At 39.4% G+C, this 72,089-nt stretch overlaps 2 protein-coding genes across 3 annotated transcripts; one reads left to right on the top strand and one right to left on the bottom strand.

Moving 5' to 3' along the window:
• Positions 1-27,253: 27,253 nt before the first annotated feature.
• On the bottom strand, positions 27,254-42,366 carry Tim8 (translocase of inner membrane 8). Its single transcript, XM_076200336.1, has 3 exons — positions 42,147-42,366; positions 33,384-33,478; positions 27,254-27,510 (listed from the first exon to the last, which is right to left on the bottom strand). The coding sequence occupies exons 1-3, from the start codon at positions 42,298-42,300 to the stop codon at positions 27,331-27,333; spliced, it is 429 nt and encodes a 142-aa protein (XP_076056451.1). The 5' UTR covers positions 42,301-42,366; the 3' UTR covers positions 27,254-27,330.
• A 491-nt stretch (positions 42,367-42,857) lies between these two features.
• On the top strand, positions 42,858-65,769 carry LOC143034375 (uncharacterized). 2 transcript variants are annotated; one of them, XM_076200335.1, is made up of 10 exons: positions 42,858-43,443; positions 49,595-49,698; positions 51,878-52,046; positions 52,452-52,599; positions 52,904-52,992; positions 53,251-53,422; positions 54,221-54,337; positions 54,527-54,824; positions 61,830-64,433; positions 64,591-65,769. In XM_076200335.1, exons 1-10 carry the CDS (start codon positions 43,145-43,147, stop codon positions 64,638-64,640), a joined length of 4,050 nt encoding a protein of 1,349 aa, XP_076056450.1. In that variant the 5' UTR covers positions 42,858-43,144; the 3' UTR covers positions 64,641-65,769. The 2 variants fall into 2 exon arrangements, with proteins under 2 accessions (XP_076056450.1, XP_076056449.1); XM_076200334.1 differs by having other exon boundaries at positions 64,582-65,769.
• The last annotated feature ends 6,320 nt before the right edge of the window (positions 65,770-72,089 follow it).

Raw genomic sequence — 72,089 nt, 5'->3', positions numbered from 1 at the left:
GGTCCCGTCTTCATATCTCATTTTATCTAAACTATTTTTAAATTCATGTATTGTTTTTGCACACACCACTTTCTCATCTAACTTGTTCCAACTGTTTATTACTCTGTGAGGAAAGCTGTTCTTTTTCAAGTCTCTTCTATAGCTGTCTTTTTTTATTTTCTTTCCGTGTCCTCTTGTATTTCTGTCATCCCATTTTATCAGATTCTCTCTATCAGTAATTTCTATGCCTTTCATGATTCTGTAAATAGCTATCAAATCTCCTCTCTCTCTTCTTTGCTCTAGTGTCTGTAGTTCAAGTTTTTGTAGTCTCTCTTCATATGATAGTTTTGAGAGTGTTTGTGCCAGTTTTGTAATTGCTCTTTGTATTCTTTCAAGTTTTTTTTATACATTTTTTTGTACTTGGTGACCATATCATTGCTGCATATTCCAATCTTGGTCTTATCAGGGTGATTAGGATTTTCTTCACCATTTCTTCATCCAGGTATGTAAATGCAACTTTGATTGTTCTTATTAAATTATAAGTTTCTCCAAAAATCATAACAATGACTCCCAGGTCCTTCTCATTTTCTACTTTTTTATTCCTTCTTCTCCCAATTTATATGCTCCTGTTATTCTGTTTTTGCTTTTTCCAAATTCCATTATACTACACTTTTTTGTATTGAACTCCATCTCCCACTTCCTACTCCATTCCTGTACTATATTTAGATCTCTCTGTAGTGATTCACAATCTTCTTCAGTTTTCACTCTTTTCAGTAGTTTTGCATCATCTGCAAAGAAGCTCATATAACTTTCAATTCCTTCATCCATATCATTAATGTATATGGCAAACATTATTGGGGCCAGTACTGTTCCCTGCGGAACACCGCTTATTACTTCATCCCATTTTGAGTGCTGGTTTCTTATCACTACTCTCATTTTTCTTTCTTGCAAAAAGTCTTCCATCCAATTTAGTAGTTTGCCCTGTATTCCTCCTTCAGTTTCTAATTTCTTAAGCAACTTCTTATGTGGTACTTTGTCAAAAGCTTTCTTTAGGTCTAGAAATGCACAGTCCGCCCATCCATCTCTTTCTTGTATTATATCTATTAGCCTTGAATAGAAACATATTAAATTGGTGACGCATGATCGTCCTTGTCTGAATCCAAATTGCCTTGGATTTAACACTTTGTTTGTTTTTTTCTAAATATTTTACCCATCTACTTTTGATAATTCTTTCACAAATTTTTGCTATTGTACTTGTTAGAGAGACTGGTCTATAGTTTGTAGGTTCTTCTTTATTTCCTCCTTTATATATAGGTACAATATTTGTTTTTTTCCAATCTTCTGGAACTTTTCCTTCTTTCAAGGAACTGTTTAGTATGCTATGTATTTTGTCTGCCAGTTCATTCCTGCATTCTTTCAGAATCCAGTTTGCTATATCATCTGGTCCATGCGATTTTCTGACATCAAGATTACTCAAGTGTGTCAATATTTCATTCTTTGTTACTTCTATTTCTTCCATAGGGGGGACTTTCTCTTTCCATTCAATCTCTTCAGGTTGTATGTTCTCCCTTGTAAACACTGATTTAAAATGTTTGTTCATAATTTCCGCCATTTCCATTTCCTCAGTGTATTCAACTCCCTCTTGTCTTAATTTCTCCAAGTCTTGTTTGTTTTTCAGTTTATTGTTTACAAATCTGTAGAATAGTTTTGGTTGATCTTTACACTTTTCTATGATATCTTTTTGATATTTTCTCTTTTCCTCTCTGCACGTTTGTACATATTCATTTCTATAACCGGTATATATTTTCCATTTTTCAGGTCTTCTGTCTTTTTTCCATCTGGTCCAGGCTTTGTCTCTTTTGTCTTTTAACTCCCTACAACTTTTGTTGTACCAGCATTTTACATATTCTTTTTCTTGTTTTTGTCTTGGGACATACTTTTCCACTCCTTTTTTGTACATTTTTGTCAAAATATTCCATTTCTCTTCCACTGTTGTTTCTTCTTTGTATATTTCTTCCCAGTTTTCTTGTTGAAAGAATTCTCTCATTTTATCAAGGTTTGTTTTTTCATACATCATTCTTCCTTTTCTATATTGCTCATTTCTTTTCATATATTTTTCTTCATTAAGTTCCAGTTCAATCAATATGTGGTCACTTTTACTTATTGGTGTTTTATATTCAATCTTGTCCACTATTCTAGGTTCAGATGTAATTATTAAGTCTAGTCTCGATGGTTCTTCTTCATTTCTATACCTGGTGTTCTCCTGTATCCATTGTGTCATTGTATGGTCAGTAATCATCTCAAGTAGAGCGTTTCCCCATGAGCCGTCTCCACCCTTTACTGTCATTTCTTCCCAGCAGATTTCTTTGTAATTAAAGTCGCCCATTATAACTATTCTTCCTCCATCTTCCATTATTTTATTTAATGTTATCTTTGTGTCCTCTAACATATTTTTATGTTCACTCTCCTCCCATGAGGCTGTTTTCGGAGGCACATAATTTATCACAAGTTTTCTGCTCTTCTTATCTCTGTCTTCCACTTCTATCATAATCATCTCTACTGTATTCTTTCCATATATGACACCTTTCACGTTTATATCCTTCTTAGTCAGGAACATAACTCCACCCCCTTGCTTTTTCTCTCTATTTTTAATCCAATAATTATATGCATCATGTCCTACACTGTTGGGTGGTAGTGGGCCTTTTAATTTTGTTTCTACAATTCCCATTATATCCGGTTCTTTTTCTTTCAAATAATCATTCAGCTCATTCAATCCTGTTATTAATCCATCTATATTTGTGTAAGACACTCTTAATTTTCTGTCACTGCCATTGTGTTCTCTGTTTCCCTTTTGTTTTTCTCTTGTATGTCGAACTGCCTTAGTTTCATGTTCACTACTCTCCAATAGAATCTCTCTTTCTCTGACTCCGTTCTGTTCTCGTTTTTGTCTTAGCTTCAAGTCTTTTCTGCTTTTCTTCCTCTCTTTCCTCTTTATTAATTTCCCTTTTTATCCATACCTTTTTATATTGTTCACTTGTTGCTAGTTTCCCTGTTTTGGATAAGATATTCTCTGCCGTCGTTTGTGACCTGAATTTAATCTTAATTGGTCTGGTCTTATCTTTACCATACTTTCCGAGCCTGAATTTTTCCTCAATTTCCTTCATAATTTCTGGTTCATCTTCCTGAACTAATTTTAGTAAACTGCTTACTTTTTCATTTTCCTCCTTGATTCTTGCGGTTCTATCTGGGTTATGTTTCTCTTCCATTCCTAATATAATTATACATTTCTTTTTGTCAGCTAATTCTCTTACTATATTCTCCTTCTGTCTCATCACTTTAATAACTGAGTCTTCAGTTTGTTCTCTCATTTGCTGTTTAATTATATCAGTAAATGCAACTTTACTGTTTTCTTTTATCGACTTCCATCCCTCTATCTTTTCTTTACTATTCCTCTTCAATTCCTCATTCTCCACCTTTACTTCTTTTAACTGTCTTTTCAGGTTTTCTATTTCATCAGTTAAGTTTTTGTTCGCCTTCTCTAGTTCTTCCAATTTTTCAACCCTTTGTAGAATGTTGTTAACATGACCGAACCTACGCTCCAAGTCCTCGATCATCTTATCGACCTTCTCTTCTAGTCTTGTCAGTCGGGGGGGGGGGGGGGGTCCCCCCACCCTCTTTAAATCCCTGGAAAATATTCTCATCACTTTCTACTGTATTGCTCTTATCTATACTTCTAATCTTTACATTTTTATTAGACATTTCATCGTCACTCAGCTGATCGGGGGGCCGTTTGTTTACCTTTCGCCTGTCTGCCTGGGCCAAGTCTACTCCTTCCTCATTTCCTTCCATTTCCCCAGCAATCCCTCCCCTTCTCCTCTTTCCCTACTTTCCCACTACCCCACGAGCAATTTCCCCCCCACCCTGCAAATATAATAGGCACTTCTCTTTGCTTTGGGATCCACGAAATTTCAATTTTCTTCAGAACGTCTTCTATGCCGTCCGTTCGTTGAAGTGTGTGTGTGTGTGTGTGTGTGTGTGTGTGTGTGTGTGTGTGTGTGTGTGTGTGTGTGTATTTACCTAGTTGTATTTACCTAGTTGTATTATACGGGAAGGGAGCTATGCTCGTGATGACCCGTCTTTGTATCTTTCAGCATCAAGTTTATTCTTAAAATCGTGAATAGTATTTGCACACACTGTTTTTTCATCTAAGTTATTCCATATATCTAGCATTCTGTGTGGAAAGCTATTCTTTTTCCTATCTCTTCTATAGTTGTCCTTTTTGAGTTTCTTTTCATGACCTCTTGTTTTTCCATTGTCATTTTTTAGTAAATCTTTTCTGTCAAGGATTTCCATTCCTTTCATGATTCTATATATAGTCAGTAGATCACCTCTTTCTCTTCTTTGCTCTAGTGTTGGTAGTTCTAGTTTCGATAATCTTTGTTCGTATGTTAATTTAGAAAGAGCTGGTGCCAACTTTGTTGTTGCTCTCTGTATTCTTTCTAGTTTCCTTATATTCTTTTTAGTACTGGGTGTCCATAGTGTCGCTGCATATTCCAGTTTTGGTCTAATCAATGTGACTAATATATATATATATTTTTCATTTCTTCATCCAAGTATTCAAATGCCACTTTCATTGACCTTAGTAGGTTGTATGTTTCACCTACTATTTTGTTTATATGTCTGTCCGGTGTCATGTCATTGCTGATTATCACTACAAGGTCCCTTTCCGAGTGCACTTTTTTTATTTAATTTTCAACAATTTTGTAAATTTTTGAAATTCTGTTTTTGCTTTTACCAAAATCCATTATGCTACACCTCTTGATATTAAAGTTCACCTCCCACTTTCGAGTCCATTTCCAGATTGTGTCCAGGTTTGATTGTAATGAGTCACAGTCCTCATTTGTTGATACTTTAATATTTTTGCATCATCTGCGAAGAAATTCATATAACATTCAACTCCTTCGTTCATGCCGTTTACGTATATGGCAAACATGATTGGAGCCAGCACTGACCCTTGTGGAACACCACTTATCATTTCTTCCCATTTCGAGTATTTGTCTCTAATTACTACCCTCATTTTTCTCCCAGTCAGGACGTCTTCCGTCAATTCTAATAAATTACCTGCAATGCCACCTATTGATTCTAATTTTCCTATTAATTTTTTGTGTGGTACTTTGTCAAATGCCTTTTGTAGATCTAGATAGGCACAGTCTGCCCATCCATCTCTCTCATCTATTACATCTATTATTCTCGAATAGAAGTAGATTAGATTTGTTGTACATGATCTTCCTTTTCTAAATCCAAATTGGCTTGGGTTTAGGATAGATTTTTCTTCCAGATGCTTAACCCATCTACTTTTAATCACTTTTTCACATATTTTAGCTACTGTGCTTGTTAGGGAGACTGGTCTGTAGTTAGATGGATCTTCTTTACTTCCTCCTTTATATATTGGTACAATGCTTGCATTTTTCCAGTCTTGTGGTACTTTTCCTTCTTTGAGCGAGTATTTTATTATAGTGTGTATTTTATCTGTTAGTTCCTCCACGCATTCCTTCAGTATCCAATTTGCAATTCCATCTGGACCATGCGATTCTCTAACATCTAGGTTTTTTATTTGGTCACTGATTTCCTTTTTTATTACGGTTATTTCCTTCATTTGGGGGGGGGGGATTTCTGTTTCTCTATTCCTTCACAGTGAGGGGAGTTCTCAATTATAAAAACCGATTTGAAGTGGTTACTCATAATTTCTGCCATTTCTTGTTCTTTTGTGTATTCATGACTTCCTTGGCGTAGTTTTTTCTATTTCTTGTTTGTTTTTTAGTTTACGATTAACATATCTGTAAAATAGCTTCGGCTGATCCTTACATTTTTCTATAATTTCCTTTTCATAATTTTCCTTTTCCTCCCTGCGTATTTTTACATAATCGTTTCTTAGTTTGATGTATGTTTGCCATTTGCTCTTTTTTTTCTATTTTCCATTTTTCCAGGCTTTGTCTCTTTTATCCTTGGCTTCACTACATTTTTTGTTGTCTCAGTTTTTTATGTATATTGTAACGTAATATTAGATATTACGTCATATGTGTAATTATGTTATAGAATTGTGTTCCTTTGTATTACATAACTATGTTCATATTTCTTGTCTATGTATGTATTGTAACAATGTTAAGCAGTAACGCCCGTCCACTATATGTAATCTTGCCTACGTGCGGAGAAAGGTGCGCACTCTTGTAGAACAAACAGACAAGCGAAATCCTGAATAGTTCGGAGCGCACAGATTTGACAGTTACTAAATAAGTAGATTGTTCAAGCGAGTCGAGGGTCTTAAAACTACCCATGTTGACGTGTGTTAACTTACCCTCCTCCCCCCTTTCGCTCACCCGCACCCTTAACCGGAAGTATCCCGCTTCCGGTCCAATGGTATATAAGCGGTGGAAATCGCTCACTCCTTGTCATTTTCTCACATATTGATCTCTTGATAAAAACTAGAAGTTTAGATTCATGAGACGATTGGTGTGAAGTGATCACCCTTTTTGCCTACATTACGTGTCTGATATACATTGCATTACTTTATACTTATATTTGTACTTATTACTTATTTTGATGCATGTTCCTGATCTCTTTATACTTAGATAGTACCATATTGTATACGTATCTTGTGTTTCTTATTTGAACGATAATTTCCATATTCTTATAATCATGTAACGGTCCCATTGACCCTACTGCCCATTCTCTTTTGTGTTGATTGCCTGTAAATATTTTCCATATTAATAATTTCGTTTACTAGTTTTATCGCTAGTTTAATATTCCTTTCCTGGAATCTTCTTTGTTACCTTTACTTCTAGTCTTACGAATTATCTAGGCCCTGACCAGATAGTTCAGTCCTACAGTGGCTTCTAGAAGTGAGCTGGTTCTTAAGCACTTATCCGTTATACGTAACGTCTCTTCACATAACCAGCCCGTCCCGTAACAATATTCTTTCTTGCTTTTGTTGTGGAACATATTTGATCACACCCTAATTATAAATTTCCTCTAGTATATTCCATTTCTCTTCCATCCTTGTTTCTTCACTAAGGAATTTTTCCCAGTTTGTATTTCGAAAAAAATCAGTTTCTCAAAATTCGTTTTGCTATACATTGGTCTTCCTATTCTATGTTTCTCATTTCCTCTTAGGTCCATTTGCTCTTTTGCTGTGGAACATATTTGATCACACCCTAATTATAAATTTCCTTTAGTATATTCCATTTCTCTTCCATCCTTGTTTCTTCACTAAGAAATTTTCCCAGTTTGCATTTCGAAAAAAATAATTAAGTTTCTCAAAATTCGTTTTGGTATACATTGGTCTTCCTATTCTATGTTTCTCATTTCTTCTTAGATCCATTTGCTCTTTTAATTCGAATTCTATTGGTACATGGCCACTCTTTCCTAATGGTGTTTTGTATTCTATTCGGTCTACAATTTCGGGTTCCGATGTGAGTACTAAATCCAGTCTCGAAGGTTCCTCATTGTTTCTGTATCTGGTATTTTCTTTTATCCATTGGGTCAATGTGTATTCAATGGTCATATCGAGTAGCATGCTGCCCAGTATGTCCTCTCCACCCCTTACTGTCAATTCTTCCCAACATATTTCTTTGGAATTAAAATCACCCATAAGTACTGCATTTCCTCTTTCTTTCAGTATATCAGTTAGTTGATGTTTCGTATCTTCTAACAATTTTGAATGATCATGTTCTGTCCAGGCCTGTGTTTTAGGGGGCTCATACACTACTATAAATTTTCTACTTTTCATGTGGTTGTTTTCTATATTTATCATGATTGACTCTACATCAGTGGTTCTTAAACTGTGGGGAATTCCCCACTGGTGGGGAATGGCGGAGTTGCCAAGTGGGGAATGACCGGTCGGACAGAAGAACCACTGTCTTTTCATATGTATTTTATTTCCATGTGATAACTGTTAGTAAAAAATCTAATATATGCAAACAAAAATTAAGGGCCGTAAAATGGCACAAAAAAGCAAAGCGTATATTTACGTACTAAACACTGCATGGGTTAAAATCGAATTTGTCAAAGACCGATGCTGTGGTGGGAAATGGAGAGTTGGTTCACTATAAAGTGGGGAATTGGAGAAAAAAGGTTAAGAACCCCTGCTCTACATTATTTAATTTCTTCCTTCTGTTATCTTTATCACATTTAAGTCTTTCTTGGTCAGAAATAGTACTCCCCCTCCTTGTTTTTTCCTTTCTATTCTTCATCCAGTAGTTATATGGACCTTGTCCCACTGTGTTAAGTGGTAGATTCCCTTTCAATTTCGTTTCCACTATTTCCATTATGTCTGGCTTTTCTGATGCCAGGTAACCATTCAGTTCATTCATTCCTGAGATCATTCCGTCAATGTTGGTGTGTGTATTTACCTAGTTGTATTTACCTAGTTGTATTTTACGGGAAGGGGAGCTATGCTCGTGAGGTCCCGTCTTCATATCTCATTTTATCTAAACTATTTTTAAATTCATGTATTGTTTTTGCACACACCACTTTCTCATCTAACTTGTTCCAACTGTCTATTGCTCTGTGAGGAAAGCTGTTCTTTTTCAAATCTCTTCTATAGTTGTCTTTTTTTATTTTCTTTCCGTGTCCTCTTGTATTTCTGTCATCCCATTTTATCAGATTCTCTCTATCAGTAATTTCTATGCCTTTCATGATTCTGTAAATAGCTATCAAATCTCCTCTCTCTCTTCTTTGCTCTAGTGTCTGTAGTTTAAGTTTTTGTAGTCTCTCTTCATATGATAGTTTTGAGAGTGTTGGTGCCAGTTTAGTAATTGCTCTTTGTATTCTTTCAAGTTTTTTTATACATTTTTTTGTACTTGGTGACCATATCGTTGCTGCATATTCCAATCTTGGTCTTATCAGGGTGACTAGGATTTTCCTCACCATTTCTTCATCCAGGTATGTAAATGCCACTTTGATTGTTCTTATTAAATTATAAGTTTCTCCAAAAATCTTATTTATATGTTTCTCAGGTGACATATTATTCATAACAATGACTCCCAGGTCCCTCTCATTTTCTACTCTTTTTATTCCTTCTTCTCCCAAATTATATGATCCTGTTATTCTGTTTTTGCTTTTTCCAAATTCCATTATACTACACTTTTTTGTATTGAACTCCATCTCCCACTTCCTACTCCATTCTTGTACTTTATTTAGATCTCTCTGTAGTGATTCACAATCTTCTTCAGTTTTCACTCTTTTCAGTAATTTTGCATCATCTGCAAAGAAGCTCATATAGCTTTCAATTCCTTCATCCATATCATTAATATATATAGCAAACATTATTGGGGCCAGAACTGTTCCCTGCGGGACACCGCTTATTACTTCATTCCATTTTGAGTGCTGATCTCTTATCACTACTCGCATTTTTCTTTCTTGCAAAAAGTCTTCCATCCAATTTAGCAATTTACCTTGTATTCCTCCTTCATATTCTAATTTCTTAAGCAACTTCTTATGTGGTACTTTGTCAAAAGCTTTTTTTAGGTCTAGAAATGCACAATCAGCCCATCCATCTCTTTCTTGTATTATATCTATTAGCCTTGAATAGAAACATATTAAATTGGTGACGCATGATCGTCCTTGTCTGAATCCAAATTGCCTTGGATTTAGTACGTTGTTTTTTTCCAAGTATTTTACCCATCTACTTTTGATAATTCTTTCACATATTTTTGCTATTGTACTTGTTAGAGAGACTGGTCTATAGTTGGTAGGTTCTTCTTTATTTCCTCCTTTATATATAGGTACTATATTTGCTTTTTTCCAATCTTCTGGAACTTTTCCTTCTTTTAAGGAACTGCTTATTATGCTATGTATTTTGTCTGCCAGTTCATTCCTACATTCTTTCAGAATCCAGTTTGCTATTTCATCTGGCCCATGCGATTTTCTGACATCAAAATTACCCAAGTGTGTCAATATTTCATTCTTCGTTACTTCTATTTCTTCCATAGGGGGACTTTTTCCTTCCACTCAATCTCTTCAGGTTGTATATTTTCCCTTGTAAACACTGATTTAAAATGTTTGTTCATAATTTCTGCCATTTCCATTTCCTCAGTGTATTCAACTCCCCCTTGTCTTAATTTCTCCAAGTCTTGTTTGTTTTTCAGTTTATTGTTTACAAATCTGTAGAATAGTTTTGGTTGATCTTTACACTTTTCTATAACATCTTTTTCATATTTTCTTTTTTCCTCTCTGCACTTTTGTACATATTCATTTCTATAACCAGTATATATTTTCCATTTTTCAGGTCTTCTGTCTTTTTTCCATCCGGTCCAGGCTTTGTCTCTTTTGTCTTTTAACTCCCTACAACTTTTGTTGTACCAGCATTTTACATATTCTTTTTCTTGTTTTTGTCTTGGGACATACTTTTCCACTCCTTTTTTGTAAATTTTTGTCAAAATATTCCATTTCTCTTCCACTGATGTTTCTTCTTTGTATATTTCTTCCCAGTTTTCTTGTTGGAAGAATTCTCTTATTTTATCAAAGTTTGTTTTTTCATACATCATTCTTCCTTTTCTATATTGTTCATTTCTTTTCATATATTTTTCTTCATTAAGTTCCAGTTCAATCAATATGTGGTCACTTTTACCTATTGGTGTTTTATATTCAATCTTGTCCACTATTCTAGGTTCAGATGTAATTATTAAGTCTAGCCTCGATGGTTCTTCTTCATTTCTATACCTAGTGTTCTCTTGTATCCATTGTGTCATTGAATGGTCAGTAATCATCTCAAGTAGAGCATTTCCCCATGAGTCATCACCACTCTTTACTGTCATTTCTTCCCAGCAGATTTCTTTGCAATTAAAGTCGCCCATCATAACTATTCTTCCTCCGTCTTCCATTATTTTAGTTAATGCTATCTTTGTGTCCTCTAACATACTTTTATGTTCATTCTCCTCCCATGAGGCTGTTTTTGGAGGCACATAGTTGATCACAAATTTTCTGCTCTTCTTATCTCGGTCTTCCACTTCTATCATAATCATCTCTACTGTATTCTTTCCATATATGACACCTTTCACGTTTATATCCTTCTTTGTCAGGAACATAACTCCACCCCCTTGTTTTTTCTCTCTGTTTCTAATCCAATAATTGTATGTATCATGTCCTACACTGTTGGGTGGTAGTGGGCCTTTTAATTTTGTTTCTACAATTCCCATTATGTCCGGTTCTTTTTCTTTCAAATAATCATTCAGTTCATTCAATCCTGTTATCAATCCATCTATATTTGTGTAAGACACTCTTAGTTTTCTGCCACTTCCATTGTGTTCTCTGTTTCCCTTATGTTTTTCTTTAGTATGTCGAACTGCTTTATTTTCATGTTCACTACTCTCCAATAGAATCTCTCTTTCTCTGACTCCGTTCTTTCCTCGTTTTTTGCCTTAGCTTCAATTCTTTTCTGCTTTTCTGCCTCTCTTTCCTCCTTATTCATTTCTCTTTTTATCCATACCTTTTTATATTGATCATTTGTTGCTAGTTTCCCTGTCTTGGATAGAATTTTCTCTGCCGTTGTTTGTGACCTGAATTTAATCTTAATTGGTCTGGTCTTATCTGTACTATATTTTCCGAGTCTGAATTTTTCCTCAATTTCCTTTATAATTTCTGGTTCATCTTCCTGGACTAATTTTAATAAACTGCTTACCCTTTAATTTTCCTCCTTGATTCTTGCGGTTCTATCTGGGTTATGTTTCTCTTCCATTCCTAATATAATTATACATTTCTTTTTGTCAGCTAATTCTCTTACTATATTCTCCTTCTGTCTCATCACTTTAATAACTGAGTCTTCATTATGTTCTTTCAATTGCTGTTTGACTATGTCAGTGAATGAAACCTTATTCCCTTCTTGAGTTATTCTCCAATTTTTAGCTTCTGTAGCTATTTTCTCAGTTTTCATTACTATTCTTCTTCAATTTCTCATTCTCCTCCTTTACATTTCCTAACTGTCTTTTTAGGTCCTCTACTTCTTCAGTTAAGTTTCTGTTAGCCTTCTCTAGTTGTTCCAATCTTTCAATTCTTTGGAGAATGGAGCCTACATTACCTAACTTACGTTCCAAGTCCTCGATCACCTTATCAACTCTCTCCTCTAGTCTTATCAGTCTGGGGGGGGTTGTGTCCCCCCCACCCTCTTTAAATCCCTGGAACATATTCTCGTCACTTTCTACTGTATTTCTCCTCTCTATACTTCTAATCTTTACATTTTTATTTGCCATTTCGTCATCCGGTGGTCGTTTCATGTTGACCTTCCGCCCGTCTGCCTGGGCCAAGTCCTCCACATCCTCATTACCTTCCATTTCCCCAGTAATCCCTCCCCCTCTCCTCTTTCCTTACTTTCCCACTACCTCACGAGCAATTCCCCCCCCCTGCAAATACAAAAAGGCACTTCTCTTTGCGTTGGTATCCTCAATCTGCACTTTTCTTCAGAGCGTTCGTCAAGCCGTCCGTTCGTTGAAAGTGTGTGTGTCTGTGTGTGTGTTCTGTACATTCTGTACGATGACTTCATCTGGGGTATCTGGCGTTTGTTTCCCGGCTAATTCTTTGTTGGTATTGTTTTAATGATTTCGCTGCAGTTGTTTCCCGTCGCGGACAGGAAGAGTGGACATAGACGACACATACCCAATGACAGGCTGTTTCATGTAATCACACACATCTCTACAGATTGCACAGCACTAGCAACAAGAAGACACGAACACAGCATATCTAGGAGGAGGTCTTCTGACGAGAAGCCCAAATGGCGATCGGTTCCCTTCGGATATTTGGTATCATAAGTGTCATAACTGTCGTAACTCACGGGCGTTGGGGGCTGAACAACATGTACTTTATGGCTTTAGTTCTTTCTTTCTTTTTTCGACACAAAGGGCGAACTGATCTGAAGAGAGTATTAGTTCGACTTCGACACACTGGGGTATTGCAGAGGTGTTAAGGTGTGGGAGCTCGAATGGAGAAATGTGAAATATATCAAACAAGTAATGAATAAACTTTCCAAATGTGACGTCACGTATGCTGGAGGTTAGAGGTTATCCCATTGGACTTCTACGGACTTCATCAGCGCCGACTATTGAGGGTTCGTTTGAGTAAAAACGACTTCGGTGACAATATATATTTTTTTTTTCAAATATCCAAATATCAAATTATCTCTCAGTCATATATAGCAAAGCTAAATGATGAACTAGGATATTGTAAATCTATTGGAATGTTAGACATATTGTTGAAACGTTTATGGATAAGTTATTTCTGTAAGCGAATTAATATGCTAGTTATTCAAATGGAGATTGGAGGTAGGGTGTGGAAGAAGAAATAGCCCATTTTAATAAACCCTTAACATGTGCTTCGTTGGAATGGCAGTGGCTTCTGTCTTCATGAAAATTATTAAAATTTTGTTTCTAAATGCAGAAAACCACGATATTTCTAATACAGTAGTATTAGCTTGAATGAGTAAAAAAAATAATAGTTGGTACATGAATAATATGGTAAAATAGAAATGTGACAGTTATTGGTTTAATCAACGCCTTTCGACCAGAAACCCACCCCTCCCTCATCCCTAGCACCTACATCGCTGATCTAATGGAGTACAAAAGGTTGTGATCTCAACATGTGTATCAACAATGCACTTTGATATATTACACGGGCAAAGGAAAATATTCAGGCTACACTTAACGCTGCGAATATTATATTTAAAACATGACCCGCTCCCAGAGACCAGATGGCTGGAGAGGTGACGCCGCGCCGTGACGTTACACTCACTCGACAATGCCTCCAACTGTCTCGCTTTATCTTTCTGAACAATAACCCTTTTCAAAGGGATTACAACTAGTGTGTACGTCCCCCCCATTTTTTTTTCTTTTCTCTTTTGCGTAGCTGCTGGGTTGGGCGTGCTAGACATTACTCTTCCGTGTAGGCGTTGAGCTTAACAAACCACCTCTCCTCGGACGCCCACTGCCACTCCACAGTTGTAGACTTATTTTTTATTTTTATTTTTTTCTTTCAGGAGATTTTTACATTCTTTTTCTTGGGGTGGAAGGAATGCGGGTCTTGGAGTGGGTGAAAGATGATAAATGGATTTCTGGATGAGGGTTTTGGTGTACTGGAGGTACTACAGGATTGCATAGAAGGTTCTTGTACTTCAGATGCATCGAGGGTAAAGGGTCATGTTAAAGGTTATAATGACACTGGTCAGGGGGATGAAGGAGTTTGTGCAGGGGTTCTTGTTTTATATGGGTGGTCTACCTTGGTGTGGTTGTTCAAGTGGAACTATTGTGGTTCACACTCATTTTTGGATATCTCTGAAACCGATGCATTCCAAGTCTCTAAAACAATGGGCTTATTTTCCATATCGATATACTGTGCAGTCTGAGGATCAATCAATCAATACATTGTCCCTAATCTCTCCTGCAGAAGGTCCACAGCTTCAGGAAACATATCCATAATCATATCACTCACTGTTCCATCAACAAATTGAAAGACAACACATTGATGTATACCACCAGGCCCCCTGATATCCATCCCTCTGAGTCCCCTCACTCCCATAAGGACATAGTCCACCTGGCCAGACTGCAATGCAGACATCATCCAACCCTTCTAAGCTACCAGAAGAGACTGGATGACCACATCACAGATAATTGTCCAGGATGCAACACTTCATCCCATACTATACAATACATTATGGAAGACTCCATTGTACACAATTATGCATGCCAACAAAACAATATACACTCTATAAAGGATCTGTGGGAAAACCCTGTTTCAACTGTGTCATTTCTTAGGGAGACAGGACTACTTGGCCAGACAGGCTAGGGAATTACAACAACAACCATGTCATATATAAAAGAGATATTGTATTTTCAGTGATTGTTAGTGAGGGGCATAGTTATAAGATTTTTTCTGTGTCTTCTCTGTGGTGGTTGTAGCTGGGGCAGTTTGAATCTGTGTTGGTACTATCTTCAGGACAGATGCATCCTGAGCACAGACATGTTAGTGTAGTTCCTGTTTGGTGTGGGAGAGTTTTCTCAGTGGGACTTATATATGGGGGATGTTGGAGTATTGAATTTGTGGTCTTTCTTGAAGGACTTGTTTAATTATCTGGGCGTGTGTTTTTGTGATGTATATGTATATATATATATATATATATATATATATATATATATATATATATATATATATATATTTTTTTTTTTTTTTTTTTTTTTTTTTTTTTTTTTCTCTCCTGCAAGGAGAGGAGCAGAAGGAATAACTGGTGAGGAACAGTGTGGGTTTAGGACAGGTAGGGCTTGTGTGGATCAGATTTTTGTGGTAAAGCAGATATGTGAGAAAGCTTTAGGAAAAGGCAAAGATGTTTTTTGGGCCATCATGGATTTGGAAAAGGCTTATGACAGGGCAGACAGGAAGGCACTGTGGGAGGTATTGCAGATATATGGGATAGGAGGAAAGCTGTTAAGAGTAGTCAGGAGCTTTTACATGAGTAGTAAAGCCTGTGTTAGAATTAGAAATGGAGAGTGAGTGGTTTGAGGTAAAGGTGAGACTTCACAAGGGATGTGTTATGTTACTGTTGTAAGAGGCTCATACAGGTAGACGAGGTAGAAAGAAGAGTAGATAGTGAATTTCATTTTTATTGATTGGCTGTTTGGTAGACAACAGTTCGAAGGCAAGGGTTGCATTATATGGGTTGTTTATAAACACACCCAAAGGTGAGAAATTATATAACTTCACTCCCAGCATTATGTTTATAAACAAGTGCCTGGGGACCCAATTTCATCGCTGTATGACGTGTTGCAGATGTAACCTAAGTCAGTGTGCAGTGAATTCAAGATTGCTTGAGTAAACAATATTGCATGCAGGCTCGTAATGGTGGACCTAGTTAGAGACAGGGTGGAGGAGAAAATTCAATTGGTTCATGAATGTAAGATCTTGTACTTAGGGAAGCTTTTTAAATATAAAGTTAAAGATCATTGGACTAAAGGAATCATGACATCACTACAGAACTGACCTAGGACCTAAATTGAGTGTTTTGGATATGATTCCTTGAGTGTAACTGAAAAAAGAAAGTTGTAATAATTTGAATAAGAAAATCAAGAAAATTCATCACAAGTTTAATTTAACCTTCATTGAAGACTATAACTGAAGGAAAAGAACTTTAACAGTGGATGATTGGAGGCATGGGGCCTACAGACTAAAATTGTGAGTGACAATAGTACATAAAGTGGTGAAAGGAAAGTAGAAAATGAGACATACTAAACAAAAATAAAAGCATGAAAGATGGAACTTAGGGGCGGCAACACAGTGTGACAGATGGGCACACAACCATGGCTGTTCAATTTATACTTGAATGGGGGTGGTGCAAGAGATAAATTCAAGGGTAATAGGCTGGGGTTTGGAGATGGTTAAAGAAAATGAAGAAAAGTGGGAGATAAACCAGTTGTCTGCTGATGACACAGTGCTTGTAGCAGGATCAGAGGAGGGATTGAGGAATTTAGTGATCGAGTTGGGGAAGGGGTGCAAAAGAAGGAAGTTGAAGATAAATGTGGGTAAAAGTAAGGTGATGAGATGTACAAGGGTAAGATACAGCAAATTGGGAGTATTAAGGAAGAGACTGGAGGAAGTGGATAACCTTAGGTATTTGGGTGTGAATGTGGCAGGAAAGGGAGGAGTGGAGGTAGAATGTAGATTGAGAGATGCAAGTAAATGCCTTGGGGGATTAAAAAGTGTAATGAGAAATAGACATTTGGGAATGGATGCTAAGAGGAGATTGTATGAAAGAGTGATTGTGCTGACAGCACTGTGTAGGGCAGAAACATGGAGCATAAGAGAGGAAGAGAGGAGTTTAAATGTGTTTAAGATGAGGTGCTTGAGAAGTATGATAGGGGTTACTAGGCTGGATGGAGTGAGAAATGAGGAGATGAAGAGGAGAGCGGAGTGGAAAGGGAGTTGGGAGATAGGGTTGATGAAAGAGTATTGGGATGGTTAGAACACATGAAATGAATGAGTGAAGATTAGTAAAAGAGGTGTGGAAGGCAGAGGTGGAAGGAGTGAACATGAGGGGGCAATCAAGGATGAGATGGATGGATGTGGTAAAAGGGGCATTAGGAAAGAGAGGAATGTCTGTTGAAGTAAGGGAGAAGACAGAAGATAGGGGTGAGTGGAGAATGGTTGTGTATGGATGATGCTGTGATGCATAGAAGGGAGTGGGTGGGGGATGGGAGTGAGGGAGTATATGCGAATGATATTTTGATGCAGCCTGAAATGATTTCTCGTTGACTTCTCTTTTTCTGCATGAGGGGACAGAGAGGTGCTGATTAATGAAGCGGCCTTGCTGTGGATGTGCCGTGTCTTGCTACATTGCTTCTGACCCAGGGCAGTGGGCAAGATACAGGGATGACCCATCATCCAGGAACAGGTAATATAAGAGGGAGGGGTGGTGAATGAGAGTGGAGTATGTGGTGATGAAATGGGTAGGAGTGGATTTATACCTTTGACTTTAGCCACCTCCCTTGTAAGGGGGAAAAAACCATTGGTATATGTATGTATGTATTCTGTTGGTGGTGTTTGGGAGATGTAGTGTGAAGGGTGTGTCCTGTTAAGGATTCTGGCATAAAATTTTGTTCCTGGCATTGCTTGTAAATTGTGTTTATTCTGCTGACTGAACTTTGCTGTTAGGCATATTCCAAGATGGTTCTTACAAACTGTTTACAGATGGTTATTAGTTTATTTTTTGTTGTCCAAATTCAGTACTTGCGATGGTTTTCAATAGGTTTGATTTTTACTATCAGGTCCTTGACATGTGAATTGAATGTCATACAAGTATCTAATGTTAGACCCAGAATTTTTGGTTTCCTTTCCAATGGGTTTGACCATTTAATTTTAATATGGTGTGATTTTTTTTTTCTTATTCAGTTGTCTGGAATGAGCAGTACTACTGTTGATTTCTAAGGGAGAAGCTTCCATTCCATTAGTTCAGTTGTGGAAATGGGGGCGAAGGGAGCCTGGAAAAATAGGAAATAATCATATTGATATAGGTCTGGTACTATCAACCATTCAGTCTAGGTCAGGTATGCACAAGGACGGGTCAGTACATTTTGCATGTGAAAGGCTGTAGGCTGGTTTGTGTTGTACCATCATGTGGGTTAATTTTGACTGATGGTGTAAAGTTCAGCACAACTTTTTTGGCATCTAAGTGTTTTCTTTTAACAATTATTGACGGCATCAACTTTACACCAGTCAAAATCACCCCACATGATGGTATAGTGTTCTATCTGTATACCAAGGGCTTTACCCCTTTTAAGGGAGCTAGCCAGTCAAGGCACACACCCACTCCCATCCATAACCCTTGTTTTCCTCTCATGGATAAAGGGTCATCCCGTCTCCTGCCTACTGGCTGGAACAGAAGCAATGCAATATGGCAGTACATCCACAGTAGGGCTGCTTCACTTACACGGTGACACTCCCTCTTTGTCTGTCTCACCTCATGTGGAAAATAGAGAAGACAAGAAATCCCTTTGAGCTGCATCAAAATATCACCTATTCACAATCATCTTCCACTCACCCCTATCCCCTACCTTCCCTGCTTAAGACCTTACCCTTCTTGTTCAAAGCCCCTTTCACCCAGTACATTCATCTCATTCTCAGTTGTCCCCTCAAGTTCACTCCATCCACCTCTGCCTTCCACTCTTTTGTGTTAATCTTTCTTCACTCATGCTCTCCACATGCACAAACCATCCAAATAAGCTTTCATCAGCCCTATTTGCCAGCTCCCTCTATCAAACCTTGTAACCCTTACCACACTTTTCAAACACATTTAAACTTCTCCTTTCTGCCTCTTAAATTCTAAGGCCCTGCCCCAATACAGTGTTGTAAGCACAATCACCCTTTCGTATAATCTTCTCTTTGCATCCATTCCCAGATGCCCATTTCTTGTAATGCTTTTCAATCCCCCAAGGCATTTACTTACTTCTCTCAATTTACAGTTTACTTCCACCTCACTCTTCCATTTCCTGCTACATTCAACTCCAAATACAGGAGTCCCTCAAATAACACAGGGGTTAGGTTCCTGAAATTACATTGTATGACCAAATCCGCGTATGCTGACATTCCATATTAAATACCAAGAACCGTGTGTATGTATTCACTTGGTCTTTGGATCACGTGTTGGACTCGTGATCGACAGCTATTTCCCTCCTGGAAGAGAGCTCAGAGCTCGTAGGTCCGATCTAAGGGTAATGCTATGACCTTGCACACACACACACCCCCAACTCCCCGCCCACGAGAGTTGGAGTAACACCCCTCAGCGCTGCGATACTGAAATTATTTCAGCCCCGTGCGAGGGTCGAACCCGGACCTCCGTAGTGGCAGGCCAGAGCTCTAACCACAGCGCCATGAGAGGTGTGTACATGTGTGTGTGTGTGCGCGCACATGTATGTGGTGTATGTATGTGGCGTATGTATGTATTTGTGCATATATACATGTGTGTGTATGTGGCGTATATGCATGTGTGTATGTGGTGTATATACATATGTGTGTGTATGTGGCATATACACATGTGTGTGTATGTGGCATATGTATATGTGTGTGTATGTGGCATATGTATGTGTGTGTATGTGGCATATGTATGTGTGTGTATGTGGTGTATGTATATGTGTGTGTATGTGGCATATGTATGTGTGTGTATGTGGCATATGTATGTGTGTGTGGTGTGTGTGTGTGGCGTGTGTGTGTGTGAGTGCATGTATTTACCTAGTTGTATTTTACGGGAAGGGGAGCTATGCTTGTGGTGTCCCGTTTTCGTATCTCATTTTATCTAAACTATTTCTAAATTCATGTATTGTTTTTGCACACACCACTTTCTCATCTAACTTGTTCCAACTGTCTATTACTCTGTGAGGAAAGCTGTTCTTTTTCACATCTCTTCTATAGCTGTCTTTTTTTATTTTCTTTCCATGTCTTCATCCATATCATTAATATATATAGCAAACATTATTGGGGCCAGAACTGTTCCTTGTGGAACACCGCTTATTACTTCATCCCATTTTGAGTGTTGATCTCTTATCACTACTCTCATTTTTCTTTCTTGCAAAATGTCTTCCATCTAATTTAGCAGTTTGCCCTGTATTCCTCCTTCAGTTTCTAATTTCTTAAGCAACTTCTTATGTGGTACTTTGTCAAAAACTTTCTTTAGGTCTAGAAATGCACAATCAGCCCATCCATCTCTTTCTTGTATTATATCTATTAGTCTTGAATAGAAACATATTAAATTGGTGATGCATGATCGTCCTTGTCTGAATCCAAATTGCCTTGGATTGAGCACATTGTTTTTTTCTAAATATTTTACCCATCTATTTTTGACAATTCTTTCACAAATTTTTGCTATTGTACTTGTTAGAGAGACTGGCCTATAGTTGTTAGGATCTTCTTTATTTCCTCCTTTATTTATAGGTACTATATTTGCTTTTTTCCAATCTTCTGGAACTTTTCCTTTTTTCAAGGAACTGTTTATTATGCTATGTATTATGTCTGCTAGTTCATTCCTGCATTCTTTCAAAATCCAGTTTGCTATTTCATCTGGTCCATGTGATTTTCTGACATCAAGATTACTCAAGTGGTTCAATATTTCATTCTTTGTTACTTCTATTTCTTTCACAGGGGGGACTTTCTCTTTCCATTCGATCTCTTCAGGTTGTATGTTCTCCCTTGTAAACACCGATTTAAAATGTTTGTTCATAATTTCCGCCATTTCAATTTCCTCTGTGTATTCAACTCCTCCTTGTCTTAATTTCTCCAAATCTTGTTTGTTTTTCAGTTTGTTGTTTACAAATCTGTAGAATAGTTTTGGTTGATCTTTACATTTTTCTATGACATCTTTTTCATATTTTCTCTTTTCCTCTCTGCACGCTTGTACATATTCATTTCTATAACAAGTATATATTTTCCATTTTTCTGATCTGTTTTTCTTCCATTTGGTCCAAGCTTTGTCTCTTTTGTCTTTTATCTCCCTACAACTTTTGTTGTACCAGCATTTTACATATTCTTTTTCTTGTTTTTGTCTTGGGACATACTTTTCTATTCCTTTTTTATAGATTTTTGTCAAAATATTCCATTTCTCTTCTACTGTTGTATCTTCTTTGTGTATTCTTTCCCAGTTTTCATTTTGGAAGAATTCTCTTATTTTATCAAAATTTGTTTTTTCATACATCAATCTTCCTTTTCTATATTGTTCATTTCTTTTCATGTATTTTTTCTCATTTAGTTCTAGTTCTATCAATATGTGGTCACTTTTGCTTATTGGTGCCTGGTATTCGTCCCCCCCCCACCCTCTTTAAATCCCTGGAAAATATTCTCATCATCTTCTACTGTATTGCTCTTATCTATACATCTAATCTTTACATTTTTGTTAGACATTTCGTCATCACTAAATTGGTCCGGACCTCGTTTGTTTAGATTTCGTCTGCCTGCCTGGTCCAAGTCCTCACCTTACACATTTCCTTCCATTTCCCTCAGTAATCCCTCCCCTTCTCCTTTTTCCTTACTTTCCCTACACCACGAGCAATTTCCCCCCCACTCTGTAAATACAATAGGTACTTCCTTTGCTTTGGGATCCACGAAATTTAACTTTTTCTTCAGAACGTCTTCTAAGCCGTCCGTTCATTGAAGTGTATTTACCTAGTTGTATTTTACGGGAAGGGGAGCTATGCTCGTGGGGTCCCGTCTTCATATCTCATTTTATCTAAACTATTTTTAAATTCATGTATTGTTTTTGCACACACCACTTTCTCATCTAACTTGTTCCAACTGTCTATTACTCTGTGAGGAAAGCTGTTCTTTTTCAAATCTCTTCTATAGCTGTCTTTTTTTATTTTCTTTCCATGTCCTCTAGTATTTCTGTCATCCCATTTTATCAGATTCTCTCTGTCAGTAATTTCTATGCCTTTCATGATTCTGTAAATAGCTATCAAATCTCCTCTCTCTCTTCTTTGCTCTAATGTCTGTAGTTCAAGTTTTTCTAGTCTCTCTTCATATGATAGTTTTGAGAGTGTTGGTGCCAATTTTGTAATTGCTCTTTGTATTCTTTCAAGTTTTTTTATACATTTTTTTGTACTTGGTGACCATATCGTTGCTGCATATTCCAATCTTGGTCTTATCAGGGTGATTAGGATTTTCTTCACCATTTCTTCATCCAGGTATGTAAATGCCACTTTGATTGTTCTTATTAGATTATAAGTTTCTCCAAAAATCTTATTTATATGTTTCTCAGGTGACATATTATTCATAACAATGACTCCCAGGTCCTTCTCATTTTCTACTTTTTTTATTCCTTCTTCTCCCAATTTATATGATCCTGTTATTCTGTATTTGCTTTTTCCAAATTCCATTATACTACACTTTTTTGTATTGAACTCCATCTCCCACTTCCTACTCCATTCCTGTACTATATTTAGATCTCTCTGTAGTGATTCACAATCTTCTTCAGTTTTCACTCTTTTCAGTAGTTTTGCATCATCTGCAAAGAAGCTCATATAGCTTTCAATTCCTTCATCCATATCATTAATATATATAGCAAACATTATTGGGGCCAGAACTGTTCCCTGCGGAACACCGCTTATTACTTCATCCCATTTTGAGTGCTGGTTTCTTATCACTACTCTCATTTTTCTTTCTTGCAAAAAGTCTTCCGTCCAATTTAGTAGTTTTCCCTGTATTCCTCCTTCAGTTTCTAATTTCTTAAGCAACTTCTTATGTGGTACTTTGTCAAAAGCTTTCTTTAGGTCTAGAAATGCACAGTCCGCCCATCCATCTCTTTCTTGTATTATATCTATTAGCCTTGAATAGAAACATATTAAATTGGTGACGCATGATCGTCCTTGTCTGAATCCAAATTGCCTTGGATTTAACACTTTTTTTTTTTTTCTAAATATTTTACCCATCTACTTTTGATAATTCTTTCACATATTTTTGCTATTGTACTTGTTAGAGAGGCTGGTCTATAGTTGGTAGGTTCTTCTTTATTTCCTCCTTTATATATAGGTACTATATTTGCTTTTTCCAATCTTCTGGAACTTTTCCTTCTTTCAAGGAACTGTTTATTATGCTATGTATTTTGTCTGCCAGTTCATTCCTGCATTCTTTCAGAATCCAGTTTGCTATATCATCTGGTCCATGCGATTTTCTGACATCAAGATTACTCAAGTGTGTCAATATTTCATTCTTTGTTACTTCTATTTCTTCCATAGGGGGGACTTTCTCTTTCCATTTAATCTCTTCAGGTTGTATGTTCTCCCTTGTAAACACTGATTTAAAATGTTTGTTCATAATTTCCACCATTTCCATTTCCTCAGTGTATTCAACTCCCTCTTGTCTTAATTTCTCCAATTCTTGTTTGTTTTTCAGTTTATTGTTTACAAATCTGTAGAATAGTTTTGGTTGATCTTTACACTTTTCTATGATATCTTTTTCATATTTTCTCTTTTCCTCTCTGCACGTTTGTACATATTCATTTCTATAACCGGTATATATTTTCCATTTTTCAGGCCTTCTGTCTTTTTTCCATCTGGTCCAGGCTTTGTCTCTTTTGTCTTTTAACTCCCTACAACTTTTGTTGTACCAGCACTTTACATATTCTTTTTCTTGTTTTTGTCTTGGGACATACTTTTCCACTCCTTTTTTGTACATTTTTGTCAAAATATTCCATTTCTCTTCTACTGTTGTTTCATCTTTGTATATTTCTTCCCAGTTTTCTTGTTGAAAGAATTCTCTTATTTTATCAAGGTTTGTTTTTTCATACATCATTCTTCCTTTTCTATATTGTTCATTTCTTTTCATATATTTTTCTTCATTAAGTTCCAGTTCAATCAATATGTGGTCACTTTTACTTATTGGTGTTTTATATTCAATCTTGTCCACTATTCTAGGTTCAGATGTAATTATTAGGTCTAGTCTCGATGGTTCTTCTTCATTTCTATACCTGGTGTTCTCCTGTATCCATTGTGTCATTGTATGGTCAGTAATCATCTCAAGTAGAGCGTTTCCCCATGAGCCGTCTCCACCCTTTACTGTCATTTCTTCCCAGCAGATTTCTTTGCAATTAAAGTCGCCCATTATAACTATTCTTCCTCCATCTTCCATTATTTCATTTAATGTTATCTTTGTGTCCTCTAACATACTTTTATGTTCACTCTCCTCCCATGAGGCTGTTTTCGGAGGCACATAATTTATCACAAGTTTTCTGCTCTTCTTATCTCTGTCTTCCACTTCTATCATAATCATCTCTACTGTATTCTTTCCATATATGACACCCTTCACGTTTATATCCTTCTTAGTCAGGAACATAACTCCACCCCCTTGCTTTTTCTCTCTGTTTTTAATCCAATAATTATATGCATCATGTCCTACACTGTTGGGTGGTAGTGGGCCTTTTAATTTTGTTTCTACAATTCCCATTATGTCCGGTTCTTTTTCTTTCAAATAATCATTCAGCTCATTCAATCCTGTTATTATTCCATCTATATTTGTGTAAGACACTCTTAGTTGTCTGTCACTTCCATTGTGTTCTCTGTTTCCCTTTTGTTTTTCTCTTGTATGTCGAACTGCCTTAGTTTCATATTCACTACTCTCCAATAGAATCTCTCTTTCTCTGACTCTGTTCTGCTCTCGTTTTTTTTCTTAGCTTCAAGTCTTTTTTGCTTTTCTTCCTCTCTTTCCTCTTTATTCATTTCCCTTTTTATCCATACTTTTTTATATTGTTCACTTGTTGCTAGTTTCCCTGTTTTGGATAAGATATTCTCTGCCGTCGTTTGTGACCTGAATTTAATCTTAATTGGTCTGGTCTTATCTGTACTATACTTTCCGAACCTGAACTTTTCCTCAATTTCCTTCATAATTTCTGGTTCATCTTCCTGAACTAATTTTAGTAAACTGCTTACTTTTTCATTTTCCTCATTGGTTCTTGAGGTTCTATCTGGGTTATGTTTCTCTTCCATTCCTAATATAATTATACATTTCTTTTTGTCAGCTAAGTCTCTTACTATATTCTCCTTCTGTCTCATCACTTTAATAACTGAGTCTTCAGTTTGTTCTCTCATTTGCTGTTTAATTATATCAGTAAATGCAACTTTACTGTTTTCTTTTATCGACTTCCATCCCTCTCTGTTTTCTTTACTATTCCTCTTCAATTCCTCATTCTCCACCTTTACTTCTTTTAACTGTCTTTTCAGGTTTTCTATTTCATCAGTTAAGTTTTTGTTCGCCTTCTCTAGTTCTTCCAATTTTTCAACCCTTTGTAGAATGTTGTTAACATGACCGAACCTACGCTCCAAGTCCTCGATCATCTTATCGACCTTCTCTTCTAGTCCCCCCCCCCACCCTCTTTAAATCCCTGGAAAATATTCTCATCACTTTCTACTGTATTGCTCTTATCTATACTTCTAATCTTTACATTTTTATTAGACATTTCATCGTCGCTCAGCTGATCTGGGGGGGCCTTTTGTTTACCTTTCGCCTGTCTGCCTGGGCCAAGTCTACTCCCTCCTCATTTCCTTCCATTTCCCTCAGTAATCCCTCCTCTTTTCCTCTTTCCCTACTTTCCCACTACTCCACGAGCAATTTCCCCCCCACCCTGTAAAAACAATAGGCACTTCTCTTTGCGTTGGGATCCACAGACTTCAATTTTCTTCAGAACGTCTTCTAAGCCGTCCATTCGTTGAAGTGTGTGTATGTCTGTGTTCACATGTACAAGTAAGCATATACGTGCATATGTCTGTGTTCGTATTTGTGTGTACACGCACGCGCATTCACAACATACACTGGTTGTCTAACACGTGTCTACGTTTGCGTGTCTACACGTGTGTAAACATGTATATGTCTGTTTTTTATCTCCCAAACCACCACCGCCAGTAACAACAAGAACCTCATAAGAGAAATTAAGACACGACAAGCGCAGTCATTATCAGATTTATTAGTTGTGTTCCAAACAAAAGAAGCATTACACTTCAACAGGTTAGGGCGGTAAAATTTCACGATAGCACGGCGCAGGTGGTGGAAGCGACAAGCTAAAGCTTGTTGGCTACCCCCCTACCTCCCTACTCCCTCCCTCCTGCATCAGTACCCGGGGGTTGACACGTGACCCACGGCTATCCCCTCGCCCCACACCCATGTTTGAGCAGTTCCCAGTGTACATAATGACTGCGTTATATGAGGATCGACTGTATATGGTAGAATAGAAAGCAGTCACCACAAATGTTTGCAATGTTGCCGCGTGTGTGCGTATGCGTGCCCGACTCGGCGCGAATTTTAAAACAGTTCTCTACATTTGAGATGGTTTTGAAATAAAATCCGTGTATGATTGAATCCGTGTTATTCGAATCTGCATTATTTGAGGGACTCCTGTACTTAAAACTATCCACTTCCTCCAGCCTCTCCTTTAAGACTTATTTACAACCTTACTTTTACCTTCAACTTTCTCCTACCACATAACTTCCCAAACTGTCACTAACTGCCTTAATCCCTCTCCTGACCACACCACAAGTGCACTGTCATCCAGACAACAACTAGCTCACCTCCCACTTCCTTCCACTATCTCTTAATGTTCTCCAATCCCCTGCCCATCACCCTCACATTTACCTTCCATACCACCCCATTCACATACACATTGAACAGCCATGACGACATGACAGCTCTGACACAGGAAATAGTGTTCTGTTTGTTTATTTGTATGTGCAGGGTATGTTTTTGTGTTTTCATGTTTTTGGATGCGTGTTGTGTAATGTTTGCAGCTCCAATTCTTTGTGTACTGGTTTGTGTTGAGGAGTGCAGTGCATGTAAAGTAGTACTTTGTGAGGCATGTGTTATTTTAGATAGGTGTGTGAAAAGCTTATTGGTTTTGTTCATGTTGGGCATGTAAATAGGCTTGAACTGGTTTTTATATCTTCAGCTATTAAGATGTATGAAGGCAGGCACCAGGATACTGACCATATGTGAAAATGGATAAATAAATAAATTATATAAAATAAAGTAGATGGGGGATAGGTGAAGAGGAGTGGCAAGATGAATAGAGCAAGTTTCTGGGCATGATCCAGAAATCTGGTACCTGCCACGCACTTCCTTGTGGAGGTGGGGTTGGGTGTCTACTTGTAATGAAATGACAGTGGATACAGTTGGGTGGCATCATTGTCTTCTTTGCCATTTCACCAGTAGAGAAGTCACATGGAGGCTGGATAAATCATCTCTCTCCTCTCCTCTGAATACAGGGTAAATGAAAAATTAATTCTAACAATATAAATATATTCTAGAATATACAGTAAGCAACACTAATCAGCCGAGTAGCACTTTCATAGGAGAATTTTACATTAATCCACCCCCACCACCTTTAGTGAGGAGCTGTGCAAAGCGGTTGGTTATGAATAAAGTAGAGTCTATGAATCTTTCCACACAGCTGGACATGCAGGTCTCTGTTCGAGAGTCCAACTTGGATCCTGGACTTCCCATGCAGGTTTCCCAACAAATATCATTCATTTTATGAACCTGAAAAAGCAAATAAACTTGTAAATAAATCTATACACAAAAAGACTTCTTCCCACTCCCTGTACACAACTGCTCCTATTATTTTTTATTACTATTATTATGAGAGATTAGGAGAGGAACAGAGGGAGTAATTGGTGAGGAACAGTGTGGGTTTAGGACAGGTAAGGGTTATGCAGATCAGATTTTTGTGGTAAGGCAGATATGTGAGAAAGCTTTAGGAAAAGGTAAGGATGCTTTTTGGGCATTTATGGATTTGGAAAAGGTTTATGACAGGCTAGACAGGAAGGCACTATGGGAGGTATTCAGATATATGGGATAGGAGGAAAGTTGTTATGAGCAATCAAGAGTTTTTACGAGAGTAGTAGACATCTGGGAATGGATGCTAAGAGAAGGTTATATGAAGGAGTGATTGTGCCGACAGCACTGTACGGGGCAGAAACATGGAACATAAGAGAGGAAGAGAGAAGGAGTTTGAATGTGTTTGAGATGAAATGTCTGAGAAGTATGATAGGGGTTAATAGGCTAGATAGAGTGAGAAATGAGGAGGTGAGGAGGAGAACAGGGGTGGAAAGGGAGTTGGGAGATAGGGTTGATGAAAGAGTATTAGGATGGTTTGGACACATGGAAAGAATGAGTGAAGAAAGATTAGTAAAAGAGGTGTGGAAGGCAGAGGTGGAAGGAGTGAATATGAGGGGGCGTCCTAGGGTGAGATAGATGGATGGGGTAAAAGGGGCATTACAAAAGAGAGGAATGTCTGTTGAGGTTTTGGGTCCCTTGTTGTTCATTATGTACATAAACGACTTAGACGATGGGATAAATAGTGATGTTAGTAAGTTTGCGGAGACACTAATATTGGATGCCTAATTAGATCAGGAGACAACACAGAGATTCTGCAGGATGATCTTAACAAATTGTTCACATGGTTGGTGAAATGGCAAATGAACTTCAATATCTCTAAGTGTAGCATGTTAATGTAGGGCTACACAACCACGAAAATAGATACAGCTTAGATAACATGCTTTTAGAGAAAACTGAGTGCGAGAGAGACTTGGGAGTTCTAGTGAGTCCGGACCTTAAAACCAGGAAACAGTGCATTAGAGCCAGGAATAAAGCTAACAGAGCATTAGGTTTCATTGTTAGGATGGTAACGAATAGAAGTGCAGAGGTAATTATTAAACTCTATCTAGCGACAGTTAGACCCATCCTTGACTATGCAGTACAGTTTTGTTCTCCGTCCTACAGAATAGACATCAATTCACTAGAATCGGTACCGAGAAGAATGACCAAAATGATACATGGACTCAGAAATTTACCTTATGAAGAGAGGCTTAGGCACCTTAACTTACACTCTCTGGAAAGATGCAGAGTGCAGGGTGATCTAATAGAGGTGTTCAAGTGGATCAAAGGCTTTAACAAGGGTGATGCAAACAAGGTCATCATATTAAAACAACTGGGCAGGACTCGCAGTAATGGTTATAAACTGGACAAACTTAGATTTAAAAAGGAAATAGGCAAGAATTGGTTTACTAATAGGGTGGTTGACGAATGGAAACTTAGTAACCATGTAGTAAGTGCCGAAACTATCAGTTGTTTTAAGAAACGATTAGACAACTTTATGGATGGGGATGACAGGTGGTGATGGATATGGAGCTGCCTAGTGTAGGCCTTATGGTCTCTTGCAGTCTCCTTCATTCTTATGTTCTTATGTAACATGGAACATACAAGAGAAGGAGATTAAATGTGTTTGAAATGAAATGCCTGAGAAGTATGGTAGGAGTTACTAGGCTGGCTAGAGCGAGAAACGGGGGAGGTGAGGAGGAGAGCAGGGATGTAAAGGGAGTTGAGAGATTGTAAGAGGCCGGTAGATAAAGGTAGACATTTAAGGTAGATCGGAGGTAGATCGAGGAGGTAGAAGGACGGGAAAGAAATTTTATAGTCATTTTTATTAGAGTGTTTTGATTCAGTGGCGACCGCGCCGACTGCGAAGTGCTGAGTCGGGGAGTTGTTTAGTTGCCGTCCTGTCTAGGTAAACAAACGACCCACGAGGTTGTTGTATGTTTATACAGACGTGACTGATTGTAATAATGCTGATGTAACCAAAACTGTAAGCGGACAAGCCATCTCCGTTTCGACATAATGCTTATGTAGCAATGTTACTAGAAGGGCTGTAACAGCCTCTCAGATTGGAGAAATATTATTGGACAAAAGGGAAAAAGGCATGCCCTTAAGGTGTGGCACTTGTTTGAGAAGTAAAAGACTATTGGATGGAAAAAAAAAGTGACGTCAGAACGAAGGTGGCTAAACGCGACTTTGAGAATTCCTCTAGGGATTTTCTTGGGTGTATTGATTTAGACCAACACATTCACTGAAAATTTCAACCTCATTTTATTCACCCTCAATCAGAACTTAGGCAGGGGGCCTACTTACCTGAACTTGCGTGAAACTTGTGAATAAACAAGAAAACTCTAGAAAAGTACTGAAGAAAAGCAAAGACAGCAAAGAAGGGGAAAAACCCAGTGGTGATAACAAAAGGGGGGGAGGGAACAGAGATTGGGTTAATGAAAGATTATTGGGATGGTTTGGACACATGGAAAGAATGAGTGAAAAAAGATTAGTAAAAGAAATGTGGGAGGCAGAGGTGGAAGGAGTGAACATGAGGGGGTGACCGAGGATGAAATGGATGGGGTAAAAGGGGCACTGAGAAAGAGGGGAATGTCTGTTGAGGAAGGAAGGGAAAAGACAAAAGATTGGAGTGAGCAGAGAATGGTTGTGTATGGATGATGCTGTGATGCATGGGAGTGGGTAGGGGATGGGGGAGAGGGAGTATGTGTGAATGATATTTTGACACAGCCTGAAGGGATTTCTTTCCCATCATCTCTTTTTCTGCATGAGCAGGGGGTAAGGTTCGGGTGCCACCAATTATATGAAGCAGCCTTGCTGTGGATGTGCCATGTCTTGCTACATTGCTTCTGACCCAGGGCAGTGGGTGAGATGCAAGGATGACCCAAGAAAAGAGGGAGGGAGGGGTATGAGAGGGAGGTATGTGGGTGGAATGGGTGGGAGTGGATTTTATGCCTTTGTTTTTGGCTATCTCCCTTGTAAGGGGGTACAAGCAGTTGGTATATACATGTATTATTATGAATGAGTCATTCACTATTATCATAGTAGAAGTATAAGGATATATTTTATCATGTTGCAGTATATGTTTATTTGCAGAATAAATAATAAATATATATACAAAAAGACTTCTCCCCACTCCCTGTACACAACTACTCCCACCATTTTCTACTATTATGAATGTATCATTCACTATCATTATAGTAGTAAAATAAGGATATGTTCATTCATATTCCATTGTGTTTATTTGCACAATTAGTTTTTGTGACATAACAGGTTGTGTTTCATCCTTTTCCCATACCCATGGTAAGTGTAACTCTATGGAAATGCATTCCATTTTCTATTTGTGTAATCTTTTAATTGTGCAATGGCCAAAAGAATGCCTACTGTATATTGCATAAATTGACAATATCTGTACATTGTGTGTGTGTGTATATATATATATATATATATATATATATATATATATATATATATATATATATATATATATGCTGGCTACCACTAAGGAAAATTGTAGAAACACAAAATTCCCAAGCACTTTTGTGTATCTAATGTCTCGGGGGTGATACAGATAGAAGTGGTACAAAGTTTTACAAGAGTAGTGGAGCCTGTGTTAGACCTGGGAATGGAGAGAGTGAGTGGTTTGAGGTAAAGGTGGCACTCTGTTAGGGATGTCATGTCAACATGGCAGTTCAATAAGTACATGGATGGGGTGGTGTGGGAGGTAAAAGAGAGGTAATGAGGAGGAGACTGGAGCTGTTTAAAGAAAATGAAGAGAAGTGGGAGGTGAGCCAGATATTTGCTGATGACACTGCTCCTGTGGCAGAGCCAGAGGGAGGATTAAGGCAGTTGGTGATTAGAGCTTAGGAAGGTATGCGATAGGAGAAAGTTGAAGGTAAATATGGATAAAAGTAAAGTGTTGAGATGTACAAGGGGAGAGGATGGCAGAGCTGGAAGTAAGCTTTAAAGGAGAGAGGCTGGAGGAACTGGATAGATTTAGGTATTTGGGATTGCATGTGGCAGGAAAGGGAGCAATGGAGGTGGAGGTAAATTATAGATTGAGACAACCTTGGGAGATTGAAAAATGTCATGAGAAATAGGTATTTGGGAATGAATGCAAAGAGGAGACTATATGAAGGAGTGATTGTACCAACAACACTGTATGGGGTGGAGACTTGGAATTTAAGAGAGGCAGAGAGGAACAGTTTAAATGTGTTTGAGATGAAATGTCTGAGAAGTATGGTCGAGATTACAAGGTTGCATAGTGAGAAATGAGTAGGTGAGAGGGCCATTGTGAGTGGAAAAGATGGCAGATAGGGCTGATGGAAGAGTATTGGGATGGTTTGGACACATGGAAAGAAGTAGTGACGAAAGATTAGTAAAAGAGGTGTGGAAGGCAGAAGTGGATGGAATGAACTTGAGGGGATGACCAAGGATGAGATGGATAGATGGGGTGAAAGGTGTACTGAGCAAGATGGGAATGTCTGTTGAGCAAGGAAGGGAGAAGGAAAGAGATAGGGGTGAGTGGAGAATGGCTGTGTATAGATGATGCTGTGATGCAAGGAAAGGAGGGGGCAGGGGATGGGGTGAGTGGGGAGTGGTTATGTGTGAATGATATTTTGATGCAGCCTGAAGGGATTTCTTCCTGTCTTCTTTTTTTCTGCATGAGGGGATGGAGTGGGGGTGTTGTCGATTAAGTGCTGTGAATGTACTGTGTATTGCTACACTGCTTCTGCCCCAGGGCAGTGGGCGAGTTACTGGGATGACCCATCATCCATGAGAAGCTAAGATGAGAGGTAGGAAACTGTGGTGGATGGGAGTGAAATAGGTGAGAATGGGGATGTGGCTTTGATTTGGATACCTCCCTTGTAAGAAGGAAAAACCCCTTGGTATATAGATAGATCGGAAGGCAGAGGTGGATGGGGTGAACTTGAGGGGATGCCCAAGGATAAAAAATGGATGGATCAGGTGAAAGGGTCTTTGAGCAAGACAAGAAAGTTTGTTTATAGATCATATTGTGATGAAAGGAAGGGAGGTGGAGATGTGAGGGGGGGAGTAGGGTGTTGTTATGTGTTAATGATATTTTGACACAGCATGATGGGATTTCTCCCTTTCTCTATTTCCACATGAGGGGTCTGAGAGGGCGGGGGTTGCTGATCAAATGAAGTGGCCCTGCTGTGGATGTACTGTGTCTTGCTGCATTGCTTCTGACCCAAGGCAGTGGGTAGGAGACAAGGATGACCCTTCATCTGAAGGAGTTAAGATGAGAGTGATGAATGGAAGTGGAATGGTTGGGAGTGGGTACGTGCCTTTTGACTTGGCTACCTCCCTTATAAGAGGGAAAAAGCCCTTGGTAGATAGACAGACATGTTTAGATAAAGAAACTGATGACAGGTAACTGCTTGTGGTGGTCCTATAAAATGGACAACAGAGCTGTCCATTTTCAAAACCCATTCACCCCCCTCACCTCCAAATGGAGGTGCAGCTCCTAAAGGCAGACATTCCGCCTCCAGACTGAGCACAATATCTCCTCCTATCAACTTCAACTGATTAATATTATTATAAAATAGATAAATAAATAGGCAAGTAAAATATATGAAAAATAAATAAAGAAAGGATAATCTGGTTTTTGGCATCACAAAATACAGTTATATACAGTTTTTGTGAACCAACTACACAACCCTGCATTAAAGAATTAGTGAACATCCCTTTTCAAAATGTGATGATTTACATTGAAGTTCATATAGACTCACCATTGCTTGGAATTGTGCCTTCTGTTGTTCTAGTGCAAGGAAAGATTGAAGCTCTGCATCCCCTTTCTGCCTTCCTCCACTACTGCTCCCGAAGTCTGTTGGAGGAAATTCATTTTACAACTCTAGTCAGAATCAACAAAAAGAAATGTGAAAATAGATCAATTATAAAGGGTCCTCCACACTTAATACTTAAAATTTCTTATCTCCTCTTAAATTTACCTAAAGAAAATTAAGACACTTCCTATCACAACCTTATCCCAGTAATTACAAAGGATTCCAAAGGCAGAGCATGCCGACAGGAGACCTTTTGGTCCATACCTAGGTTGGATGCAAAAAAAAAAACATAATAATGATAAATAAATAAATGAATAAATAAAAACTATGATAAATTAAAAAATAAATAAAATAAATAAATGCATAGGTATATTCAAATAATAAACAAATAGGTAAATAGTAAATAATAATAAAATGACAGAACTAATAATGAGAATCAAGCATATAATAATAAACAAACAGACAAATGATAACAAAACAAATAATATAAAATAAATGTATAGACACGGTAAAGGAAACATGGACTGGAGGTGAAGCTTTATTCCTGACGTTTCGTCTAACGACGAAACGTCAGGAATAAAGCTTCACCTCCAGTCCATGTTTCCTTTACCGTGTCTATACAACTTGTTCACATGGATTTTCATAAAATAAATGATAGTTATTACAGCTACAGCATCTTCCTTAGGTGTTTATCTAAATGATTCTTAAAGCTTCGAACTGAACTACATTGCATTGTCTCTGTCGGAAGTTTATTCCATACATTAACTACATGGTTGGTGAAGTTGTTTCTACTCACTTCAAAATTAAATCTATTTCTGGACAGTTTGAGACCATTGTTTCTTGTCTGATTCCCATTCAGTGTGAAAATTTTGTCACTTTTGATTGTGTCAATTCCCTTTAGAATCTTAAAGACCTGTATCAAGTCACCTCTGAGTCTACGCTTTTTTAGGGAAAACAGATTCATATGTTTTAGTAGATTTTTGTATGATTTATTTTTTATATTTTCAATCGGTTTTGTGGCTCGCTGTTGTACTGTACTTTTTCCAATCTGTCAATGTCTTCTGAGATTTGGTGACCATACAGAAACAGCATATTACAAATGTGGACGAATTAATGATTTATATAGCTTGTTAATGAGTGATGGACTTTTGAAGTCAAAAGATTAAGCAATCAGTCCTAGAATCTTATTTGCTTTCTCAGAGGCTGATATACACTACTTGGATGATTTGAGATCAATACTGATAATTATGCAGAGATCCTTTTCACTATCCACTTTTGTTAACGAATTTCCAAATAACTTGTAATTGTACTTACTGTTATTTTTACCTATGTGCATTACCTTGTATTTACTTGTGTTAAATTTCATTAGCTACTTTTCAGACCATTGCTGTAATTTATCTAAATCTTCTTGAATGTCTAATTGGTTTAAGTGATCACTTGCCATTCTGCACAATTTTGTATCATCAGCAAATTTGGAAACCATAGATTTTAGTCCATTTATATATACTATGAATAGAAGTGGCCCAACAACAGAACCCTGAGGAACTCCACTTGTAACATTTTTCCATTTAACACAACTCTGTTTTCGATCATTCAACCAATTACTAGTCCAACTTAAAGGTCAGATATCAACAGATATTCCATTCGCTAAAAATCATCGTATTGCTCGAAAAAGTACTTTTTAAAAGCATACAAATAAAGTTTTTACCTATTACAGAAGAATTTATTCAGAAAATTCACTTTTAATTGCGCCTCGCTTACCACTTTTCCGAAGTCTAGATATTCAGAATAACAATATTGTTTGTTTGGCAACTGTGACGTCACGAACGCGGAATTCCCCGAACCTCTCCCGAAGCGCACGGGTGGAATGTTTCGAATAGCAGACAACGCAATGAAATGAAGACAAAACTGTTTTTTGACAAATTTGATAAGATGTAGATGGTGGAATTATATAGAATACTGTCAGTATGTTTTTTTTATGTACATTAAACTGTAAATACAAAAAGTTATGGAAGTCTTGATATCTGACCTTTATAGGTCAGATATCAAGACTTCCATAACTTTTTGTACTTACAGTTTAATGTACATAAAAAAAAAACATACTGACAGTATTCTATATAATTCCACCATCTACATCTTATCAAATTTGGCAAAAAACAGTTTTGTCTTCATTTCGTTGCGTCGTCTGCTATTCGAAACATTCCGCCCGTGCGCTTCGGGGAATTCTGCGTTCGTGACGTCACAGTTGCCAAACAAACAATATTGTTATTCTGAATATCTAGACTTCGGAAAAGTGGTATGCGAGGCGCAATTAAAAGTGAATTTTCTGAATAAATTCTTCTGTAATAGGTAAAAACTTTATTTGTATGCTTTTAAAAAGTACTTTTTCGATGATTTTTAGTGAATGGTATATCTGTTGATATCTGACCTTTAGTAGGTTACCACTTATTCCGTGTGAACCTAATTTAATAAGTAGTCTTTTGTGGGGTACGATATCAAAACTTTTGCAAAGTCTAGATATATTAAATTTATATCGTTTCTTTTGTCATATTTCAAGATAACTGTGTTGTAGAATTCAAGTAAGTTAGTCATGCAAGAATGTTTCCGTCTGAAACCATGCTGGATATCATTTATCAAACAGTTACTTTCTAAATGATGTTCAATAGCATCTCTGATGATAGTTTTCATAATTTTTCCTACGACTGAAGTCAATGTAAATGGAATGAAGCATACATTTTAATGGAAAGACAGTATTGCTGCAGGACACATCAAAATTAAATGGGCTGTTAGCGTTAGAATTTGTAGATCTACATAAGAATGAAGGAGACCATCAATACAAAAGCTTAAGAGATCATTGCAAGTTGTTTCACAATCCTAAGCTTACTTCTCCGCAAGGAAATCCTATAACCACATACAATCTTATTTTAATATTTGCAATCTTATCACTGGCCTCTCTTAACTTTTTGTCTCCCTTTCATCTTTGGACATGATTGTCATGTTTTGCACACTTTTCAAATTATTGTTCATGAATTATGTGCATGTTCTTTGTTAAATTCTCATTAAAATCCTCTTTCATGGTGACTAGTATTGGCCTACGTCTATCTCACCAGCTGGAGTGTTTATATAATGAAAATTACATTGGACAGATTAATCTGCAAGATCCTTGATGAACCGCCAGTTACCGGGTATACAGCCTAGTGTAAAGCACTATCTAATTCAACCCCAGGTAAGGTAGACCCGATACAGAGGAATGATAATGTACCTATATAACCGATAGTGGGGAAATAAGTACTGTAGTAGTCTTCTTGTCATGATCCCCACCTCTGAGAATTTTTGCCAGTCTTTAATTCATTCTTACATGTCTATCATAATGTGCTTTAAATGTGGCTATTGCAGACTCAGTCACTACACACTCTGGGAGTGCATTCCAGTGGTCAATGACTTTAACCACTTTGGTTCGATGATGCCTACATAGGCATCATGAGGCGCAAGTGGGTACGCGAGGATGCCAGCATCAGCATCTTGATTATATATATTTTTTGTAGTTGTACATGAGTTACTCCTGGATTCTGTGAAGTGGTTTGATCACATTTTCTGTGTTTATTATTACATACATACATATACCAAGGCTTTTTGCCCCTTACAAGGGGGGTAGCCAAAAAGAAAAAGGAATAAAATCATTCCCACCCATTCCATCCCTGAATACACTCCACACCCCTGCACCCTCCCTCTTATCTTAGCACCTCCTGAATGATGGGTCATCCCTGCACCTTGTCCACTGCCCTGGGTCAGAAGCAGTGTCGCAAGACACAGCACATCCACAGCAAGGCCGCTTCATTAAATCGGCGACCCCCCCTCTCCATCCCCCCATTGCATTGTGTTTATTATTACTCTGAGTAAAAATAAATGAGTAACACAGCAGTGACTTTATATTTTATAATGCAAGTAGATGCTGTGGGCGAGAATTTGACTCATACTGAAGTGGTTAATGGAACATCAGTTCCCCTTCAATGACATTCTCCAGTGATTTGGTTGACAAATTAAAGATATGGTTTCTAATGTGGTTACCATTTCTAATGAAAAATCTTGTGTATGGGACATCTTCAAAACCATGGACCAATTTAGGTTTCAATCATGTTCCCTCCTTTCTCTTCTCTCTTGGAGTATCTGAAGGCCCAAATGGTGACACCTCTCTTCATAAGGCAAATGGCCCAACTCTGGTACAAATTTTGTTGAATGCCTTTGAACCTTTTCCAGTGATTGTCTCTTGTTAAGTTGGGGGACCATGACTGAGCCTCATAATCCAGGATTAGATGGACCAGCAAGAGGTACCAACAATTCCCTCTTGAGTATGCAGAAGTTTCTATTGAGAAAGCCCAAGTCAACTATTGGCTTTGGCAGTGACCCTAGCAATGTGGGCAAACAACTTGAGGTTGCTGGTCACTATCATTCCTAAATCTTTCCCCTGTGTCATCTTTTGTAGAACTCTTTCATTGATACAATAGTCTGCCCGTAGGTTTCTTATACCTATGTGCACTGATTTACATTTATCAGTGTTGAAGGTCAGCAGCCATTTGTTGGCTGCCCTGGCTATGTCCTGCTGTAAGGCCTCAAGGTCCTCATCAGTCTTAATGGTTCTGTAGATCTTTGCATTGTCTGCGAACTGACTGGCTCCCGATTCAAGGTTGTTGATATACACCAAGAGGAGGACTGGACCAAGTACTGAGCCCTGAGGAACACCAACTGACTGGTAGCCAGGTCAACTCAGCAGTCTGAACTGCAACCTGTGACATCTCTCCAACAGGAAGTTCTTTATGCACTGCAGCAATTTGTCTGCTGTGCCTGTTGCCTTAAGTTTTGAGATTAGCCTCAGATATAAGACTCTGTCAAAGGCTCTCACAGTTGAGGTAATTTATATCAATAAAGTCACTACTGTCTACAGCATCAAGTCTTCCAGGTACTATAATATATTAATGAGGAAGCTTCTGTTTGTTTGGAAACTGTTTTGTGCATATATGATGATGTTATTGGCTATTAGGTGTTTCCCAATTAACTCTTACTCAATGTTCTCAAGAACTTTTACCACAATGCTAGTCAGGGATACTGGTTGCTAGTCTAATGTTTCCACTCTGCTTCCTTTTTTTTTATATATATATTTGCTGTTCTCCAGTCATATGGGATATCACCAGAATTCAGGGATGATTGGAAGATGTCATAGAGGGGGTCACACAGTACATCTTAGCATGCTTTCAGGACCACTGGTGATGCCCTATCACAGGGGTTCCCAAACTTTTCAGCTCATTGACCCCCTAGTAAAGGTTAAGATTTTCTATAGACCCCCAAACTACTAATTCACGAATTATGTCAGTTTATTATTATTGTTGGTGTTGTTATTGTTATTAATGCTAGTAATATTATTATTATTATAGTTATCATCATCATTATTATTACTATTGTCATTATTATTACTATTATCATTATTATTGTTATTATTATTATAATTTTAGTTATCAAGTGTTATTATCATCATTTTGATCCATTATAAAAGGGCTAAATGGCAGCATTCATCAAGGTGACAGCATTCCAATAATGATACAAATACTTTCACATATACATAAACAAGCTTTAAAATAAATATTTATAATTTACCAATAGCTTTAAGAGTGATATTATATATTCTTTATTATATTATTATAAGTAATATTCAAGCCAATATTACACAAGCTCGTCATCTTTATGTTCACTCACGATGTGGTTGTTTGTATGTGAGATTCTCCCTACATACACAGAATGGGGAGGATTTTCGATTCAAAGTGAACTAACATGGTTTTTCTTTAAGTTTAGATATTGGTTGGTTGATTATTCTCACTCTTTCAGTATGGGAAAAGAACAGGATCAATTCATGCTAACCATTTAATTTTAAAGACTGCCTTTCGACCCCATAGTAATTTACTGACACCTTTTGACCCCCTAGCAATCTACTGACCCTTTTTCAACCCCTTGGATGGTTTCATTGACCCCATAGCAATCTACTGAGCACCTTTCGACCCCTTGGATGGTCTCATCAACCCCTGGGGGTCGTTATCGACCACTTTGGGAACCCCTGCTCTATCAGGTCCTGGTGACTTGTTCTCTTTGAGTCCTTTAAGTCTAAATGCAACTTCCGTCCTTGTTATCACAACATGCTTTAATTTGGAGCAATGGTGAATAAAGTCTGGAGCTGGTGTGGGTTGGCTAGCGTCCTCTCTAATAAACACATTGTTCAAGACTTGGTTCATTAACAGAGTGATTTCCTGGTCATCATCTGTAACCACCCCAGTATTGGTTTTTTATCCTACAAATGGTATCTCTGGGAACAAATTTTCGATTGCACATAAGCCCAAATATGTTTCACATTGTTTGATGAATCAATGGCAATTTTCTTTTCATATTCATATCTAGCCTTCTGCACCTCTCTTGTTCCCAGCTTCCTTTTAGTGTTGTACTGTTCATGGTGTATTGTAGTCTTCCTCTCTCGGTATTCCTTCCAGGCTTCCTGTTTCCTCCTAATCAGTAATTCCAATGTCCTATCTATCCATCTGAATTTTCAGTTGCCTGTAGCATTTGTATTTCTGTACAGAGGCACACACATCTTGGTAATTCTCCTGTGAATCTCAATAAAAACACTCCATTTTTCACTCATATTTTGCCCATCAGTAGACCTGGCCACCTCACTTCACTGTAAAGGTTTCTCATCCTAGAAACTTGTGGCAATTGTGCTAGTTCAATTTTTGTAAGTTTAGCTTAAGATCTTTGGGTTTACAATCTACAGCTAGATTAAATGTAATAACTGAATGCTTGTCCATTCCCAGTAGTGCCAAGTAAGTTATTCTAGCCAACTTGATGTTAGTTTTAGTAAACCCCTTGAGGGGTCTTCTGTCTCTCTCAAGCATGTTCATTCCTATGTTCTGGCTCCAGAAGTTATCACTTACAGCCTCTTGAAATCTGTGAGCTTGTCCATAACATTGGGAACTTGGAACCACCACGTTTTCCTTCCAAATGATGTTCCCAAAATTTATTTTTTTTCAAATTAATATGTTTATCACTAATGCTCTCTTCACTTAACCTAATGAGATCACAGATGAGATCATCATTATCAATTAGAGAGGAAGGAAGTTTGTAAATTGCACCTAAACAGAGTTCTTCCATTCTCCACTTTGTTCCTCACATTTTACAGATTCCTGTGCACCATGTCTAACTCGGCTGCTTACTGAGTCTTCATCTGTCAAATGCCTATAGACCAACTACATCTACAGGCCATTTACACCATGATATGAAAGTTCTCAAAGTCAAGGATCCCCTTAGCATGACAGGCACACAAACACTTGCTGCAGCCCCCACAAACACAGCACACGCACTACACTGCCTAGCAGAACACACATCCCAGGAAATGTCAAAATAGCATCCAAATTCTTATGTCACACACAAATACTCTCTTCTCTTCCTCCACAAACATATCCATAATTATATCACTCATTGCTCCATCAACAAACTGAAAGACAACACATTACTGTATGTCAGACCCCCTTGATATTTATCCCTCTGAATACTCTCTCCCCCAAAAGAACAGAATCCAACTCGCCAGACTAGGGTACAGCTACCATTCAGCCCTTCTAAGCTACCAGAAGAGGCTGCACAAATAACTGTTCAGGATGCAATACTTCACCCCATACTATACAACACATTATGGTACACAGCATTGTACAAAATCATGCATGCCAACAACACAATATACACTATAAAGAATTTATGGGAAAACTGTGCTCCAGTCATGGTGTTCCTCAGGGAGAAAGGATTGATAGGCGAGAGTCTGGGTAATGACAACAACTGTCAAATTCTTCTTCACTAGGATGGCAACTCCACCTCTAGGAGCATTTTGAGTGCTTATGTCCTTCCTTATCTCTGTATAATTGTTTAAGTTGAACAGGTTTGGGTTCAGTATGTCTGAGCTACATTTTGTCTCTGTAAGGAAAATGTCTCAGTCCTCAGTCTCTAATACTGCCTCCAGATCTGCAACTTTATTGCTCAGTAGTCCATATTGGAGTAGACATTTGAGGCACTGGTGTGAGGGATTTCTTTGCATCTTATCTGTATTTCTGGGGTGAAATGACTGCCGTCTCATTGTCTCCTTCAGTATCTATTCCATAGAAAAAAAATAATCTTTCAAATGCAAATAAATAATGTGAAAAAAATGTGTGGTGATATTGGGATAGAACCAGGTTAAGTTACGTTAAGTTAGGAGCTGCTGGACAAAGTTTCATGTTAAATATACATACTTGTGTGTTCCTGGAGTTTTACCCAAACTCCTTGCCCATGAGAGTTAGAGTGCTGGCTCACAGTGCAGCCATGTTGAAATTATTTCACCCCTGGGTGAGAATTGAACTCTGACCGATGCATTAGCTGCCGCGAACGGTACCACTGCACCGTCGATTGTATTGCAGTAGTCGTAGAGCATCACGACTAGGAGACATACTACATACTAAACATAGACTCCTAAACCCTTACATAAGTACATACATTGTTTTACGAGAAAATGCGTCACAAATCAATCAACCAATGAACCTATGGTATCTACAGTCTCGGACGGTAATCACTCACATATATTTTTTTTAGCAATTTATGTTAAATAGCATACTGCCGGTAACTAAAAACAACAGCGTAAACATTTACCCAAACCACTTGATAGTGAATCTCCAAAGCTACTCGAATCAGAAAATGAAGAACTTGAGAAACCGGAATCCATGTTATCAAATCTGTCTGTACTAGGCCTTTCTGCGCCCGTTGAACCGGAGGAAGATTGATCTTCACCCCAAAACCAGCTCATCCTTCGGCTTAACCTTCCCTGTGGTGTTTACACGCTGTCTGCAGACGACAACTTCGACAAGATGTATCGGCAGTTTTACACAAAATTAGGAAAATAATATGTGAATGTAAAAAACTCTCTGAACAAGTCTGCTGAAATTAAAGTCGATATGAACCATTAAATAATGGCACCAGATAACTAGAAAATATATTATGTATTATTTCAGTATTACTGGCAGGATGCTTTTATGACGTCATACATGACCTCATCGTTTGGCAAAAGATCCGTTGAAATGTCATTCGTTGTTAGTTCATTATAAACCGGTTCTATAAAATGAATGGTTAAAGAATATTACCATCATATTGAAAACCTCACCACATCATATTCAGTAGTGTAGGAATTATCTAGGATATAAAATGCAATAGAAATCCAATAGGGTTCATACTAGTTAAATTAATCTAAAATTAAAATGCATCATAAAATGTTTAATAATATTATAATTATAGTAATTTCAAATAAGACGAATATGCTTATTTCTACATTTACATTTTCATAACTATGACGTCATTATTAAACAGACAATTCGACCAATAACGTGCATGGAACGTTCCGGTCTGTAAGTGTTCATGTGAATACAGGTAAACAATTTTAAACTACTTATCAAAGAGGAACAAATATTCCTGATATTTTGTACCGTTGAATCGGAGTGTATAGAATAAAACCAGAAATCGCCTGGTGAATATCAGTAATATGATAAAAGCACGTAAATTTCAAATGAGATAATGCAGGAAACAACAAAGTGAACTGAGGAGTTGCTATTTCCAGAAACTATAAAGGTGTGAGCACTGTCATCATATTTTGCGGAATGTTGCGTTCTGCATACGACTGGCTTGCAACAAAAGCGACGTCGAGTCCATCGAAATCGGGTAATGTAGAAAATGATGTAGATAATGAATCATGTAAAGAGAACTCCACGTGTAATGGACAGACACCACTGAACTGCAACAATACTCCAAAGATGAACAAAGTCAAGCAAGCCAACCCTTCTCCGTGGGGCTATACCATAGCTCCCCGGCCAACTACTTCCAGTCCTGTCAATATACAAACTACTCCTATTACAAAGACAACGCCAGCCAGACCAAATCTATCATGGGATGAATTGAGGTAAGACTAAGTGTAAGGTAAAGGTTAAAGAATGGAGACACCTTAACATAATAAAGATTAGTAGTGTGTGCCATATTATTTTTGGCTCTATTCCAATATCTCACAAACACATTTTTTGTTGTTGTAAATTTTTAGAAGTGCACATGTTCGTGATAGAGCAATAGAAAATTATACAATAATTTTGTAAATTATAATACATCAACCTAATATATAGATTCTTAGCGGAAGTGAGTAACTGAAAAAGTTGTTAAAGACTATATATAAGCAAACATAGATGCTTCAAATGCCTGAGATGCCATCTTTGCTTTGGTAAATGGAGAGATCGAAGAAATTAAAGTATGATAAATTGAAATTCATCTATTCTAAACTAACCTATCTACCTAACATAACCTGCATTAAGTATTGCGGTACCTGTAATTCTAGAGATCAAGGTGTTTGTTGTTGTCTTCAACCTCCGAATCTATGAAAACAAAGATGGCGTTTAAAGGAATCAATGCGACTTTGTTTGCTTGTGCATAGCTTTTAGCAACGTTTATTTGTTATTGATTTCTGCCAAGAAAAATATATATATTACATTTATGTGTTATACAGTATAAGCTCTTTAAACCGGCACGAGTGGGACCAAAAACGTGCTGGAAAGGGGAAATCCCGGTTACGAGATACACTTATGCACTTAGATAGGGCGATACTAAACCGTGCCCAACCTTGCCCTAACGTGCCCAAACTTTACCTATGTTATGTGCGTGATGAGAACTTAAGATTTTATCCTGGCATAATAATGATTAAAGTAATAGTTCATTCTTGTAGTATGATGATATTGCGAAAAATTCTGTATCGTTTGATTAATTTATTTCAAAAAGTGCTACCCGCGCTTAGCAAAGAGTGTAAAATTCATGCTGAACATTAAGCCTCTTTTGTTTGGCAGCTTGGTTCCTTGTTTTGCACAATTAATGTCAATTAGTCGAGCTTGTCTAAACAATTATGCCATTGTGCTAGTCAGGTCCCAATAGCCAAATTTGTTTGGCATTTTTTAGTCTTGTAAATAAACTATCTTATTCTTATATACACACCGGAATCTCAAATGTAAGGTCTGTAGTGGATGTCGTTATTCAGGCCTGTAGGAGCCGGGGGGCTGGGGCAGCTAACCCCCCCCCAATGGGAAAATTGAAAAAAATTGAAATATGAACGGAATTTTTGCGTTTTCATGCCACGCTCCAGTGCCACAAGCCATCTAGCAGTACCTTACTGAACTTGCAGCCAAAACAAAGATGGCGACCGAGAGAAAATTCATCGGGAGTGTCAAAGAATTTGCATCAAAATATCTCTGCAGAATTTGAATCAAACTGGTTCAAATTCTCCAGAATCATACTTTATACTATTTTAAATAGTTTGAGAGCATAAATCTTTGGTTTCAATTGATTGGTGCCGTTTGGGCACGGTTTAGTATCACTGCTTAGATACATTTAGAAGACTTCTGTCGGTTATCGACGCAGCTAGACTGGAGTCCCACTGTGACCAGGTAGCTCCCTCACATCAGTTTTCCAATCGGTTAGTCGATTGGCGTTGGGGCTGGTGTATCCTGGTGTTGGTGGTTGGTCTGGTATTTTGGCCAACCATATATCCAGATGTTTTTTGAAGGTGTCTGGAGACACCCCTGTCATGTTTCTCAGTTGAGGCGGGATGCAGTTGAACAATCTTGGTCCACTGAACGAGAAGCTGTTATGAATTCTGGACTTGATGTTTAGTGTTGATCCGGGAGTGGTCCTCACATAACATAGCCTTCCTCTTCTTTGGTGGACTGTTACTTGTATACCGGTGTTGGGCACCTTCTTTTCTAACACCTTCCAGATGTAGATGATGATGTAGGGTTCCCTGCGCTGTTGAAGAGAAAACAACTGCAACTCCTTCAGTCTCTCCCAGTAGTTCAGTTCCTGGAGCCCATGTATTTTGTTGGTGAAGGTCCTTTGGGGCCCTTTAATCTCCATGATTTCTGATACTTTCTGGGGAGACCAGAGCTGGCAGCAGTATTCTAGATGTGGTAGAACTAATGATTTCCACAGGGTCAGCATACATCTTGGACTTCTTGTCTGGAAGGTATGTAGTATCCACCCTGATAGATGCCTTGCTTTTGACGTTGCTTGAATTATGTGATGAGAGAAGGAGGCATCACTGCTCATACTCACTCCCAGATCTTTCACTACATCTTTTGCAATGATCTCTTGTTGGCCACAGTAGTAGTTTGTTGAGATCTTTAGATCCAGATGGCGACCATAGCGTAGAAGTTCAAACTTTTCCCCGTTCAGTGCCATGTTGTTCTCCTCTGCCCACCTCAGAATTTCATTGAGGTCTTGTTGCAGGTTATCGGCATCTTGTCATGTACGTATCTTCAGTTCAAGAAGGAATATTAAAAAAATACATTTATTGTCTTTATTTATAGAGTACTTAAATAAAATTCATTCAATGGCTTCACTTTTGTTGTTTATTTATTTACCAGTATATTCATATTTATCTTTATTTATTTTCATGAAATCACATATGTCTCTTTGTTTAGAATGTTTGTCTCTGCACTAAAAATTCATTTTGAAGATAGTGAAGAGACATCACGTTGTGAGTCCCCATGTAGGTGCATTTAGCGGCATTCTTCCACGTTACTCTTGGCTCTGGGTCATCTTCCTCTTCACTATCAGCCTCTGTTTCCTTATCATGCTTCTCCTCAATCACTGCCTGAATGATTTCGTCGTCAGTTAGTGTGGGGGTGATAGCTTTGTCATTGTCGACCTCCATCCACTCCTGAAGAGCTTCATCAGTAACGCTAAGCTTAGCACTACCATACATATCCTTCAACTCAGCCATCACTGCCTACCTTTGCTGTCGGTATGTGTTTGTGTATTGAGAGAGTTGCTAATAGACAGTCACACGCTTAACATCAGGCGTCTTATTACAGTGGGCACTGGGCCTGACGGAGCGGTGGGATTTGTGGGAGATGGCGGGAAAGATGCGCACTACCTCTGGCGGCGGCGGGAGTGGCGCGGGAATTTTAAATTTCATTTTTGTTAATTTTTACATTTTTATACAAAATTGTTATTTCCTTGTGAATAATATGCGATTATAAGAAGGAGCCGGTTACGAGAATAACGGATGAAAGAGCTTTTACTGTAATTTACAAAATTAATATTTGCTAATGTAGATACATGCGAATCCAAGTGCGGCGCCACAATCGCCGATGTATTGTTTACACAGCCATCTTTTGCAGCCGGTTGGAATACATATGCATCAGTTTTAATGCTTGTAGCATTCAGCGCATGTGCAAGATATTAAAATTATCTTGTTCAGCAAGTGTATGCTCGGTTCTTCAAAACTTTACTGATTTTTACCGATTTAGACACAAATTTTGATATTAGCCTTCGCAAATTAGTTTTCCGATTTAAAATCTAAAGGCAAGAAACTATTAAATATAATATTTAATGCATTTATAATGTTTATTAGCCTCTATTCTCCCGGATATGAGCAACTTTGAAATTGTTAGTAAAAGCACAGCTGTGCAATCATGATGCTCAGATGCCTATTCAACATATCGAGATTCTCCGATACTCTTGTTTGTAGTAGTCGTAGTACGTAGTCGTAGAGGGTGTTGTTGACAAATAATACATCGTTCTGGTATGAATTTTAAGATGTTGGACAGGCTATGCTATGCCTATTACATAGTCGGCTATGGCTATGATAGCATGTATATGAAATAGCTATTAATAATATGGTCAGTATTCCATGTCGTGGACCATGTCCATGACAGTGACCATGAGTCTAGACTAGGAGAGGTCTAGAGACAAAACTTAATTTTCTTCTTGGTTTCATGATAATAGACATGAGCTCCTGAAGTAAGGCTGTTTGTTCAGATTATCATGATTATAGATAACTTGATTAAACAAAATAACTCCTTTGAAAGTAAAAATAGTTTATTCTTTTTTCTATTTCAGTAAGTTGGTGTAAAAAATAATGCTTTAATTTCAACATAAATTTAAGTTAGGTCTTAGGATAGTTGTAGTACTGACTGGTTAGTGTACTGAGAGGCAATCTAAGGGTAAGGGCTAAGGCACCTATATATGCACTTTTTAATGTGATAGTAGAGTTCTTTTAGTTGCATATACATTACATTGATGGAATATGTTACATGATAGGTGTTAGTAATAATAGTATAAAAGGAAGGTCCTACAATGTTTTTAACATGTTCAAGTGATTTGTTGACCCATAAAACCTTTATATGCCAAGTTGCATGTCAATTGGGCCAGGGGTTTGGATTTTACAGATGATTATCTGTAAATTGACAATAGTTGCCATGGCAACATGAAAGGTGTTAGTAAGAATAGCATAAAAGGAAGGTCTTACATTGATTTTGACATGCTCAGGTGATTTTTTAACTCGTAAAACCTCCATGTGCCAAGTTGCCTGTCAAATGGGTCAGGGGTTTGGGTTTTATGGATGATTGATTATCTCTAAATTGACAATAGTTGCCATGGCAACATGATAGATGTTAGTAAGAATAATATAAAAGGAAGGTCCTGCATTGTTTTTGACATGCTCAGGTGATTTGTTGACCCAAAAAACCTTCATATGCCAATTTGCATGTCAGTTGGGCCAGGGGTTTGTATTTCATGGATGATTATCTCTAAATTGACAATAGTTACCATGGCAACATAATAGGTGTTAGTAAGAATAGTATAAAAGGAAGGTCCTGCATTGTTTTTGACATGCTCATATGATTTGTTGACCCAAAAAACCTTCACATGCCAAGTTTCCTGTCAATTGGTCCAGGGGTTTGGATTGTACTGATGATCATCTCTAAATTGACAACATAATAGTTGCCATGAAAAGGCAAATTTGGAATAATGGAGATGTTCCACATTGTTTTTGACATACTCAGGTAATTTGTTGGCCCATAAAGCCCAAGTATTCCAAATTTTAATAAAAGGGACTAGTGGTTTAGAGTTTGTATTTCTTTACCAAAATCTTGATAAATTACCACCCTTAATTCTAACCTTTTGTTATGGTAAAGTCTAGCCAAAAATTTGGGATAAAAAGGTAATTTAAAAAATTGTATCTCCCTTATTTTTCAAGCTATTTAAAATAATTAAAAAGCATTTTGTTTCCAATTAAATTGGCTTTCATATGCAACAAGAATTTAATTTTTTTTTTTTTTTTTTTTTTTTTTTTTTTTTTTTTTTTTTTAAAGAGGTTTAAAAATAAGATTACACTAGGAAAGGAACTGTCATAGTATGAGATGTCACAAGATTAAACACTAGGAAAGTTCCTTTCCTAGTGTTTAATCTTGTGACATCTCATACTATGCCAGTTACTTTCTTAGTGTATAATCTTGTTATTTTTAAACCTCTTTGTAACAAATTTTTCTGTATTCCCCAGAAGATGTGAATTACACGAAAGCGCTTGGGAATTATTGTTTTCTTCCGATTTCCTTAGTGATCTTTCTGCATATATATATATATATGTGTGTGTGTGTGTGTTGTCTTGTCTTGTAGTTTTGATGTTAACATCATATCCTGTCTGGGGGCTCACTGCCTTCTGTATGGTGAGAAGTGCATTTGAAGTTTATTTGGTATGTTGGAATGGTTGTGGTTGTGAATGAAGTCTGAAATCATTGTAATCAGGTCAACTACTGATTAGATGCTAGCATATATTTACATGCAACACTGATCTACTGCACCTGTGATATCTGCTGTTGTGGAGAGGGGTTGGAAAGTTATGGAAGTATTTTTGTGCACTGACCTGTATTCTGAGGCAGGAATCTTGCTCACTGCTCCATGCATCTTAAGATTGATGTGAAGTTAATGATTTATACAATACATGCATATGATAGAAATTTCACCCAGTTTTCTGCAGTGGAAATAGAAAAATGTAAATATTGTCTAGTTATGTTCTTGTTTAGCTTGCTATTGATTATTCCTACTAAAGAGCCTGTAATTATATGAGCCAAGTACATGGGTGATTAAAAGCTCACGTATTAAAAGCCAGTGCTCATAGGAAGGTCCCACACTGCTGTCTAGAGAAATGGAGAGATGTGTGTGGGAGGTTCTGTACTTTTCACTTAAGCATAGACATTCATTTTACTAGCTTTTAATATCCTAATTTCTTTCAACAGTTTTGCAGCAGAGGTACTAAGCCCAGGTTTTGCCAATAGAATTGTCAAAGATGTCAAGAATCAAAGCCAACGTAGTCCTGACTTAAGACGACAATATCCTACAGGTGAGAACAAAACATTTGTTTCATAGAGCAGTATTTTAGGTTTCTATGTATGAATTTCATTATAATTATTTATTTTAGTAGCTTATGGAGTATGTGGGGATGGAATGGGTGGGAGTGGTTTTTTATACCTTTGGTGTTTTTTTTTACTACTTCTCTTGTAAGGAAGAAGAAGCCTTTGGTATATGTATGTATGTATGAACTTCTTTGGGCTGTTCTACTCCCATTTCTCCTTCGTGTTTCAATACATCCCATACCTCTCTCAACTTGGGTATTTATTCTCTTTCTCCTTCAAATTGTCCACTTTCAGCACTTCTCTGCTTCTCATCCTTTTCTTTCTCCATTTAACCCCACAGATAATCCATCATTACCACATTTTCTACACCACCACACAGAGAATACAAAACATATACTACAATACCCCACACTAACTATCCCTAGATAACAACACAATATATCTTCTCAAGTAAATTTGGACTCACCTAGAGGCTGTTGCCAGTTACTTGAAGGCTGCTGGTCTTCTGCAAAAGATGCCAGGGGCAATAGATTGGTTGATCTCACTGTTCTTAGAAATCCATTCTCATGTATCCTTTCTAAACAGCACAAACCCTTCTCCTTTGAATGTCTCCCTCTCCCCTGTACCTTTCACTTTTGTCTTTTTCGTAGTCAGGATGTCAAACCTACATTCATCTATCACTTGCATTCTTTATTTTCATTGTTGCACCCATACACATTTATGCAGCCAAGTCTCAGGATTGCCAGAGTGCTAAAGTAAACCTATTTTGTTCCTTTAAAGGACCATTATGTGCTCGTTGGATAATCTCCCTGTCACAACCCACCTATGGGCCAGGCTAGTCGTGACACGAAAAAAAATTGTTTAGGCTGTACGCAACTCAGACATGTGACATAGAGTTCAGGCAGGATAATTAAACTCTTTGTTGAAATTTTATTATTATTTACAATAGTAAAATAGACACAAATAACACAAATGGATATAGAATAAGAAAATATAGCAATGTACATTAATCATAGAATTATTAAACATATATGTTTCATGAATCATAAATGAGTACTTAATTACCAGATTAGAGTAGCTAGGTGTGCGCTTGTATGCAGCATGTAAGAAAATGTGGATGAAATTAATTCTTGATTCTGGTTGCTAGAAGTTGCACCAACAGAAAGTCATCTGGTCCAATCTTCAAATCTCAGGCACAAATGAGTTGTTTGAGGAGAGACTGATGCATGATAACTTCTGGTAGGGGAATCTTCAGGTAGTTGGGAACACATAGGATATTTGTTGATGTTTCATGGTTGAGAAATAACACAAAGAGAGAAAGAGTGTAGTGTTGCACTTAGTCCAGCAGCAGTCTGGAGATGTCTGAAACAATTCAGGGGAAAAAAACAAATGCACTTCACATGGAAATTAGTGCAATTGTTGAGGTCCAAAGGACTTGTTTAGTTGAGTTGTCATAATTGACAAATTTAGAAAATTTTCTACATCAATTCAGATGAGCCGTGGGTGTCTCCCTCTTTTCTTGTCTTCTCTCTCTGCTTGGTTCTTTATCTGGTTCTCTCTCTGCCTGGGAAGGGTTGATTACATTTCCTGGATGTTGAAATGTATCTAAAGTAGATGATTCAGTCACCTCCAACCAATGGGAAGGAAGAACATGTTTTTGCTCCAAATGATGTAATGTTTTTCTGTGCTTGGCATCATTTGACAGAATATATTGGAAGTGTGCCCCAATAGACGGGTATTGCGGAATGGTTTACTTTATAACATACATTAATGATGATACACATCACATCATATTCACACAAGGCCTGCCTTAAAAATACAAACAGGAGACTTTATTCACACAAGGGTGTGACACAGCACAATCACAGGATTCTATTCACACTAAGGATGTGACACCCCCTTAATTCTTTTCCTATGCATTGCTTCTGACCCAGGGCAGTGAGCGAGATGCAGGTATGACCTGTCATCCAAGAGGAGCCAAGAAAAGAGGGAGGGAGGGGCGGTGAATGGGAGTGGAGTATTTGGGAATGAAATGGGTGGGAGTGGATTTATGCCTTTGATTTTGGCCACCTCCTTTGTAAGGGGAAAAGGCCCTTGATGTATGTATCAATAAGTTATAACATATTTCATGGTCATTAGATTTTGTCCATATTGTTATCCCACCAGCACAAGATCGTTATGTACGTGCAGGAGTTATACCCAATGTGAGGTTAGGAGGGAGACCAAAGGTGGTGTTGAGCCCAAGTCGCAACACATCACCACTGCTGCCACTGACACGTTCAGCATCTTTCTCAAGAAGAATGTCTACGGATTTTCTCTCATCTGGAACTCCAAGGTGACTCTTAGCTATGCATTATTTACAAATTAATTCTTCTGGTAGCAGTGTGTGATATATATATATATGTATATTATGATAAATTCCAAATCTTGTTCATGATAATGGTAGACCCCAGTTTGAGCAAAGTCACAGTTGAGATCCCCATAGCATCAAGTTGCTCTCCCAGTTGAATAAAATTGTCTGATATTTACCACAGCATTTGCAATGTGCACTGCAATATAATATTTTAAGAGCAGGAGGTTATTATTGAGCCCAACAAATATTGCATACTTAGTTCACCTTTATGCTTAAAATTAAATTGTTCTTGCTCATAAACCGAGGTCTTTGTATATGTATAGAAAGAGTATTGTAAGATTTTTTTAAGGTAGCAGGTGTTGATGACATTTTTATTTTATACAACAGAATGCCAGAAATCAGATCTGTTACTTCAATACTAGACACAAGTAATGACACCAAGGAGTTGGTGTCAGACCCAACAAGTGTGGAGGCAGTAGTAGCTGCCCTGCATCAGACACAGGCTGGCAAGGGTGTTAAACGGCCTCGTTTTGCTGTAAGTATGTTGGAGAAAAGTTGTAGTAATGTTAATTTATAAGTCATTGTTTTTCAGTTGGAATTTTTTGCTTTTTACTCTGGATAGAATTGATTCGAGTAACTTGAAGTATTGCATGAACCAGTGGCCTAATCACCCCTTATATTAGAGATTGGTCAAGTCTGCTATTCACTCATATCATAAGAAGTAATGGGAAATAATTGTTAATAGAGTTGGGATGAGACTATGATTGTGCTTTATTGTAAAGAAAATATTTTTGACCTGTTTTATTTTTTGAAAATTGCCAACTTGTTCATTCTTTCAGGAGGCAGAAGATTTGAACAAGAGAGCAAAATGTTCCAGCAGCAGTGGAAGCTCTGGTCTGCCTGGGGCTACTACTATAAAATACTCAAGGTAAGATTAAGTAAAATATAAGATTTGCAAGCTGTAGCAGTATTACCAACCAAGTGTAATTTTTTCATGGTAAAGACATGGTGTATTTGTTGATTATATTAAACTGGGCCTGATTTCCACAATGGAAACGAGCTTACCTGCTTTTTTGTGTTATTCTCGGCATTTGTAATTGTTATTTCAAACTGTGTTCTTTTCTTTATCTGCACTTCATGTATATTGATTCACAGCCAAATGAAATTATTATTATTATTATTATAGAGATCAGGAGGAGGACCAGGTTGTTGCTCCTTGTACTGGTGGAGGAGGGGAGAAGCGAGGACGAGAAGCAAGCCCTTCCGTCAGCCCCGAGAACAAACGTTACTGTATTGCTGATCCTATGTTGGCATCCTTCTCCTCATCACGCCACATGCAAGAGTATAACAGCTCCCAAGTAAGTTGAGATACATTGGTGAAGTGATGCATGTAGTATATGAGCCTTAATGTGTCTTAACTATTAGTGTGAACTGTGTAATGATTTGTGAAAGATAACCTCAAAGCAAATACCTGAATATCAGTCATGCATCATTCTTTTTTGACTAAGGACTAAAGAAGAATGCTGATAACTTATCCTCTATGGAAGGCAGAGGTGAATGAAGTAAAATTAAAGGGAAGATCTAGAATGAGATGGATGGATGGGGTGAAAAGGGCCCTGGGTAAGACAAATGTCTTGAGCAGGGAAGTGAGGAGACAAGAGATAGGTGTGAGTGGGGAATAGATGACTTATTGATGTGATTTGAAGGGATTTCTCCTCACCTCAATTTTTGCGGTGTAAGACAAATGTCTATTGAGCAGGGAAGTGAGGAGACAAGAGATAGGTGTGAGTGGGGAATGGATGACTAATTGATATGGTTTGAATGGATTTCTCCTCACCTCAATTTTTGCATCAGGGGACAAGGATGGAGGGCCACCATGTAAGTGAAGCTCTGGGGGTAAATCAGTTTAGGCTCTAGGGCCCTGCTGTGGGTGTGCTGTGTCTTGCAGCATTCTTTCTGACCCAGACAGTGTTTAGGGATGGCCCTTCATCCACAAATAGCAAAGATGGAGTGGAAACGAATGGAAGTGGGATGGATGGGGTCAGGTATATGCCTTGGCAATTTGTCTCCCATATCAGAAAGAAGAACCTATTAGGATATAGATAGGCAATAAACAATTGCATTATTTTTTTCATCTTGAATTTTTATCATTACAGAGATTGAATCGTGACTCCCCAATTTCTACATATGACTCACGGAGAGAAACAGACTCTGAAAGCAACAAAAGTTTGGACTCCAGGAACTCAAAAGCCTCGGATTTGTACCAGCAGCAGGTGATCTATTTTTTGGTCAGAGTTTAGTAGGAACATCAATTGTCCTGCCACAGTGATCAAGTTTTTATATAGTAGTTGGAAGATTGCTGTGATTGTTCATATTGTCTATGGACTCTGATGATTTAGATGGTAGCTGCTGTGAACCATCTGCATTTGGGTTATTTTAGATCATAAAAGTTTTGCTTTCAGGATGAGTTAGTTGAAGATGGAGCAACCGCCACCCCCTCTCCATGGGATCGTGAAGCATCAGACCCCTCCTCAGGGTCCCACACACCACATAGCAGCAACAGCGCACCTCAGGGAATTTCCACCACCTCTACGACTACCACAAGCAGGTCCTCTACCACTTCTTCACGTGCACCCACACCCCGCAATCCAACTCCGCCTCGTCCAACACATATCATCACACTAGAAGCCCACAAAGTTGACAAGGTCAAGAATCAGCATCGGCTCAATAAGATGCTCAACATCCTCTTTCATTTAAGTGGTAGGTATCTTAAATTAGGATGTCACTGAGTAGTTGCAGGATATTAAATGCAAGCACATTGACATGATATATTTATGATGTAGGTTGATATTGTTATTATACATGTATGTGTTTCTCCCATGAAAAGTCAAGACATAAGAGGGTCTGGGAGGAGGACTAATTAGAACCCTAGTAATTAGGCCATTAAATGTATGTGGTTGTAGTAAAGATGAGAGTTAAAGGGAAGACAATAGCTGTTCATGAGAAGGAAGATGGATGTGTTAGCATTAAATGAAACTAAGTTTAACCCCTTCCATACGGTGCCGCACTCGTAGGCGGCATGAGGAGCAAGTGGATACGCGAGGCTGCCATATCGGCGTCTTGATTATATTTATTGTAGTTGTCCCTGCGTAATGACATACTCTCTAAACTGTCTTCATCACATTTTCTATGGTTATCAAAATTCACGGGTAAAAGAGAGAACAATCGATATAAGCGGTGACTATATTTTATGATGTGAGTATTATTACGACACATCGTACGTCTGACAGCTAATTCTGCCCGCGAGATTTTGAACCGTACTGAAGAGGTTAAGGGGGTGGAGATAGATTATAGATTGAAAGAAGCAAGTAATTGCCTTGGGGGATTAAAAAGTGTAATGAGAAATAGACATTTGGGAATGGATCCTAAGAGGAGATTGTATGAAAGAGTGATTGTGCCAACAGCACTGTATGGGGCAGAAACATGGAACATAAGAGAGGATTTTGAATGTGTTTGAGACGAGGTGCCTGAGAAATATGATAGGGGTTACTAGGCTGGACAGAATGAGAGATAAGGAGGTGAGGTGGAGAACGGGGGTGGAAAGGGAGTTGGGAGATAGGGCTGATGAAAGAGTATTGGGATGGTTTGGACACATGGAATGAGTGAAGAAAGATTAGCAAAAGAGGTGTGGAAGGAGTGAATATGAGGGGATGACCAAGGATGAGATGGATGGATGGGGTAAAAGGGGCATTCGGAAAGAGGGGAATGTCTGTTGAGGAAGGACATGAGAGGGCAGAAGATAGGGGTGAATGGAGAATGATTGTGTATAGATGATGCTGTGATGCATGAGGGAAAGTGGGTGGGGGATGGGGGCTGAGGGAGTATGTGTGAAAAATAAATTGACGCAGCCCAAAGATATTTCTGCATGAGGGGGACAGAGGGGGGTTGCCTATTTTATGAAGCAGCTTTGCTGTGTCTTGTGACACTGCTTCTGAACCAGGGCAGTGGGCAAGATGACCTGTCATCCAGGACAAGCCAAGATAAGAGGGAGGGAAGGGGGTGGATGGGAGTGGAGTATGTGGGGATGGAATGAGTGGGAGTGGATTTTATGTTTGTTGGCTACCTCCCTTGTAAGGGGGGGAAATCCTTTAGTATATGTAAGTTTAAAGGGAGAGGCAAAGTTGAATTTAGGAGTGTGTGTGTGGCGGGGGCGGTTGTCATAAGCAGTGAGGAGGTAAGGGAGGGAAGAAGTGGCTCTACTGGTAAGTGATACATATACACATACCAAGAGCCTTTTCCCTCTTACAAGGGAACTAGCCAAAATCAAAAGGCCTAATTCCTCTTCCACCTATTTCATCCCCACCCACTCCATTCCCATTCACCACCACTCCCTTCTTCCCTCTTATCTTGGCTTCTCTTGGTAAGTGATAAGATAGGAAAATGCATGATTGAGAGGAGGGGAGTGTCTTTAAGGATAATGTAGTAAAGGTGAAATTGGTGTGTGAGATGTGGGTCTTTGTGAGTGGATACACTTCTGGTGAGTTGATACACTTCTGGTGAGTTTTTAGACAGTTTTGTGAGGAATGTAAATGTAGTAATGTGGGAAGATCTCAGTGCTTGAGTATGAGATAAGCCAAAAGATGAAGTAGCAGGAAAGTTTATGGTGCCAAGTAAGAACAACAGTAGAGAGATGATGTTAGAGAAGTGTTTAGAAAGGGAATTGATAGCAAAATCAGTGTTTAAGAAAAGATGCAAGTATTAATATACATGGGAAAGAGTGATGATCCAGCATTGATGGATTATGTAGAAGTACCTAAAAGGAGGATTGGAAGAATTCTGGATCTTCATGTTTTCGGAAGAGAAAGTAGACATAATTCATTATTAGGAGAGAAATTGAGAATAAAGGAAAAGAGAGGGTGGTAGGGAGGTGCTTAGAGCAAACATATTGAATAAGGAGGATAAAGAAAAAGAATAGCAAGGGAAACTGAGGAAAATGTGCAAGATACTGAGAGATAAAGGGAAGGGAAAGTTGGAACAATAGAAGAATGGATATGTTTTAAGAGGTGGCAAAGTGCACAAAGATGTTATGTGGCACTAGGAGGATAGGAAGGAACAGAATGAAAAGTAGTGAATAGTTGGGTGAAAAGGTTAAGATTAAAGTAGAAGAGAAGAAGCAAGCATGTGAGGTTTGGTTGCAAGGCAGAACTAGGAAAGTGTACAAGTCATATGAAGATAGTGGGGGTAAGATACAGTGTGAGGGAGGCAAAATTGAGGGCAAATGTAAAACGAGGTAGTTGTTTCACTTTGTACATACATACATATACCAAGGATTTTTCCCCCTTACAAGGGAGGTAGCCAAAAAGGAAAAGGCATAAAATCATTCCACCCATTCCATCCCTGAATAAACTCCACACCCCTCCACCCTCCCTCTTATCTTAGCACCTCCTGGAGGACGGGTCATTACTGCACCTTGTCCACTGCCCAGGGTCAGAAGCAGTGTCGGAAGACACAGCACATCCACAGCAAGGCCACTTCATTAAATCGGTGATCCCCCCTCTCCGTCCTCCCATTGCATAAAATGAGAAGACAGGGAGAAATCCCTTCGGGCTGTGTCAAATTTTGCTCTCACATACTACCTCACCCCCCATCCCCCCCCCCCCCCCGCCCATTCCACCTCATGCATCACATCATCCATATCCATATACAACCACAACGCCCTTCAAATCATACAAAACAAAGCCCTAAAAACAATTACAGCCTGCACAAATACAACACCTACAGACCATTTACACCATGAAACAAAAGTCCTCAAAGTCAAGGACCACCTCAACATGAGAGGCACACAAACACTTGCTGCAGCCGCCACAAACACATCACACCCGCTACACTACATAGCAGAACACCCGCACACACCAAGAAACATTAAAACAACACCCAAAGACCTGTATCACACACAGATACTCTCTTCTCTTCCTCCACAACCACCAAATACCAGCCTCCGGAAACATATTCATAATCATATCACTCACCGCTCCATTAACACACTGAAAGACAACACACTGCTGCATGCCAGACCCCCTGATATCCACCCTTCTGAATCCTCTCTCCCACGAAAGGACAGAGTCCACCTGGCCAGACTGCGGTGAAGCCACCACCCAGCACTTCTAAGCTACCAGAAGAGGCTGGATGACTGCATTGTGAACAGCTGCCCAGGATGTAACACTTCACCCCATACCATACAACACATAATGGAAGACTGCATTATACACAATCATGCACGCAAACAACACAACATACACTCTATAAAGGATTTGTGGGAAAACCCAGTTTCGGCTATGGCATTCCTTGGGGAGACAGGACTGCTCGGACAGACAGTCTAGGGAACGACAACAACAACAACCATTCTCTATTCACCCCTGTCTTTTGTCCTCTCCCGTCCTTCCTCAACAGACATTCCCCTATTCCCCAAAGCCCCCTTCACCCTATCCATCCACCTCATCCTAGGACGTCCCCTCATGTTCACTCCCTCCGCATCTACCTTCCATACCTCTTTTACTAGTCTTTCTTCACTCATTCTTTCCATGTGTCCAAACCATCCTAATACTCTTTCATCAACCCTATCTCCCAACTCCCTTTCCACCCCTGTTCTCCTCCTCACCTCCTCATTTCTCACTCTATCTAGCCTAGTAACCCCCATCATACTTCTCAGACACCTCATCTCAAACACATTCAAACTCCTTCTCTCTTCCTCTCTTATGTTCCATGTTTCTGCCCCATACAGTGCTGTTGGCACAATCACTCCTTCATACAGTCTCCTTAGCATCCATTCCCAAATGTCTATTCCTCATTACACTCTTTAATCCACCTTTACCTCGAACCACTCACACACTCCATTTCTAATCCTGACACAAGCTCTACTACTCTCATAAAAACTCTTGACAGCTCCCAGAAGCTTTCCTCCTATCCCGTATATCTGCATAACCTCCCACAGTGCCTTTCTGTCTACCCTATCATAAGCCTTTTCCAGATCCATAAAAGCCCAAAAAACATCCTTCCCCTTTCCTATAGCTTTCTCACATATCTGTCTTACCACAAAGATCTGATGTACACAACCTCTACCCGTCCTAAATCCACACTGTTCCTCACCAATTACTCCCTCTGTTCCTCTCCTAATCCTCTCAATCAAGATCCTCCCATAAGCCTTCCCAACTACACTTAACCTCTTCACTCCGGGGCACATCGCACGTCTGGCAGCATTAGCTGCCCGACGTGCGATGTTGTGTCATAATAATCGCATTATAAAAAATAAAGTCAGTGCTCAATCGTTCGTTCTCTTTCACCCATGAATTTTGATAACCATAGAAAATATGATGAAGCCAGTTTAGAGAGAATGGAGGTTACGTAGGTACGACTACAATAAACCTAATCAATACGCTGACGTCGGCATCATCGCGTACCCACTTGATCCTCATGATGCCTACGTAGGCATCACCATATGGAAGTGGTTAACAAGCTAATCCCTCTGAAACTACTACATTCACACTTGTCCCCTTTTCCCTTGTAAAGAGGAACTATACAGGCACTCCTCCAGTCCTCTGGCACTCTACCCTCTCTCCAGCAAACATTAAATAACCTCACCAGCCAGTCCACCATCACTGTACCTCCTTTTTTTTAGACATTCTGCATGGCATCCATCCAGACCAGGTGCCTTACCTGCTTTCATCATCTTAACAACTGCCTTCACTTCATCCTTCCTTATTTCTCCTCCATTTTCCTCACTCATCACGGTCATTTTCTTAGCATTTCCCACTGCAACTATCTTTCCCTCCCTATCCTCCTTCACATTTAGCAACTCCCTAAAATATTCTGCCCATCTTCCCCTTACTGCCTTCTCTTCCATTATCATCTCTCCATCTGCACCTTTTACCTTTTCTTCTCTACTTGATTCGCCTCCTCTTCCTCTCTTAATTTTTTTCCAAAACATCTTTTTATTACTTTCAAAATTTTCACTTTGTAAGGTTTGTAATACATATACCAAGGGCTTTTTTTTTACCCTTACAAGGGAGGTAGCCAAAAAACCCACTCCCACCCATTCCATCCCCACATACTCCCTCCCTCTTATCTTGATTCTTCCTGAATGACAGGTCATCCCTGCATCTCACCGACTACCCTTGTTGGGGGAAAAGAATACTGCCAGCAAGTATTTCCATTTGAGTTGTGAAAGACAACAAAAACGGGACAGGGATAGGACATTCCTAAAAAAAAAAAAAAGCAAAGGCTTGTAATGAACCACAGATAATAGTGTTGTGTATTATTTCTAAACTATATATGTGTATAATGAAAAGTGTTATAAGAAATAGATGTTTGGGAATGAATGCAAAGAGGGGTCTATATGTTCTTATGTAGCTGACTGCAGGAATCTTGCCACAGCCTATTGGCCACCAAATTTAGCAATAAGACCAGTTGCTTCAGCCAAAGATACATATGCAAAAATCTGTGAACAGTTATGTTAGTAGAATTGCTGGTAAAAATAAAAATACCTAACCTAACCCAACCTGAGTGAATCATCAAGAGAATGTCTTATATACGCAATCACATGTGTGTCTGTGGTGGCCTACCAGCTGCAGCAAGTTTCCCATGGCCAGTTAAACAATGGCAAGGTAACTGTGGGCAGTTGTCCCATTCCCTGCAAAGAGAAGATTGTATAGAGATGAAAGTGTGATGTAGAAAGGAGAGACTTGGAATATAAGGGATGCAGAGAGGAAAAAATAATTGAGATGAAGTGTTTCGAAAATAGGATAGGTGTTACAAGAATGGATAAAATGATGACTAATGTGGATGCGAGGCAGAATATAGGGGTGGGGGAAAGAAACTGTCAGATAGGGTGGAACAGAGAATGATGAGGGGGTTTCAGCATATAGAATAAATGAAGAAAGTCTAACCAAAATACATACATACATATACATACCAAGGCTTTTTCCCCCTTATAAGGAAGGTAGCCAAAAAGGAAAAGGTATAAAATCATTCCCACCCATTCCATCCCTGAATACACTCCACACCCCTCCACCCTCCCTCTTATCTTAGCACCTCCTGGATAACCAAAATAGATAAATGAATAAGTAAAGTAGAAAGCAAAAGTGAGCTCAAGAAAAAGACCAAGAATGAGATGGATGGGGTGAAAGGGGGCTTTAGTGACAAGTGGAGTGTTTCAAGCAGGGAAGAGAAAAGGCAAAAGATAGGAGTAAGTAGACAGGTTGTGAATGGATTTAGAGATGATACGGCCTGTTGATATATTCTCATCTGCTTCGTAATTTGTTTCTGAGTAGATGTCATGCTCCATTGCTTCTGACCCAGGGCAGGAGACAGTGATAACCCTTCATCCATGAGGAGCTAAGATGAGATGTAGGAAAGGGTGGTGGATGGGAGTTGGTATGTGATTTTGATTTGGCTACCTCCCTTATAAGGGGGAAAATGCTCTTGGTATGTAGATAGATAGATGAGGAGGGGGTTGACATACTATGAAGCAGGGGAGTAATCCAACTCCAGCTGTTACACTCCATTGTGTAAAATTTGTGCTTGGCTGCTGTGCAGTGTGGCAAGGAACTGGGTGTTCCATCATGCCTGAAGATCCGAGATGAGTGAAGTGTTTGAATGAGATCTGTGATTGTAGGTGTGGGTTTTGACATGGCTGCTAGGGTAAATGGGTCCTTGGTGTATTATTTAATGTACTCCATCAAATATTTATCACATGTAATACCATTTCAGATGAAGAAAAATCCCAGGAGAGAGCAGCAACACCGCAGGAGAAGTCTGAGTCTACTCCAACTTCAGAGCCTTCCACCTCCAGTGCAGAACCCGTTCCTCCTCCCGTTGTATCAACCTCTGTTCTGACAACTACCACAACATCTGCAAGCACTATATTGTCCAAGCCAGCTGAATCAGTAGAGACCAGCAATGAAGACAGCAGTAAGACTGAAGTCACGGAATCGTTCACATATGTCCTTGGTAAAGGATCACAGTCAAAGGGGAAGTCGGAGGAAACCAAAGTTGAGTCAGAAATTGAAGATGGTAACGTTTCAGCATCTGCCACTATCAAGTTGTGTGACCCCCAGACTGAAACAGCTGAGTCACCTGCTGTAACAGATGATACACCTGCTACAGATGCACCACCTGCAGCAGAAGAAGAACCACCTAGTACAAGTGTCACCGCAGATGAAAATGGAACGGACAAGTCTGTACCCCCTCCAACTGCGGATGATGGCATTCAACTGTCTTCGAGTGCCAGCATCCCACAGAATCCACTCCTAGGTAATGGAGGTAGTAAACCATCTGATACAGTTTTTTCGGGATTCAATTCAGCAGCACTTGCAGAAAAATTGGCAGGATCATCTAATGGAGAAAAGCAAAATGCACCTAGCTTAGGGTCACCAGGATTTACTCCTGCAACACAAGCTGGAAGTGTAGTACCAGGTGCTGGTTTCTTCTCTGCCATTGCTTCCAAAACAGATAATGGGAAAGAAAGTAGTGCTGCATCCACTGCCGTGAGTACACCAGCCCTATTTTCCTTCAACACTGCAACCTCAACATCCACAGTACCACCAAGCAGCACTGGGTCGTCAACCTTTACAGGGTTTGGAGCTCCTGTTTCTGAAGCCACAACTGCAGCAATTTCAGCAGATTCAAGTGTAGAAAAGACCACTTCATCAACTGAAGGTGAAATTGCTACATCTACTACTGCTGCTCCTCCTCCATACACTGTGCCTAGTTCATTATCAAACCAGGCCTTGGGAGGTTTTGGTTTAGGCCTCTTTCAGGCTCCCAGCAGTAGTGCATCCCAAGCAGCCTCAGGGGCAGGCACTACAGCAACTTCTACTGCTGTGCCTAGCATTAACACCACAACTGCTCCAAATAGCAGTGCTGCCATCACTTTTGGAACATCTGCACCACAGCAGGCAGAAAGTGGTTCTATCTTTGGTCCACAAGCCTTTACTGCTGCACCCTCATCTACACCAAGCTTTGGAACAAATCCCCAAGGAACTACCTCATGTGCACCAGCCTTTACTGCTGCACCCTCATCTACACCAAGCTTTGGAACAAATCCCCAAGGAACTACCTCATCTGCACCAGCCTTTAGTTCCCAACAGCCTCCAACTTCTACAGCAGCTCCTGCTGGTTCCAACCTGTTTTCATTTGGTGCCACAAAAGCCCCAGCATTAGAATCTAGTACTCCGTCTGGAGTATTTGCTTTTGGCCAGTCAAGTATGGCAGCCAGTACAGCTTCTGCAAGTATTACTTCAAGTGTGACAGCAGTTGCAACACCATCTGTAGCACCTGGCTTGATCACTTTTGGTGGAGGTCAATCTGCTGCTCCACAGGGGACTGGTGCCTCACCTGCCATACCATCTTTCAAAGCTACTGTTGCAAGCACAGCTGCAGTTCCCAAGGAATCCACAGGTTTTAGCTTTGGTGGTGCTGCTGCCACTGCCACTACAGCTGCTGAAACAGGAACCCAGTCAAGTTCAGTCTTTGCATTTGGTAGTGGGAAAACTGAAGCAGCAGCAGCAACAGCCCCATCTGTATTTGCCTTTGGAGGGTCAACGGCAGCAGGAGCCAAGCCATCAACAGGTTTTTCTTTTCAAGCCGCAACTCCTACCACAGCAGCTCCAACATTTGGCTCAGCACCTGAGAGAAAGGCATCCACAGGCTTTGCCTTTTGTTCAGCCACTGCCGCCACCACGACCACAGTTGCTACTGCTTTTGGGGCTTCTACCACAGCCATAACCACAAGTGCCTCTCCTTCTTTTGCTTTCGGAGCTTCAGCCAATACAGCTGCTCCTACAACTGGTGCTTTTTCTTTTGGATCTGGGAGTAGTAGTAGTAACCCAGCTGTTGGTTTTGGAGCCCAAAAGACTGGTGCTGCATTTGGTAGTAACCCAAGCAGTTTTACTCCACCATTTAGTACTCCTGTGACAAACAGCACTCCAGCTTTTGGTTCCTCTTCGTTCCCAGCAGCAACTACATCTCCATTTGGGTCCAGCACAGCACCAGCTTCTAACCCATTCTCTCCAGCGGCACCAGCAGCACCACCTACATTTGCAGATATCAAAAGCCCCACTCCCTCATTTGGCTCATCAGCTGCTGGATTTGGCACCCAGGGTCCTGCCTTTGGTTCTTCTCCGTTTGGTGGAGCTGCCCCAGCTCCTGCAGCAGGGGACAAACCTCAAGCAGCTTCACCCTTCCAGTTTGGGCAGAGCAGTAGCAGCACCAATGCCCCATTTGCATTTGGTGGCCAGAATAACCCACCTGCCGGAGGGGAACAAACTGCAGGTGGAAATGCTCTCTTCAATTTTGGACAGGCCCAACCAGCAGGTAGGTATCCATCTTAATTTTTGCTATTTTGTTGTATTGGAGATTACATTTTTCTGTATTGTGATCCCTAAGCAGTTTTATCTTGTTCTGTTAACATTCTCAGCTGTATTTGTATATATAGTGATAATATTTCTCTCTTTTAATACAGGATCAGCAGGCACCAACCCAGGTGCCCGAAGGCGGGTTAGACCTAGGAGGCATCGTTGAGCTTTAAACTGCTTAGGATAGTGACTTAGCCTATGGTTTTACCTGTATTTTGTTCTGTATAACATGTATTATGTCATAGAAAACATTATTCAGGTATGTTTTGTGAGGACTGTTCCAGACATGAACTATTAATGCATATCTAATGCTGGAAATTGTTGTTATGATTATCTTGACACTCCACTAAAAGTGCTCGCATCGTGATCATAAAGCTTCTCATGTTGATGTAAGACAATCTATATTTGGCTGTTGTTGGTACATGGGACTTTAGTGAGCACTGATTTTGAGGAAGATACCAGTGATTAATGTACAGGGTTTCTGTCAATTATTAGTGGACCGTGTGTGCAGGTATGTGGTGATAGTGATGTTGAAAGAAATGTGAAGGTGGTGCTCACATAAATGCCACTGATAATTGTACTTGTGTTTCTGATCAGCAGATGTTGATGTGCTGTGACTGAAAGTGGGTGACAGGTGTATTGATTGATTACTACCAGTGAAGACATGAACAGATCTTGCTGTTGAATGAATACAAGTAGGAGGACTGTTGCTGAGCCCATTTATTGAAGGTCTACAGGATATGAATGACAGGTGGACATTCATATAAAGGACATATGTACATATATTTTATAAGATATAAAGGAGAGCCAAGCATAAGGAAACTATGTGGAGGAGCACACCATGTTTAAGCATGTTGATGTACATATTGTAATGGTATATTTCTTTGAAGATGGGAAAAGGTAATTTGAAGATTCAAAATGTATTTGTTTCTTGCCAGATTGTCCAAAGTGTAATGCTAGAGATAAATGTTTTTATATCACATTGGTGCTATTCACTGGATGAAGTGCTTATATTTAGGCTGTATGTTGTCTTAAAGACTTGTATAGGTACGTGCCCTGCTGTATGTTACCCTTCCCTGCCTGGTTCTCCTCATCTCAACAGACCTTTTCCTGTAAGTTGTGGTAGTTGTACAGGAAAAGAATAATGCCCCTTGTGCTTGTAAAGCATCTTGTATGTCAGGTCTGTTATGTCCTTTAGTAAGAGAATGCTCAAAAATAGAGCTGTTTGAAGTGTGAGGGCCATTCCATTAACACTTCTGTTTTGTAGAAAAGTACACATTATACAATCACACAGAGAGGACTTGTTATTTCCATCCTGTAATATGCATCTGAGTAAGGGTACAAATAATCCCTTCATTACTGTTCAGGTACTATACAACTGAATGATATAATCAGGCTGGAGTGGCAATTGATACTGAAGGGGTAAAATATGCTTACATGCACACACAAACTTTGAAGGTTTCACTCGAGATTGATAGTTGTGCTTGAAGTTTTGGTAAATTGTATGTACCTAGATCTACAAGAGGCATTTGGCATAGTAACTCGCAATTCACTCCTATGGAAATTGGGACATACTGGAAAACTAAGAGTTCAATCTTTGCACCAAGGGGTTCTTCCCCCCAATCCCTTATAAGGGAGGTATCCAAGTCAAAGATATGCACCCATTCCCGCCTATTCCACTCCTATCCACCACCCTTGTTTCCCTTTTGTCTTAGCTCCTCATGGATGAAGGGTCATCCTTGTCTCCTGTCCACTACCTGGGTCAGAAGAAATGCAACAAGACTGCTCCACATAATTGGCAACCACCCCCATCTCAGTCTGAACTGTTAGATTTCCGTAATGGACAAAAAATGTCCAGAAGGGAAGGTATAATAAGGACAGATGTCAGGATGGAGAGCAGTGACTAGCAGAGTTCCACAAGGGTCAGTACATGTTTCTTTAATGTTTCTTACCTGAGTGGCTGCTCACTGGCTGAGGAGGTTAGAGCATTGCTACATGCGGGTGAGGTCAAGGTAACTGTAGTTGGAACCCTGCTGCCAATGAGTTGGACCAAGGGTATGGTTCATTAAATTCCACGCTACAATTTCCTCTGTAAGGGTCACTGTCCTAGCCTCCTGATAGAGGAAGTTCAGAACATTAAACCAAATCATCATCTCAGTAACACATACATACATATACCAAGGCTTTTTCCCCCTTACAAGGGAGGTAGCCAAAAAGGAAAAGGCATAAAATTATTCCCACCCATTCCATCCCTGAATACACTCCACTCCCCTCCACCCTCCCTCTTATCTTAGCACCTCCTGGATGATGGGTCATCCCTGCACCTTGTCCACTGCCCTGGGTCAGAAGCAGTGTTGCAAGACACAGCACATCCACAGCAAGGCCACTTCATTAAATCGGCGACCCCCCCTCTCTGTCCCCCCATTGCATAAAAGGAGAAGACAGGGAGAAATCCCTTCGGGCTCCATCAAATTTTGCTCACACATACTACCTCACCCCCCATCCCCCCGCCCATTCCACCTCATGCATCACAACATCATCCATATACAACCATTCTCCATTCACCTGTCCTTCCTCAACAGACATTTCCCTCTTCCCCAAAGCCCCCTTCACCCCATCCATCCACCTCATCCTAGGACGTCCCCTCATGTTCACTCCCTCCACATCTGCCTTCCATACCTCTTTTATTAGTCTTTCTTCACTCATTCTTTCCATGTGTCCAAACCATCCTAATAGTCTCTCATCAACCCTATCTCCCAACTCCCTTTCCACCCCCGTTCTTCTCCTCACCTCCTCATTTCTCACTCTATCTAGCCTAGTAACCCCCATCATACTTCACAGACACCTCATCTCAAACACATTCAAACTCCTTCTCTCTTCTTCTCTTATGTTCCATGTTTCTGCCCCATACAGTGCTGTTGGCACAATCACTCCTTCATACAGTCTCCTCTTAGCATCCATTCCCAAATGTCTATTCCTCATTACACTTCAATCCACCAAGGCATTTACTCACTTCTCTCAATCTACATTCTACCTCCACCTTCACTCCATCTTTTTCTGCCACATTTGCACCCAAGTATCTAAAACTATCCACTTCCTCCAGTTGCTCTCCCTTAATGCTCACTTCCAGTCTACTGCCACTTTCACCCCTTGTACATCTCATCACCTTACTTTTACCCACATTTATCTTTAGCTTTCTTCTATCACATACTCTCCCAAACTCTGTCACTAACTTCCTCAGTCCCTCCTCCGATCCTGCCACAAGCATCTCGGTAACACGATTGAAAATATATACCAAATGCTTCTTCCCCCTTACAAGGGAGATAGCAAAAAAACAAATGCATAAAAACCACTTCCACCCATTCCATCCCCACATACTCCACTCCCATCCATCACCTTCCCTCCCTCTCATCTTGGCTCCTCCTGAATGACAGAAATTATAAGTTACTCTAATATGTTTGCAGACAACTCAAAGATTGTGAGATTTAAGTGATGAGGACTGTAGGTTGTTAGAAGATAGATAACATGAACCTGGAGCCAAAAATATCTGTCTACATATCAAGAGCTTTTTCCCCCTTGTAAGGGGGCTGAAAATGGAAATATATTTCATTGCCAGAAAATGTAAAGTATTGGAAATGGGCAATAGTTAAAAAAGACCACTGTTGAATTGTATGGGCAAAAGAGGAAAAGATGGGTACTGGCAGCTTTACACTTTCCATCGTTAAAAGGTAAAAAAGAGAGGGAATTTTATTGTCGTGTTCAGATCACTCAAAAAAAGTGGACAAATTTAACACCTTGGATATCCTAATTTGCAATATGGCGGCACCATAAAGTCATGGGAAGGAGTTTAACCACTGGTATAATTATGCCTATGTAGGCGTCATGAGGCGCGAGTGGGTACATGAGGATGCCAGTGTCTGCATCTTGATTATATATGTATATATCTTATTTTTTTTTTTTTTTTTTTTTTTTTTTTTTGTACTGTAGTTAATGAGACCACATGACAAAAGGATGTGAAAAATAGTTTTCCATGCAGATGTATAAACTGGAATATCCCAGATTACATAGCCCAAGCTGCAACTGTATCTGAATTTAAACAAGGTATGATAACTATACTTATATGTGAAGCTAAGATGAGAAGGAAACAATGGATGGGAATAGGTGTGTATGTGTGCCTTGAGTGGCTACCTCCTTTATAAAACCAGACAGGAGGACCATCTGCTCTTTGGTCATGCCAGTGCAGGGCGTGTGGATCCCTGGGCCTGGGAATTGGCACCACATCTGCCTTTTTCCATTCCACAGGGAATTGCCCTGCCTCCCAAGAAGCAATGATCAGTGCCAGTTTTGCCAAGTCCCCAGCTGGCCCCAGTTACCTTGGGAAGGATTAAGGAATACTGTCACTACCCGGAGCAGTATCCTTACTCCTCTTGCGAGCCTGACGGAACACCCCAAGTGTAAAGGGATAATCCTTTGGGATAGCTTGTACCATAGCAGTGTGGACCACATCCTCTACCCTGTCGGAGGAGGTGCAGCTCCTGCCAGACAGGGAAGGGGAATTGGGTAAAGGAGGCATGGTCTGCAAAATGCTGCTCCAGTAGGTCTGTTGTTTGGGGCTGGAGACTGCACCTGTTGCCAGCCGCAATTTCCTCCAGAGGGCGCTAGCGGTGGTTTGGATAGAGTAAGTGGCACACCAGTCCAACTACTTTTCTTCCCGGACCCTGCGCGTGACCGCCCCTGCCTCGATGGCGCCGCAGAAACCTACGGAACACACTGACCCGGTGATTCTATTCCCGCACGATGTCGCTTTAGTACCACCGGTCGGCGGGCCAATTGAACCCTAACTTCGTCCTGGGGTCAGCTCGTTTCGCAGCGGTTTAGACGGCGGCGACAAAGTCCTGATGTACGTCGTCTATGTCCTGTGGGGGGACAGGACTGGTACCAACGGTCTAACTCATCTTTGAAAAGAGTCCAATTGTCCTTCCATGTACTCCAGCGTCGAGGTAAAGGAGGGGAAGCGGGGAGGACGTCCACGGCTAAAGTCGTGACGAGAGCATAGTGGTCACTGGTGAACTGGGAATTTACCATCCAATGAGCATAATGAGCCATGCACGTAGAGAATAGTGTGAGGTCTAGGCGCCCTCCCAAAATGTGAGTGGACTCCCCTGAGTTCAGTAGGGTGACGACAGGTACCTCCCCAAGTTGAATTGCTATGGTGGACTCTGTTGGATGAGGTCGTTGTGGGAAATGGAAGATGGGGTGATGCGCACTAAGGCTCCCGGTCATGAATGTGGCCCCATGGCCAGCTAGGGAAAGCATCTCCCCATGTGCCAGTCTACCCGTTTGAGGACGATATATGTTGTACAGGAGGGGGGTGCCGTCAGGAGCGGTGAATCTGACAGCCAATGCCTCTACCTGTTCACCACAAGGCGCTGCAGGTACGGGCTCGCTTGGAATAGTGGCCTGGACGAGAATGGCAAGACCGAGCGTCCCTCCAGCCCGAGGTGTATGGTATACCTGGTACCCACGGACTTGGAGCAGTCGGTTGGTCTCCTGCAAGAAGACTACATCGACATCCCTGGTGCCCAGGGGAGCCTGTAAGACGTGGATCTTGCCAACAGCGCCGTTGGCTTTCCACTGCAGGAGTTTTAGTTCTCGTCGGGACGGAGGAGGAGGATTAGGGTGGGAGGGGGAAGGCTGGCATCCCGTTTCAATTCGCAAGCAACTCTAAAGATAGGTTACACTACTCATCGATTAGCTTGGAGTCCAACCTTTGCATTCGTTTATCCAATAATAAGTGGTAACACGTAAGTCCAGCCTTACCTTGTAGAGAAATTCCCACCAATCACGTAAAAGGAGATGAAGCAAGCCCCACCCCCTATCCAGAATGAGGAATCTCATTGGCAGAGCCAATGCCTATGTCACTTTCTCAAATATTTCATCCCAAAGGAGGAGAACGGGGATGGAAAGGGAGTTGGAGATAAGGTTGATGAAAGAGTATTGGGGTGGTTTGGACACATGGAAAGAATGAGTGACGAAAGATTAGTAAAAGAAGTGTGGAAGGCAGAGGTGGAAGAAGTGAACATGAGGGGGCGACCAAGGATGAGATAGACGGATGGGGTTAAAGGGGCATTGGGAAAGAAGGAAATGTTTGTTGAGGAAGGACGGGAGAAGACAGAAGATAGGGGTGAGTGGAGAATGGTTGTGTATGGGTAATGCTATGATGCATGAAAGGGAGTGGGTGGGGGGTGAGTATGTGTGAAAAAAATAATTTGACGCAGCCCGAAGGGATTTCTCCCCATCCTCTTTTTTTTCTGCGTGAGGGGGCGGAAGTGGGGGTCACCGATTTAATGAAGCGGCCTTGCTGTGGATGTGCTGTGTCTTGCGACACTGCTTCTGGCCTAGGACAGTGGGCAAGATGCAGAGATGACCCGTCATCCAGGAGGAGCCAAGATAAGAGGGAGAGAAAGGGGTGGGTGGGAGTGCAGTATGTGGAGATGGAATGGGTGAGTGGATTTTATGTATTTTTTTTTTGGGGGGGGGGCTACCTCCCTTGTTAGGGGGAAGAGCCTTTGGTATATATGTATGTGCGTATGTATTTATGTATGTATGTATGAATAAATTTGAACTACTCGTGATCTCTCTAAACTGCATATTTGACGATCTTTCCATATCTTATACACGCACACGTATACACACACACGCGCGCGCGCACATGCACACACACACTTTCGTCGGATGGACAGCGAAGATTAGAGCTCTGAAGAAAAGGTGAAATTTTGGTGGATCTCAACGCAAATGAAGTACCTTATTGTATTTACAGGGAAGGGGAAAGCTCGTGGTGTAGTGGGAAAGTGAGGAAAAAGGAGAAAGGGAGAGATTACTGAGGGAAATGGAAGGAAATGAGGAATGGGAGGACTTGGTCCAGGAGGCCAGGCGTCTTGTAAACAAGAGAAGGACCGATGATTTTGGTGAAGGGATTAACAAAAATGTAAAGATTAGAAATATAGATAAGAGCAGCACAATGAAAGGTGAGGATAATGATTTCCAGGGATTTAATGAGGGGGGGGGGCGGATACCAACCTCCCCCGATTAGGTAGACTAGAGGAAAAAATTGAACAAATGACCGAACATTGGGAGAATAGGTTCGGTAACATAGCAAAGATTGCGCAGAGTTGAACAATTGGAAGAACTAGAGAAGGTGAACAAAAACTTAACTAATGAAATAGAAGAATTAAAAAGACAGTTAAAAGAAGTAAAAGAGGAGAATGAAGAATTAAAGAGGAATAATAAAGACAATAAAGAGGCCATAGCAAAAGAAGCACAGGGTTGGAAAAAAAATCCAAGAAAACAGTAAAGTTGCATTTACTGACATAATCAAACAACAAATGAAAGAACAAACTGATGACTCAGTTATTAAAGTGATGAGACACAAGGAGAATATAGTAAGAGACTTAGCAGATAAAAAGAAATGTATAATTATATTAGGAATGGAAGAGAAACATAACCTAAATAGAACCACAAGAATCAATGAGGAAAAAGAAAAAGTAACCAATTTACTAGAATTAGTTCAGGAAGATGAACCTGAAATCATGAAACAAATTGAAGAGATGTTTAG

Source organism: Oratosquilla oratoria, chromosome 17, assembly GCF_046742065.1.
Source record: "Oratosquilla oratoria isolate Oo_2021 chromosome 17, ASM4674206v1, whole genome shotgun sequence".
Classification (NCBI taxonomy): domain Eukaryota; kingdom Metazoa; phylum Arthropoda; class Malacostraca; order Stomatopoda; family Squillidae; genus Oratosquilla; species Oratosquilla oratoria.
The sequence above is the reverse complement of the archived record's forward strand: the minus strand, read 5'-3'. Positions and strand labels throughout refer to the sequence as shown.

Bases quoted from the DNA above. Each gene is read 5' to 3' on its own strand.
- Tim8 (XM_076200336.1), bottom strand. From the start codon at position 42,300: ATGAGCTGGTTTTGGGGTGAAGATCAATCTTCCTCCGGTTCAACGGGC. The intron at 33,479-42,146 runs GTAAATGTTTAC...TTCCTCCAACAG, and splicing joins TTCACTATCAAGTGGTTTGG to ACTTCGGGAGCAGTAGTGGA. The intron at 27,511-33,383 runs GTGAGTCTATAT...TTGCTTTTTCAG, and splicing joins AGGCACAATTCCAAGCAATG to GTTCATAAAATGAATGATAT.
- LOC143034375 (XM_076200334.1), top strand. From the start codon at position 43,145: ATGTTGCGTTCTGCATACGACTGGCTTGCAACAAAAGCGACGTCGAGT. The intron at 53,423-54,220 runs GTAAGTTGAGAT...TTATCATTACAG, and splicing joins AAGAGTATAACAGCTCCCAA to AGATTGAATCGTGACTCCCC. The intron at 54,825-61,829 runs GTAGGTATCTTA...ATACCATTTCAG, and splicing joins CATCCTCTTTCATTTAAGTG to ATGAAGAAAAATCCCAGGAG.